The sequence below is a fragment of the Mesocricetus auratus genome, unplaced genomic scaffold, assembly GCF_017639785.1.
Source record: "Mesocricetus auratus isolate SY011 unplaced genomic scaffold, BCM_Maur_2.0 Super-Scaffold_4256, whole genome shotgun sequence".
Lineage (NCBI taxonomy): Eukaryota > Metazoa > Chordata > Mammalia > Rodentia > Cricetidae > Mesocricetus > Mesocricetus auratus.
Window position 1 is genome coordinate 39,496,790 of NW_024429182.1, and position 72,089 is coordinate 39,568,878.

The 72,089-nt window shown below is 38.6% G+C and overlaps 1 protein-coding gene, 1 non-coding gene and 1 pseudogene across 2 annotated transcripts; 1 reads left to right on the forward strand and 2 right to left on the reverse strand.

The window, feature by feature from the left end:
• The first annotated feature begins 21,623 nt into the window (after positions 1-21,623).
• Positions 21,624-56,914, forward strand: LOC101832671 (aldehyde dehydrogenase, cytosolic 1). Its single transcript, XM_040746543.1, has 13 exons — positions 21,624-21,742; positions 23,626-23,730; positions 29,659-29,799; positions 31,479-31,608; positions 33,432-33,493; positions 34,909-35,037; positions 36,185-36,298; positions 41,795-41,897; positions 43,413-43,597; positions 48,877-49,041; positions 51,158-51,315; positions 53,991-54,065; positions 56,340-56,914. Exons 1-13 carry the CDS (start codon positions 21,677-21,679, stop codon positions 56,410-56,412), a joined length of 1,506 nt encoding a protein of 501 aa, XP_040602477.1. The 5' UTR covers positions 21,624-21,676; the 3' UTR covers positions 56,413-56,914.
• LOC121135538 lies at positions 28,051-28,157 on the reverse strand. Its single transcript, XR_005872642.1, has one exon. It is a non-coding gene; the product is annotated as a U6 spliceosomal RNA (small nuclear RNA).
• Positions 56,915-70,024: 13,110 nt separating the features above from the next.
• LOC101835136 lies at positions 70,025-70,466 on the reverse strand (annotated as a pseudogene).
• Between the last annotated feature and the right edge of the window lie 1,623 nt (positions 70,467-72,089).

Here is a 72,089-nt window from a genome sequence, read left to right on the forward strand (position 1 = left end):
GAATAACTTTTCCATTGTAAATATAAATCCCATTTTCTTTGCTCGTTCTCTATTTATGGACTCTCAGATTGTCTCCACATTGAAATCCAGAGTTGGCAACTTGAGATGTCCTTCTCACCTCTCCTGCTAGAACCTTCTTCTTACCTCTCCTGCTGCATCTTTCTCATACTTACCAAGGGATAGGAGTTTCTGCACAAGCCCAGTATGTTCCTTTGTTAGCTTTTTGTGTTTTCTGAATGTCTCTTCGATATATAACAGCAAAGCTGTATTTATGAAATATCAAAAATATGATTGTCTAAACAAGATCTGTACAAGGACAACACTAGTTGATATGCCAACATGGATGGGGGACATCTGTCAGGAACTCATCCTTAGATGAAGAGCTATAGGCAGTCAATCTATACTGCTCCTAAGATTAGCCCCTGATAGATTATCCAGTCACAAACTGATAGTGATGGGATTTAAGTCATGCTCCATACAATGAAACCCATACTTAGCATCATTGTTGGACCAAGAATCTGTGACTATATGTCATAGGGCCAAGGAAAAAAATCTACTACTATTCTCCTGCTAAATGGACATGGTATGAAACCAACTGCTAATAATTTACCATCATACTCATGATTGATGAATTTGTCAGCCCTCAGCAGAGAAAATTCTACAGAGAATAAGAGACAGAAGACTTAGATATGCCTAAATAAAACATCTCTGTCATGACCCATCTTTTTAAGGCTGAGGGATTGAGGAAGAGGGTGACAGAAAGATTATATGATAGAGGACAGTATCTTTTGGATGTAGCATTGCAGCTCTATAAAAGAACTCATAGTGGTTGTGACAACATATTCGTAAACTGTGCAAGCCCAAGCCAGACCAAATAACAGTGTAAAGAGGGGATATAGACTCAATTTCCCATCTACTTTGGAAGAGCTATTTGTTGTTGATAGCTGCTGGGAAAGAAAGAGTACATTTTCTTTAACAATGTACCTCTGGTATGTCAACTGTACTCCAGTGGAAGACCACACATCCAAGAATGTATGGCCAGCACAAATTGGACTTGATGAGTGTAAAGAAAAGAGAAAAAGGAGAGAGGGACATAATGATAGAGGGAGAGAGGGAGGGAGAGAGAGAGATTGAGAGAGAAAGAGAGAGACAGAGACATAGAGAGACAGAGAGAGAGGACACACAGAGTTGGTTGGGAATTCAAGAGGAGATGGAGCTGAGGAATTGGGAAAGGAGTGAATATTGTCAAAATACATTGTACAGAATTCTCAAAGAACTATAAATTTGAAAATATCCGTGCCTTAGTGTGTGTTTAATATTTGCTTTTGTTGTGCTGAGAAAGATAATGATCATGACAACACGGGATGATATTCCTAATAATATGCGCTGTGCTGTTATAATATTATGGACAGACTACCACAGGTTAGATGATTTAATTGTGGCTTGAATGTGAAATGCTCTCCATGGTTTCATGTGTTTGAACACTTGGCCTCCATGTTATGACCATGTTTGGGAAAATTGTGGAACCTTGCAGTAGAGCCTTGCTAGAGGGAGTGATTCTGTAGGGGCATGCTATAATCCCTCCCACTTCTGCTTTTCTTTCTCCTCCTTGGCTGCTGATCAATATGACCAACAGACCTCATGCTTAAGTTACCATTCCTCCTCTGTGTGAATCATGCCTTCTCCACCATGACAGAACACTCCTCTCAAGCTGTAAGACAGAAGCACCTTTTCTTCCTGAAGTTGCTACATGAATGCTACTGGACATAACAGATGGATGCTCACAATTCTAGAGGCTTGGACTTCCAAGGTGGAGAACCCACATCTGAGGTGGAGGAGAGGGTTTCTTGCTACATCATAAGATGGAATTGGAATATGGGGAAAGGAGAATGTGTAGGGATATGAAATCAGATTTAAAAGAGGTGGTATTTTTGTGAACCATTTTGTGATACTAGTATTTACTAATGGGAGCTCAAGTCATATCTTAAAATCCATATCTCTCCATACAGTTTCACTAGATATTACACATTTTAATATTATGAACTGTGGGGGCAGATTCAGACATTCACTGTTGTGATATTTAATTTCAGGTTTCCTAAGAGGCAGAAAAATTTGTACTGGGGGAGAAAAGAACATTTGATATAGTGAAGCTCTTTTTCTTATGGACTCCAGTGCTTGTTAGAGTGTGTGTGGTTAAATCACATGGCTGCTCTTTTGCTTTACAACCCAGGAAATCCAAAGGCCATTTGAGCCATAAAAAAATTCAATGGTGACACAATGAATGGCTATCATTCTTTCTTCTCTGGAAACACAGGATATAACCTTGAAAAGAGAGCCTGGATTAGCTCTTAATATTAAGATGGAGTTATCATGACCCACCACTAACCGTATTACTTGGGTGAACTTGGGAAATATGTCAGATGTATTGTTTAAAAAACTGTCATATACTTAAAATCAGGATCTAAAAATTATTAGAAAGCCAATGATGTTGTTCTGTTTAAGTTGATAAAACTTTGATAATGAAGTCATCAGGTTGCTCGCTTGATGCGGAGTGACTGCAGGCAAGGCTGTCACAGAAAATTAGTTCAGACTGACCAGTTCTGGAAGAGATGTGTAAGCCTGGGGAAACCTCTGAATCAGGAAAGTTTTCATAACCATGGGAGGGTGCAAAACTGAGAAGGATTAAGATGTGGATTCTGAGCAAACAAATCTCATGTCAGTTTACTGGTTTCACTACTTGAAATGAGAATGGCCACGAAAAATGAACACAAAGTACAGAAAGTTCCAGCCTCCACTTTTCATTCCCTCTTTAATTCTTTCTGGCACTTCCAGTATTTACAAAATGTTTCCTCCTCTCAATTCCTTAAAAATATTCATTGACCATCTAGTATGTGTCAGTGCAAAGGCACAAAAAGCAGCAGAGACCTTATGGAAACTACTAAGTAGTGTTTTAAACTCAGGTTTCACAGTTCAAGACAGATTATCATTCACAATAGTCCTGGGTTATCATGTCTGCCATGTTCTGTCTTCTTTTCACAAAATAATCTTTGGAGAAATATTTGATACAAATCTGAAATGGCATGGCTTTACTAAGAAGGTTAATGCAGGTGAAGTCTCAGATATGCTAGAGAGCTGGCCTCAGATAGATAATTATCTTTAGCTTGGTTAAAGGAGACATAATGGATTGGGCAGGCTCACCCATTCACATGAAAGAATAATATGTCATTGTCTCTCTGTGTGTGGCTCATTACAGATTCATAAGTGTGGATAGATTCTTCAGTTCCATGAGACACTCTTTGACTGATGCTTTATTTCTTAAACTTATGTTATTTTTCTCAAGCTTTTTGTTATTTAATAATCAGAAATATTGAAAAACCATAATTGCTCTAAATATTTTTATAAAATTACAAAGCTTAAATCAAACATGCATTTAAGTTAATCTGTTCCAAATATTTAAACAGTTATAAATTTATTTTCACTTTGCACTTCTAAATATGTAACTAAAACCCAAACTTCAAACTTGAAATTATCCTTACTGCTTTAAATTTCATGAAAATTCTGTTTTGCCCATTTTAGGAGTGACTTCTAGTAACCTTTTTCTATATTCTGACCAAGATAAAATTTCCACTTGTATTATCTAAGACAGCCCAGTCATGGAGGCATATAAATAGACACTTCAACAAGAATCAATGTGGGGCTGATTCAAACAGTAGATGAAAGAAGGCAGGCTCATGCTGTCTGTTTCAGGTTCTCCACCAGGGTACATCAGTCAAGTAATGGGCATGAAGAATTCACAATTCTGTGGCTTGGAAATGAGTCTGACAGAACACTGAACAGTCATACACTTTTGGGTGTTAACACAGGGATTCTCAGGTTTTTGCACTTTCTAGGGATTGAATTGCTGAGATCAGTTCATAAGTGAAACAACAGCAGGATGTTAATGCTGCATGCACTTGCCTGATTCCTGCCAAGACTTAGAACTGTGGAAACCAGCTTCTTTGGATACCAAGTTTGGAGTGTTCAGAGATCGCTTTTGTAGATTCTGTGTTTGCAAACTTTATGATCCATGCATTTGAGGAACTGGTCTTCATGTACAAACATGCTCGATTGGATTGTTGTGTTTTTGGAGGTAAGTTATTTCTCAGCAGAAGCATTTTCCCTTGGTTGACAAGAGACATGAAAATCTGGGTCCAGGAAGAACCATGATGCAATCTCCCAAGATAAACTGTTTGCTATGTTTACACATCATTTGTTTCTAAAATGGTTAATGTTCATTTGCTGACTTGTTGCTTTGTGCTTTGAGCTATTGTAGTTTCATGTCAGGGAGAAATGAATCCAAACAGTCAGGATTCTGTGCAAACTCTTTTCATAGCTAATCAGGATAGCTTATGGACATTTAAAATTAACACTCACTTTGGGGTAAGTCTTTGAAGGAAACAAGAAAAATACACAAAAGCTGACATTGTGGACCATCCTGGATGTTTTTTCAGTACATGCCAGTGGCTGTTTATGTTGTCACAGCATCTAAGAACTGTGGAAGGAATAGTAGGTCACCGAAGAATAACATCTCAAATGGTGTCAAATTCAGATCTCCACAGGGCATCTGTTGCTGGCAGAGCTTGAAAGTATTGAAGTATATTTACGTTTAAAGAGAGACATGTTCCTTGTGCCTTTAATATCCTCAGTATATAGTGTCTGGTGTCCCTTTAATGAGACAGGTACACTATTTAAATAAGATGCAAAATTACAATGCATAGTCACAAATGGTGATCCGTGTGTTTCCCTTTTATAATAATATCTCCATACTCAGAGTGTGTGTGTGTACGGGCATGCAAGCATGTGAGTACTTATGCATGTGCATGTGTGTAAGTGTGAATGTATTGGTGTGTGTATGCCTGTGTGTATATGCATGAGTAAGTGTGTGTTGCGGTGCCATGTAGTATTTATGTGCTTGTTTGTGTGCATGTGTTTGTGTGCATACTCATGTGCATATGCATACATGCATGCATGTGTGTGTTTATAAATACTAGTATGGCGCATGTGTGTGGGCCATAGGACAGGTATCCTGCTCACCTTGTTTTGTTTCTTGTATGTTGCTGTGTGTATTAGGTTTGCTGCCTTGTGAACTGTTGATTCTGTCTCCACATGCCATCCTGCCATAGTAACACTGGGGTTACTGATGTGTACTGATGTCTTGTTTTACATTGGCTTGGGGATCTGCACTTGCATTATAGGTGCTCTACTTAATCTTCCCAGCACCTAATTCTGCTATTTTAAAAGTAATTTGATAAGTTAAAATGTATGATCACAACACTGACCATTTTGATAGAATCTGTTCACTATCCTTTCCTACATTCACAATGCTGTGCAGTCACTGCTCATCTAGCTGGAAAGCATTTCCTACATCTCAAAGTAAATCTCATCTCTGAGTGGTTCCCCTTGGCCTGTTCGCCAACAGCCCAACCTGATTTTATATATCACCTGCTTCCCCTTTCCTGACCTACTCCTTTAAATGTGACAGTTGTGACAAGTGCTTTTGCTAACTGTGGCCTCATCTGACAACACCACTCTGCTTCCATATCCAGCATCATTAAGTTGATACTGGAGCATAGGGCACTGTCTCCCTTTATAGTCATCAAATTGCCAAGGTCAGTCTGCTGTCTGCCTGCTGTAGTATCTACCTGGATGCTCTATCACCTGGATGCTCTACTACCTGGATGCTCTATCACTTGGCACGGCTGTGCTGCATCTGTGTAGCATGAGCTCCTCAGATTTCTCTGTGACATGGAAAACATGAATTAAGAACTTTTTCTTTAATTAATGTCATTACCCTATGCCTACCACTATGATTTGAGAAAATGCTTGGGAGAGGGGAATTTGGGTCAGAAGCAAGTGCCAGACTTGATTTTGATCTCTGACAGTAAATACATTATTAGACATAAACTAATGTGTCCCTGCTGTCTGCATTAGTTTTAATGCCAACATCTTAACACTTCCTATAAAGGTACTTCTGAAGGATAAAGTATTAATGTCTCCAGATATGCTGGATAACATTTGAATACAAGTGAGTTTTGTGTTGATTTAAATTCATCTTGGAAGTTTAAACAGGTATAAAACTTCATTGTTGGAGGAATAACAAAGTAAGGTGATAGGTAACCTTTGACATTAAATTGACAAAAGTTCTCTGGAGGGAAAAGGTCCAACGGAACAAGCTCAGATCTGCAGGGTCAGATTTCTGATATTCCTTCTAACACACATCTAAGTATAAAACCAAGAAAGACTAAAGTATGAGAGGAAGACAATGTCCATAATTGGATTACCACCCTGAAGGACAACTTGCCAAACTGTACAAAACTAGACTCATATAAGAACCATTACAATCTATTATCTAAGAACCAATCAAGTTCTTTCCTAATGATTGTGCTTATTTCTGATGGAAAATATAATTACCATTTCATCCATCACATCACACTAGATTGCACGAGAATTCAATCTCTACAGTAAAACTGGAAACACAGGTAAAAGTGCTGTATTGCTATCAATCACACAATAGGCCCAATAAAAATGGTTGAGAAACTCCAGAAGTCCAAAGAACAGAGGAATCTGAAATCTTTGAGAAAGTCAAGCCCTTCCTACCCTTCAAGGTTTTCAGTCATGATGGACACAGATTTGAGCAGCCAGGAAAGAGGAGCAGTAAGACTTGGAGAGGACATAGGACTTGATCCCCAGATTTCAGTGATTTCTACACTCTCATTTAACATGAAAAGCAAATGACCCAGAGACTGGATATTGGGGTTAAAGCTTCAAACTGAAGAACAGAAAAGCAAAGTAGCTGGCCACTGCTTTCTTACCTCTACCTCAAGCTGAAAGGGCTGATTCTGGCTCCACCAAACCTCAGACTGTAATCTTTCCTCAGTATGGCCAGAGAGTCTGAGACTTCAGTGTCTTCCTATCCTCAGTGTGGCTGGAGAAAGAATGCCTCCTATTCTCAATGTGCCTGGAGAATGAATGCCTCCTTTATTAAGTGTGGTTGGAGAATGAATGCCTGATACAGACTACTAAAGACCCTGCTCCTATCTTATATACCGAGCTAATGCCGAGATTTAAAGGTGTGTGGTTCTAAGTCCCTGAGATTAACTTCGTGTGAGTTGTTTCTTTAAAACTGGATCAATATTGTGTACCTGTGTAGCCTTGGACAGAGATCCCTCTACCTCTTAATACTGAGTCATAGGATTAAAGGTGTGTACTACTGAAGAGCCCCAATAGTTAGCCCCCCAATAGTTGGAAAATTGCTAAGCTGTCCCATCCTTAGACATGAGCAGCTACACTTAAACATCTTCCCCTGGTGGTCCTCAAGGACTTGAAAATATTTCCCAGACCTCAAGGTTCCAAGCTGGTCACAAAGTTCAGTCAGGGCCCAGACATTGCCTAAGACAGATAACGAACCAGTCAGCCAGACAGCCACAAGCATACGTGATTCATGAAGGTCTAGCACCAACTTCCAAACTCCCCATGTACCCCCACCACCCTGTTTGCGGTTTTAGGCTTTAAAAACTTGCTGTAATTTCTGCTCGGGGTTCACTCTTTCCCAAGGCTGCTGAACCTGCTTAATAAAAATCCTCTTGCGTTTTGCAGTGAACTTCGGATCCCTGGTGGTCTTTGGGGCGAGGGTCCTGAGAGAAAGACTGAAGGGTCTTTCATTTTGGGGGCTTTCCGGGATTTGCCTATGTCCCCAGACCACCGGGATCCCCGAGTTCGGAGGAACCTCAACGAGCGCTCGAAGAAAGCCTTCTGTTCTCTCTGCTTTTACTTTTGTTTCGGTGAATTGTCGCATCGCAATCGGAAAACATTGTGCTTTCTGTGCCTTTTCTTTCTGAACCTTTATTTTTCTGTTCCTGACCTCTGGCATCTGAATCTCTCCAAGTGGTACGGGAAGTCAGTGTCAGTGTCAGGAATTGGTATCCGCCAACTCTGGGGAGTCTGTGTTATTTTTCCCAAGTACAGGAAAACTGGTGTTTATCCTGTGGGATGCTCCAGTGAGGTTGTTGAAAGGAGCAGTCTTACTGCCCCTCCAACCGGTGTTGGCAGGTCGGCCATCAGATTCTATCTCTTCTCTGTTCTGCGACAAACTTGCTGAGGCCGTTGTATCCTTGTCTGTTTTGTTCTTGTCTGTACGTTGTTCGTGAGTGTCTGTATTTCTTTGACCCCCCCCCCAACTGGTAATAGGGGTTTCTGACTAACTCATTGGAAGGATATAAAACGGAGAATCTGGGCTAGTAGTTAAAAATGTTAGGAAAACCTTTTTTCTTTCAGGAACACTGGCAGCCAAGGACACTATGCCCAGCACTGCTTCCCTCCTCCCTTCCCGCCTAAGCCAAATTCTTCACTGTGGTAACAGTCAAGGTCTCTTCTGCTGGCCAGCAGCTTCTCACCTTAACCCTTCTCTGTCCTGATTCTGCTTGAAAAACAAAAATGTTAAATTATGCCAGTCTATATACTGTGGGAAGCTTTGATTTTAAAATAAAAGACAAAGATACACTACGTTTGGGAAAGAATTATGCTTGTGTTTCCATGGGAAAAGAACAATAAATGGCTTTTAGTCATTTAAATCTAATGGGTTGTATATACTTGTCATCATTTAAGATGTTTTACTCGGGTACAGGATTTAATATGTTAATACAAGTTTAGAGTTATTAAAACCACAAGAAGGACTTAGGTAAGAGTTTTCATGTTGACTGAGAAATGAAAGAAAAGGTAGGAGACTAAAGTAATAGAGGGAAAGGGAAAGAGAAATTTATCTAAAAGAGACTGAAGGTAATGTAGAATGTTTGCCATGGTTTCTCGTTCTTGCAAATACTAAATTTTAAAAATCGGTAGTAAGTTAAAATTTTAATCATATTGGGTTAATTCTGGTTAAAAAGATTATCTGTTTGTCAAAAATTTTTGTTTATGTTTTCTGGTGTACACCTCTATACACAAGAATGCTAAACTTTGTGATTTAATAGTCACCTAGGTAATAATGGTTTTAAAGGCATAAGGGGTATTTTATTTTCGATATTGCAAAAAGACATTGAGAGATTTTAAATTAAATTTATAAAACTATGGGATATTTAAGCTCATAAAATGTTTTTATTGTTAATATTGTACTTAAATTTAAAAGCTAAATTTTAAGATCATAGCTATAAAAGCACTATATGTAACCCAAATTTGGTATGTTTATTTCTTGAGATACAGTAAGACAATAACCTAAATCTGAAAAAGAGTTTGGAGTAGCTTCTATACCCACAAGTCTCAATCCTTTGGGGTTGAAAAAAAACTTCACAGGGGTAGCCTAGGACCACCTGCATGTCAGATGTTTACATTGGTAATAACAGGAAAACTTTGCAGTAACAAAATCATTTCAACATGGGAAACTCCTTTAAAAGGTCAAAGCATTAAAGTTTTAAAGCTAAACCTGACAATGTAAAGTCCTAGTATTGTATTATAAGATGTTAAAGAATGCAAGTTAGTAGCCATCCTTATGAATGATTAAGTTTGTTAATTATAGTCATGTTAAATATTATTATGATTAATTACAGGCACAAATCTTACTTAGTCCTCTACATATGTTTTCAAAAGTTGACCTCAAAACAAGTAACTGAAAACAAAGCTGTCTATTCAGATTTACTTAGGTAACCCTCTAATACTTCAGAGATTTGTAGAATATGGCATTTAAAGTGTTAATTTCAAAGCTTATAATATCAGAGACTCCCAGATCCTGACAGTGACCCAAGGTCTCCAAAGAAGATTATGGGGCACCCCGGTTCTGACACTGACCAGGGGGCAAGATGCCCCAATGCAACACCTGCTGCCAGGACCCGGCCCAGACTGTGGACAAGCTATGGGACATTGGAAAATTGATTGTACCACTTTTGCCTAGACAAAGTAAGGTCAATCTTTTCCATGTCTCCCTTCCACAGAGGGAAAAAAACCTTTCACCTTGTGGTCCTGTGGAAGATTGATGCTGTTCTTTGATACTTCTGCCTCCAACACTATGGTGACTTGGGTATGGCTAACTGTATATGGATTGGTCCCTGTCATTTTTAAAAATTCAAAAGTTAAATAAAATTTATCCTTCTCAGATCTCTGATAGCATTGATGGTTGAGCTACCTATAACTTTGTTAGCTTGTCAAGCATCAGACAGCCAGATCCTTCTATAAGTTTATGGCCAGCTTGGAAGTTCATTGTATATATTAAGTTCAAGTCTTGATATAGTTCCTAAATAAAAACCTGAGAATGTAAGTACATATAAGTTTCACGGATATAAAAATAATTTAAAATATAAAAATGATTTAAAACTGTTTTCCCCTTCTATGATATAAAAGTTCAGAGCTTAACCTTTAATAAAGTTCTGATAAGCTGATAGAGCAATGACTACCAGCTGTTCAGTCACAAGCTCAAGAGTTTGGATTTATTTTGGTTGTCATCTAAGTATAAACCTAAAGGGTTTCTCATCGGGCCAAAGGTATCTCTGTCCAATCTATACCTGGCCCTCTCTGGATAGAAGAAAAATGTACAAAATTGTAGGTTTTGTTGAGGCTTAAAGGTATGAGTCTACTAGTATCTGCTTTTTCTGCAATGTGGATTTCAACACAGATTGATAATGCTAATATATCTGAAACTTTTGTGCCCTCTTCTATAACAAAGTTATAGTTCATATAAACTCCAGAGAATCAAAAAGTCATAAAGCTTGGATCTACTTCTCACAGATCAAAAGGAGTCCAGATGAGTTTTTCACCTGTCTGTTCCTGAGGATGGGATTTTCTCTCCTGGTCTTGGGACTTCTGCCTGTCCTGGTCACTAAAACTATGGGTACAAGAGTTCTGATTGAACACATAATTTAACTTCTGTTCCTAGTTTAAACATGTCTCAATAGGTTTACACTTCTGGCAGACACATCTGAGCATCAGTTGCTAACTACAGCCTACTCCAAAAGACTGAGAGCCCTGGACTTGCTGTGGATGTGAATCAGTCCAGCCGATATGGACACCCCGTCTGCCAACCAGCTGCTCCTGATGGATACCCAATTGCCTAAATTCCCCTTTTGCTTTTGACTAGCATTTCAACCTTCTTGGGTCCCTAACTATGCCCAAAATTCAGCAGGAAGTAGCACAGGAATGAATATGTTGTCCCTTTTCCCTGGTTGAAATGCTAAGTCAAAAGAAAACTCCCTTACATAGGGGACAAGGTGACAGTAGAACGTGTACCCCAAACTTCTCCAGAGTCTTTTAAATTGTCCACTAGAAACCCAAGAATGGGTTGCCTATAAGAAAAGGGGGGGTATAAGAGCAAGGTAAACTAGAGAGGATGGAGTTAACTCCATTCTCAGAAAAAGTCACCATGGTTCATCACTGTGTTGTCCATCCTGACGGGCCCCTTGCTTATTCTGCTCCTTTTGCTCACCTTTGGACCTTGCATTCTTAATTCTTAATTGCTTAGTTACTTTTGAAAGAAAAAGGGTGAGTGCAGTTCAAGTTTTGATGCTTAAACAGTAGTATAATGCGTAAGTTATAACTGAATGTTAAACAGAAATTTCAGGATTGATATTAGTAACTAGAAGGAGAGGGGAATGAAGAGCCCCAACAGTTAGCTCCCCAATAGTTGGAAAACTGCTAAGCTGTCCCGTCCTTGGACGTGAGAAGCTACACTTAATCATCTTCCCCTGGTGGTCCTCAAGGACTTGGGAACATTCCCCAGACCTCAAGGTTCCAGGCCGGTCACAAAGTTCAGTCAGGGCACAGACATTGCCTAAGACAGATAACGAACCAGTCAGCCAGACAGTAACAAGCATATGTGATTCATGAAGGTCTGGCACCAACTTCCAAACTCCCCTTGTACCCCCACCACCCTGTTTGCAGTTTTAAGCTTTAAAAACTTGCTGTATTTATGTGCCAGGGATAAACACTGATCTACTGCCCAGGACCTCATAGGTTGCCCAGGCCTCCTTACTGACTCTCACACTGAGGCGGTCTGGATCAGACCCATGCTGGCCTCCCAGCTATCGGTGGAAGGAAGTGGCAATAGGGTGGGAGGCTGGGGGGATTGTGGGGGGTGCAGAAGGAGGGGAGGGAGAGGGAACTGGGATTGACATGTGAAGCAAGCTATTTAAATTTAAAATATAAAAAAAACTTGCTGTAATTTCTGCTTGGAGTTCACTCCTTCCCAAGGCTGCTGAAACCTGGCACACCGGCTTAATAAAAATCCTCTTGAGTTTTGCAGCAAACTTTGGCTCCCTGGTGGTCTTTGGGGCGAGGGTCCTGAGAGAAAGACTGAAGGGTCTTTCACTACTACCTCCTAGCTTCTGACTGCTGGGATTAAAGGTGTGTATCACCACTGCATTATCTCTATAGTTTGAGGCTCACTTTGTTTTCTGAATCCCCAGGCAAGCTTTAGTAAATCATAAATTATATATCACATCACGGTCGAGAATGTAAGAGTTTTAAAAACATGTTTTCTGAATGACTGGATAGGGGCATGATTGTAGCCTCAGCCAGGAGTGGATGGAAAAAGATTTTTCCTGTCTTGGCATTTGATAAAGAAAGATTAAATTCCCCTGTCAGTGACTTTGGTGTTTCAGTACTGAGCACTGTGGTAGCTCCCAAATGGCAAGAAAGAGGTATCAAGTTAAGGACACAATGGTCCTTCTTCCCATATAATCATTCAGCAACAGATATAATTCCATATCTTACATTCAGTGTTGAAAAAGTGTAAGTTGAGAACATTGACATAAGTCTCACTTCCACTCCCCTTGTGCTTTTGGAGATCTTCGTGAAAGTGCAGTTCCCCATTGAAGCAAAGGGACCATTTAGACATTCAGTCTTTGGCAGTGGTTGCTATTGTGTCTTGTAAAACATATCCTCTTCCAAATGAACCTGCATGGTCTTTGCCAAGTCCTCTGTTTAAACAGACATATCAGAGTTTTCATGTCATTCCAGAGTAGTCCTTCAGACTTTTTTTTTTACTGTTTGTGCATAAAGATGTAGTATAACTGAAAGCTCTCTGGAATTCTTTAGTTAAGCAATGACTTGAAATAGTTTATTTTCGTTAAAGCAACATAAAAAATAAATGGAGCATTAGAGATCACTGGAAGTATAAATAAGCCTGTAGAAAAAAGAAAGTTGTTGAAATAAAAAAGTAGAATGGGTGATCATAGCAAAACACTAGGGACATGCAGACAGAGAGCCAGCAATCTATGGACCTGAGAATTAATTAACGGGGCAGCCCAAGGGCAGGAAAACAGAGAATTTTATAGTAAGTCTAAAGCAGTTACAGTAAGTTTCTTCACATGACCAGTGAAAATAAGAACTAAGAAAATTGCAAAATGAATGAGCATCATTAAATCCAGATTTAAGTGTCAAAATGAATGCCAGAGTAACACAACTTAGTCATATCATAGTAAAAATGATAATGACAAAGAGAATACTAGCTGATGGCTGAGAAAAAATAACTTGGCACAGAAACATCATTTATCTTAAAATTTTTGGGAAAAAAGGGAAGAGTTGCTGTAATTTATCGTTCTGACAATGCCAGAACCAATAACTTGGACTGGAGCCACAAGCTAAGAACAACCAGAAAGACGACGCCTGCTTGCCTGCTGCCTTGCTGCCCTCACCATTATGGACGCTTGAACTATAAGTGCAAATAAACCTTTTTCCTCTAAAATATTTTATATATACATAGATTTATACATATATATATAGTCAGAAAAATCTTGACACAAATCTCTCAAGTCTATGAAATGTGATACTTATTTTTAAATAAATTTTTATTTAAATGGAAAAATCTTATTTTGCATACCAATCCAAGTTCCCTCTCCCTCCCATCCTCCCGTGCCCCCCATAAACCATGCATTCCACCCCCACACTCTCCAGGGAGGGTGAGGTCTTCCATGGGGGGGATCATCAAATCAAAGTCTGTCACATCAATTGGTGAAGAGAGGGAGGAGTGATGATCAAAGGGGTCAAGACTGACCTGAAGAAGGGGGAGCTCATTGACCCCAGAATGACAACTGAGATGCCAGCATGGGACTGATCCAATTCCCTGAACATGGGTGTCAGTGAGGAGGTCTCAGCATTCTTTGGGGGCCTTGAGAAATAGATCAGCATTTATCCCTGGCATCCAAATGGATTTTGGGGAGCCCATTCCACATGGAGGGATGCTGTCTCAGCCTGGATACATGGGAAGGCCTAGGCCCTGACCCGGATGATATGCCAGATTTTGGAGATGCCCCACAAAGGACCTTACCCTCCCTGGAGAGTGAAGTAAGGATAAGGTGGGGGCTTTGGGGGCTTAATGGGGCAGGGGAGGAGGGGAGGGGGAGAGAGCTGGGATTGACAGGTGAAGCAAGCTCCTTTTCAATTTATTTGCTTCACCTGTCAATCCTAGCTACCTCTCTCTCCCCTTCTCCCCCCATCCCCAGCCCCCCGGCAATTGCAATTGTTTCTAATTTATAAAAAAATTAAAATATCAAAAAAATACAGTAGCAAGAGAATTCAGAGTAGTCACTGTGCAGCCTATCAGTCTTTCCTCACTCCCCCTTTCTCTCTGCAACTGGTTTCCAGGAGTTCAGTTCAGTGTTTAGCTGTGGGTGTCTGCCTCTGCTTCCATCAGTCACTGGATGAAGGCTCTAGGATGGCATACAAGGAAGTCCTCAATCACATTATCGGGGAAGGGCATTTAAGGTAGCCTCTCCACTATTGGTTAGATTACCAGTTGGTATCATCCTTGTAGGTCTCTAGATATCTCACTAATGCCAGATCTCTCTTCAAACCTATAATGACTCTTACTATTATGGTATCTGTCATCCCGATCTCCTCTATTCTTTCCCCAACTAAACCTTCCTGCTCCCCCAAGTTCTCCTCTTCCCTCCTCTTCAATCTCTCTCTTTCTCCCAGCTTCCTCCCCCCCATCCTGCCATGCTCCCAATCTCCTCAGGAAATTCTGTCCTGTTCCCTTTCTCTAGGGTACCATACATATCTCTTTTAGGGTCCTCAGTGTTTCCTAGAGTCTCTGGCTGTGGGATTATATCTTGCCCCTGTATTACATGTCAAGTGTTCAATAAGTATCTTGGGGAGCTATCCCTTTAAATAACTTTCTTTCCTACAGCTTAGTAAAAATATGCAAAGGCAACACCATCTTAGAAAATGTCCATTCTATAGTTTTCTCTTAATTCTAAATTTTTTCCACAGGAAAGGAGCTTCCTATCAATTATATTCTATCACCAAGCATTCAGACAGAGTAGAGAAAGTTATGTTAAAGTAACAAACACATTTATTTTAACTAAGGACTCAAGCAACAAACTACCATGACCCCAATCATCGCGTGCTAGCAAAGCAATTTGTTTAGCATTACTCAATGGATCAAGGTTTTCCCACTAAGCAACAATTCATGTTGTCAGATATTTCAAAGGTTAAATAATCAACTTCCTATCTCTTCCTTTCTCAAAGTCTATGTCATTGTGAAACATGATAACCCTCAGCATCACTGTCCACTCACCAGTTGCCTAATTCTTGACTCTGAAACAAAGATTGTTCAAGGAAGGCTGAAAGCTGCTTAGTATTGAATGGTTTTAACAATGATTTTGTATGTACACAGATATGGCTATGGGCATGAACTGTCCACATTGCACTGAACAGAACCCTAGCTTCTGTCGTGAATTGGGATCCTAAATACTTGAGCGAGAATTTGGAGCTACTCATAGTTGGGAACACATTACTTGCAGTGATGTATCAACATATACAAACTGTAAACATTAAATATCATTATTCAACAAAAGGACAGAAAAGCATCATTCATAAGATTCCAAAAAGGTACTTGATAAAATGTAGCATCCTTTCGTGATCCAACATCTCAGCAAAGTTACCATAAGGAACCGTCTGTCAACATATCAGACTATCGCATCGCCAGTATCACAAAGAATGGGGAAAAGTGAACTCTGTCTTTTAGAAGGAGACATAAGCCAGGATGTTCACTTCCACTGCTCTCATTCTGTATCAATATTGGAAGTCTGCAGATTGCAGGCAAGTAAAATAAATTATGGGCTCTGAATTTTAAAAAGCAGAAGTCAAATTATCCCCATTTGTGAATAACATGATTTTGGAGATCTCAAAGCAAAAAACTTCACACTTTTACACACACACAAGGTAAAACAAATTTAGTCAGATTACAAGATAAACAATATACTATTAACACCAGTAGCAGCTTTATATTATAATGAACTTTCTGAGAAAAAATAATGTTTACAAGAGTTAGAGGATATCAGGTACTTGGGAAAGTAAATCATCTGTATTCTAGTCACTCATTGCAGTCTTTGGTGTATATAGAGTGCCCTGTGATTTAGCATCCCTCCTGTGTCTGGCAGTGCCAATAACTAGGTAAATTGTTCTCGGTTCGTGGGAACATTCATCAGATATATTTTTGTACTTCCTCGTCAGCCCATCTATTTTGATATGACCTTTCTGGCATTATTGTTTGCTAAGTTTGCAATTTCTGGGAAATATGAACTAAATTTATTCATTTATTTTCTGATCAACAGGTAGTATGTAAATCAAGTGTGATTAGTAATTCCTCTCAAAGATAAACAGCCTGGGTTGGTTCACAATAAGTTGATACATGAGATCATAGAGGAACCTGGGAAATAATTTCTGTGCATACTGAGGGCCTGAAAAGACCTGAAAGAAGCTGGGACTGACCCTCCAAGAACACAACATGGGACAAAAACTCTTTCCATCAAGTGTTCCCTTGTGATATTTGTGGATCTAACATGTCTTTATGGACCTGTTGCCATGACTGAAAAAACTTGTAAATATTTCAGAACACTGTGCTGATCACACAACTCTGATAGCCCTTCCTAGAAGTTTGCTCCACTCAATGGTTCATGTGAATCCTTTTTAAAACTCAGCTCTGGGATGTTAATGAACCTGAAATCTAAATCCTAGAGGTTATTATTTCTAGAAAATTTATTTCCAACAAATACTTATTAAGATAATGTATAAGGTGATATATTTCATGTCATGTTTAATAAAACATATACTTTTAACGACACGTGTAACATATTATTTGAGTATAAAGTATACTTGAAAAAAATCATGAAATCATGTTGACCTACAGGATATATAGTGCATGGCTAGATATTATATTCTACTGTATTTTGTTTTTCAAAATGCTGTTCTTAGTTCATTAGGCTACTCAATTCTTGGAGAGTAAACTTTGCTTTGATAAATTACTTTATTGGATTATTCAGTTAAAAATGAACACTGTGCAAAAAGAAAAATGATACCCCACAAGCTCAGAATGAGATAATGGTCTCTATACCAAATAAAGACTAGACCCCAGAAACAAATTATCAACAAGGCTACCTGTGAAGACAATGTGCTTAGGTATGCACAACTGGCTCATTCTTGTAATTGGGTACAGACAACTTTTATGGTCAAAAATAAAGTCATCAAAGCTATCATCCCAAAACACCTCTCATTTCAAAAGAAATAAGAAACAGGTTATTCTTGAGTGAAATGTGAGTGACCATGGTCCAGTAGCATCGATCCAGTTTACACACAAATAACAAGCCCCGTTTTAAAATGGTTTTGTGAAATTATAGGTGTATGTTGTAGGGAGCCTATAACAGACCACGCAGATATCACCAAAGTTCAACTTGGTGAACCAATGTGTTTTACTGGGGTCACATAGAAGAATAGGGAGTGAGGGCTACTTGCAGGAGCATAAATGAATCACAGACAACTTTCACCAAAGCATTTCACAGCACGGGTGACAGCTCTCGAAAGCTGGGAATCTGGAACACATTACATAGTCCATAGAGAACTCAATACTTTGGAAAGTGCTCCTTCCAAGTGATTCAGTTGGTCTAAACCTCCTCCAAGAGCTTGGCTAATTTTTGCTTCTTCCAGGCAGTTGGTATTGTATCAGAATCTTCTTTGCAGATTTGCTTGTCAGAAAGTGACTTTCCACATCCTATATTATTTACTCTTAGGAGGATGACTCTGGCTAGTTTCAGGGATTCCCTGAAGCTATTTTGAGTGCTTTCATCTTCTGTCATAAGGAGCTTCCCTGAAGGATAGAATGCCTCACCAATGAAGGAATCTGCTATGCAACAATATAAAATAAAATCAAGGCATTTCCAAATACATCAATTGAGTAAATCACATAGGCTGTTATAGCAAAGTGGGAAAACTGCAAAAGGTCTCAGAGCTATATGATGACATTCTTAGATTCGGGTTGGTGAAAGATATAATACATTCTGAAATGTTACCTGAAAATCTCAAAGCTGTCAGATCAGCAAAGAGGTTGACAACAAACGGTCCAAGTCTTTGACTTTTGTAACCATCCCTAGAAATAAACTTTTGTATAACCTCAGAAATACCTGTCATAGCCCAGTATTTATCAGGAAAAAACCACCCTGGCAAAGGAAGTGGAAGTTTAGGAATGCATACATAAAGCTTAGTAAATACTTGTTGAAAATTAAAGGGCTGGCATGGCAACTGCCTCCAAAGTTTCCTTTATTTCATACAGTGTTTCTTGGTTTCAGGAGTACATTCCTGCATATTTAGTTAGTGAAAGATAATGAATGATACACCTACTGAGAGAGTAAGATGGAATGCCAAGAATGTTTCACAGCCTGTGTTATTACCTTTTACACATCAAATAGCCAAATTCTGAATGCACAAACAACTGTGACTCTGCAAAATGCAGCTGTTTGGGCATTGGCAAGAGCACTAGTCTGCATGTTATATAATGGTTATTGAGCAATTGTGCATTTAACTCAAAGGGCATTAGTAAAAGAGAAAATAAGTTTTGAAAATGAAAAGGGCAGAGAGACAGACAGATTGAGACAGAAACACAGAGAGAGGTGCTGGGTACTCAAGGATCTCTAAAAGGTACAGTATTAGAATCTAGAAGAATGTTCTGTGCTCCAGACCTGACCTGCCTCCTATTTTTCCTCAAATACAATTATTTTAAAAACATAATCACTCATCCATTCATCAGCTCTCTATTGTTACTTCTAATCAGTGTAGACCAAATTACAACAGAATTGATGTGTCACAGGAAGATGAAAATGTTTCCTAAGAAAAAGTTTGCTATTCCCTGTTCAGATGAATTATTTCCATGTGTGTAACTACTCACTCAAAGACCTCAAGCTGTTCTTGAGGCTATGTAGGGATTGTCTCATGGATATCAAGGCAGGACTGGAAAGGAAGGGTAACAGACTGGGGAAGCTTTGCCTGAAGTGAGATTTCAGCCTTATACTGTGAGCTCTATGATCACACAAGCTGTGTTTCTCTCTGTGTTTACAAAATGAGAAGCTTGGTTCAGGGTGGAAAGAGAAAGAGGTTTCCAAATCCCTAGCTAAGTCCCCATGCAGGGGAGATAACAACTACTACAAAGAAATGGTCATTGTTCCTTCTTAATAACCAGAGCATCCAAAGAGTGCTATTTTGTTCCTCTCTTGCTATAGACTGTAGAATTATGTAGTGAGAGACCAGCTGACAAGTCATGTAGCTTACCCACCAGGATCACACATTCTGAGTGGGAGGCCCACACACAGGGCTGTCGGAGTATTTGCTTTATGAGTAATCACTGCCCTAAATGTAAATTCCCTGTGAAGCCATAGTGCTCCCTTTCTTTCTTTCTTTCTTTCTTTCTTTCTTTCTTTCTTTCTTTCTTTCTTTCTTTCTTTCTTTTTTTTTTTGGTTTTTACAAGACAGGGTTTCTGTGTATTGTTTTGGAGGCTGTCGGTCCAGCCTGGCCTCGAACTCACAGAGATCAGCCTGCCTCTGCCTCCCTAGTGCTGGGATTAAAGGCGTACGCCATTACCGCCAGGCTTCATAGTGCTCCCTTTCTATGGTGGGATTCATGCCCCAAACTCCAGCAATACATGACTCAATTACTGAGCACAATTTCTTCTATGTATTGGTGTTTTGGATGATTCCTCCCAGCTATGGGTGATTCTGAGAAGAAAGTAACCACATTCAAAAACTTTACTCTCTCAATCAATCAGGTCTTTGTATAAACTTAGAGGTCTATTTCCTGCAATTATCTTCCTTGTCAGTTGGCCAGTGTTAGTGTCCAGGCAAAAGAGACCTCTACTGCAACATTCACAGATGCCCAAGGACAAGAATTATGGCATGTCTGAAGTTGCTGTGTCATAGCTGTCAAAGAGATAGAGTACAAGAGTGCCCTGGATTCACTGTGCCAGCAGAAGGGGAAGGGCTGTCCCAAGGTTACCTCGTATTAACCTTAAAGCAAATTCTTAACTCTTTGGTTTGTACTTATTTTTACCATGGTCTATTTGCTAGTCATATTTAAGAAAACAGCAAAAGCACACACATACACATATTTCCTTCTAAGATTTCCTTAATGACTTCCTCTCTCTCTCTCTCTCTCTCTCTCTCTCTCTCTCTCTCTCTCTCTCTCTCTCTCTCTCTCTCTCTCTCTCTCCTTTCCCTTGAGGAAGTTCTTTTTTTGCTTTTTGAGACAGTTTTCTCTGTATTGTTTTGGAGGCTGTCCTGGTACTCCCTCTGTAGACTAGGCTGGCCTTGAACTCATAGAGATCTGCCTGCTTCTGCCTCCCAAGTGCTGGGATTAAAGGCATGTGGCATCAACGCTTAGCTGAAGAAGCTCTTGAAGGCTTTAATCATTTCCACCTTGAGCCACAGAGAAAGGCTGTGTGTAATTTACCACTCTGTGCAAAATTTTATCTGTTTCTATGACCCTGAAAAACTCTAGCCTTGCACACGCTAGGACTGGAGAGACAAGATGAGGGAGGTAGTAGCTGGAGGGAGAAGCTGGTTGAAGTTAGAATAAATGTAAAAAGATAAAATATAGGAAAAGTAAGTAGGAAAATGAAGAAGCAAAAACAGCAGTAGCAGAAGGAGGAGGAGGAGGAGGAGGAGGAGAATGAAACAGAATTAGATTAGAGCTCAGAGATTATTGTCAAATTAGGACAAAAGAATTCAAATAGAGAACAGTAAAGAGAGAACAATAAGGAGGAGCACATGCCTAGAATTAACGTGCTGTGAGGGGATTCTTTTCTATAGCCCTCAGACTTAGATCCTATGCTTATTGTAACATCTCTTTTTAAACCCTGAGCAATAGCTTTTGAGGATAGACCATAAAGCTTCCAGTACTCTCCTCACTTGTGCTGGAATGTCAACACAAAGAAGCATGTATTAAAAATGAAAATGCTATAGTTAAAAATTGTCAAAACACTCAGAATTTAAACGTTTAGGAGTGCTATTTCCAGTCTTTCTTTGTACACTACTAAGACTCTAATGGAAATGAGTGGTTTTCAAACTCCTAATGCTTCAACCCTTTAACACAGTTCGTCACGTAATGGTGACCCCAACCATAAAATTATTTTGTTGCTAGTTCATAACTGTAATTTTGCCACTGTTATGAACTGTAAAAATAAATATCTGATATGCAGGAGATATGATATATGATCTTACCAGTCCCTGGTGTTAGAAGACATTAGTGTTCTTTCTGCCCTGCCTTGAGTCTGCCCATCCAATCATATGCCAATATGCAAATAACCCTTAGTGCCAGCAGATTAAAAAAGAGCAAGGGCTCTAACAGAACTAACTTGCTGAGCCTGTCACCAGAATTCCAGGAGCCAAACCAGCAATGTCTTCCTCTTTGCAACCTGAAGTCCCTGCCCCGCTGGCCAACTTGAAGATTCAGTATACTAAGGTAAGACACTGGCAAGCAGGGCTTTCCCTGGAGGCCTGATTAAAGCCACGGTCGGTTGTGGCATCTGTAAGAGCTCTCTGCAAACATAAAAATAAAATCCTTGCAAAGTTAGTGGGCTGATTCAGTGGTGAATTCTAAACCATATCAGACACATGTCTAAGGAGAACAGATTTCCTTCTCTGAGAACAGTTCTTGTGCCAGGGTGCAGTGAAGCAGAGTGAGCAGCAGGTCTATTAATCCTGTGCAGAGAGCTTTCTAGGAGTGGTCCCTTGTCCAAAGTGATTGATCTGTAATGTTAAGTTTCCACCCAGGTCAGAGATTCTATTATTTTCACCAAGAGATATTTTATACTCTAACAGTGTTTGGTGCACAAAAAAGAGAACAAGCAAGCAGATTAATAACAAAAAGAGAAGGAATAACAACTGTAGTCAGAGAGTTATGTAATCTTAATCTTCAGAGTGTTTTTTTTGTGTGTACAAAAGAAGCCGTCTTTTCAGCTCTCATTCCCTAGTTCAGTTCCTCTTTGACTGGAGTAGATGAAATGGAGTTCAGTGTTTAAGAACTATTTCTTTTTAAAGAAGAAACTACAAAACCTTTTGTATTTGAAGTCTTTATAACTTTATAAATCCAAGTGCACCCATCACATCTCTGTCGCCATAACTCCTTAGGAGCAGTGCGTATATGCCACAGGTGCCCTCTTGCTTGCTATTGAGTTTTTGCAGAAAGAGCTTCTTTGAAAGTTACATGGTCACTGGCGAAACTCTATCACCTCTACCTGCCTCTGCTCTCTCACAATTACAATGGGATTGTGTGGAGTCCCATTTCCTGAGGAGGTATAACAGCTAGCACATGTAATTGGTAAGAAGCTCATGAGGCAGGGTCTGGGAATGATCAACATTAACTATACTAGTCCAGTGTATTTTTCCTGAATCATTTTCAACTTCTAGAATATTCTTACCTGACTTTTCCAAGATCTGTTTCCAACCTTGCTATTCTCCTCTCCTTTTCTCCTAATTGTCAGTCTGTCTTGCATAGTCATGTCTGGTCCGACAAAGACTGCACCAAAGAGAAGTCTGAGGTTCTTCCAAAAGTCTCAGGGGTGAAGAATTTTGTTTCTCGGGATTTGGGAATCTTACTTCTCCTTTCTTGTTGCACACACCTTACACATTTGTTGACTAAGAACAATTGTCTGTGACTCCAGTTCCAAGCTAGCCAAGGCCATCTTCATCATGTACCTGCACACATGTGCTACACAGAAACTCATATGGACAAACACATATAAGTGTAAATAAAAATTCACACATTTTTAAAGAATTTGAGTTATCAAGTGACAATACTTTCCCAAGCTCAAAAATGTCTTACTAGTTAATAATGTTTTTGTTCACACAGGGAATAAACTGCAATACTTCTGTTAGCTTTCTCACAATGGCCCTGTTACAACGCTAAGATTTCCTTTATAAGGAGGAAGGAATGGAGTCAAATGCAAGTAATGAAAAGCAAGGTCAGGGTGCAAATATTGAAATTCAGACTTTTTACAGTGATCTAAGGGTGCCTCTCCTAGTTACTACTAGTTGCAATGTCTTAGTGACACACACCTGAATTCCCAATTGCCTAACCTCAATGTTTCTTTAGGTGTTGAATCTCTCTCTCTCTTTCTGTCTCTCTCTCTCTGTCTCTCTCTCTTCTCTCTGTCTCTGTCTCTGTCTCTGTCTCTCTCTCTCTCTCACACACACACACACATATACAGGCGTGCGCGCGCACACACACACACACACACACACATTTTTAGCCAGGGAAAGTTACATAACTTTTAGGCAGTGTTTAATACCTCAACACACTGCATATTTAAATGCTTTTTATCTGCCTTTGCTTCATTGCCCTAGATCTTCATAAACAATGAATGGCATGACTCAGTGAGTGGCAAGAAATTTCCTGTCTTTAACCCTGCAACTGAGGATGTCATCTGTCATGTAGAAGAAGGGGACAAGGTAAGTTTTCCAACACCCATAGATCCAGTTCATTCCAGGAGTGTTTGTGTCTCACTGTTCTGAGCTCAAAGCCCACTGTAAGCTCAATGAAAGACATGAAAATATGATTGCTCAGGCAGTTGGGTGAATGTTCTGTTGTCCTTGGCATAAGAAAATTTGCCACATACACATCTGGTAGATAACAAATATATATATATATATATATTACATATATATAATACATAAGAACTTTTAAAAACCCATAAAATCAAGAGAACAAGAAACAGTAAAAAAACATGGGCTATAGATCCAATGTTAGCATTTTTAATGTTGTCTGGGAATCTAGAATGTGGAGGTGGGGTCCAAAACTTCAATAGTATGAAGCTACTATAACACAGTGAAGTATGACCTATTATATAACTTGTCTCCTTTCTTAAGAGTTATTACTAGTATTTAATATGGGACATGGAGTTTAAATAGAATAACATATTTAGGGTACTTGTCAGATAATCGTGATTTCTCCTTGACAATTAAAATTACACCAAAGAAAGAAGACTATGAATTTGTAGATGTCAGTTAACAAAAAGTGATATTCTCGGTGCTGTAACATTGAAGCCTTGACCATTTAGTTCCTAGGGGACATCTTGCTCTGACACTGGGGCTGGTCCTATCATCAAAGGAAAACTCTCTGCTTGGGTTCAGTGGAAACTTTGTCAGGCAAGCTGAGGACTTTGCTAAGAGAGTCAGTTAGGTTGACCATTTTCCTCAGGCACAGAAGGGAAAACTGGTGTCCATCTCAACAGCCTTGCCAGGGACAACTCTCCTTCCTGTAGAATGATCAAAGAGACTAATACATACACAGGCAAGCTGCAAGCCAAGTCACTGTGCCAATCTGGTTGTCTGGACAAATGAGTCCTCTAAGGCAGTGATTCTCAACCTGTGGGTAGCAATCCCATTGAGGGGTGGTGTAGAACAATCCTTTCACAGGGGTCACCTAAGACTGTTGGAAAACAGATATTTGCATTATGATTCATAGCAGTAGCAAGTTAATAGTTGTGAAGTAGCAACAAAAATAGTTTTATGGTTGGGGTCACCACAAATGAGGATCTGCTTTAAAAAAAAGTGTCACAGCATTAGGAGAGTCGAGAAGAACTGAGGTAAGGAAATTGTCAGTAATATAGTCTGTGATAAACAAGAGCCTACTTCCCAACCAAATTCCTGTATCTGTATTCTTTTTGGAATTATTCAACAAATTGTCTTTTTATATTGTTGATGTTCAAGCAATTTGTGAGGAATCTAATGAGGAATGGCTAGTATTGCTTACAGATAGGCTCTAACCTGGTAAAGTTCACAGTTGGGTCTGATATGCAGGACTGACTAACTAGGTCACAGGCTAAAGGTTTTGGAGATGCCATTGCACAGGCAGAGTGGGACTGCCAATGTGTCATATCCCACCTTTCATAGTATCACAGTAGTGGGGCAGGGTCCAGAGAAAATACATCTGTCACTTCAGTGGCTCTGACTTCAAAACTGTAATACTTTACTTTCCTTAGGCCACAGAATTTGATGAAATTGCAGGTAACCTAGTTACTGTTTTGTGTTCAATTAAAAATTCTCTTGGGAGTCAGGCGTTGGTGGTGCACATTTTTAATCCCAACACTCGGGAGGCAGAGGCTGGCAGATCTCTGTGAGTTCGAGGTCAGTCTTGTCCACAGAGTGAGTTCCAGGACAGCCTCCAAAACAATACAGAGAAACCCTGTTTCTAAAAAAATTCACTTGGAAATGCTAGTCCCTGAATAAAACTCTACTATTCAGGAACACTGAAGTATTTTTTTAATATTACAAAAAGTATTATCAAGAACATTTATGAGACTTGTAAATTTGGATGATGATGTAAAAATGTTGTCACATAATGGAAAATACTTATTTAAAGTATGATTTGTTTTATAAATATCAATAAGAATAAGTCATAAGAGTCTTATATGCCATATGTAAAACATAGATGAATATATTTATGCCTTTCCATAATATCTAGGTGTCTTGAATAGCAATAAATTCACAAGACTTAGGCATTTAAATGACAGCAATTTTGTATAAAAGTCACCCATCTTAGTAATCTTGAGGAGAATGCTAACTCATATAGCATACCACATAGTAAACATATTTGTCCCTCTGTATATGTATATATGGATTACTGAATGAATGCAAGTTGAAGAGTCTGCATTAGAGTTCAAGAGGTCTTAGAAATGGCTTAGAAAGAATCTAATGGTAAGAAAACCGTCCTGGGCAGAGCTGCTGGGAGGGCCTGGAGTAAGGTGGGAGAGAGTAGCTGGGAAGCTCCACTGTGAGATTAAAGGCCAAACTGGGTCAAGAGCAGAAAATGGCAGTTCAGACAGGTGATTATGTGTATAGACAGGCTGTTCAGTAGGCAGTTTCAATAGTAGGGACCCACCTGAGTCAAGGAGTCTGTGATAGCTGACACACACACACCAGATATCAGACAGTAAGTTGTTCAGAGGCCATTCCATTGCAGTCTTAGGTGTCCATCACTTTATGGGATCAGGCAAGGGACTTGTACCCTTTTCTGGGTGTCTGATAAGTTCTTTCTTTGCTTTCCTTGATTTGATCTTAGTATGCCCACTTGCCCACACCTTTTCATTTCTCCACAGTATACCTATAGGATGGCTTGCTTTCTATCCTATCCCCAAGAGTAAGTCACTCATCAGACTGTGCTAGGTAGGTGGGGTTTGATGGAGTCGCTGGAACTCTGTGGGGCTGCAACTATTTCCCTCTCAAAGTGGAGTCAAAAGCAACTCATAAAATGGAGTTTCACAGGCTCATGCACAGACTGAAAAACTCCTGTTCTATACAATATGGAGTAACTCAATAGCCGTGACTGTAGAACAGCAGTGCTATTGAACTTCACTGTGGAGAAAATTGAATGTGGAAGTTAGATATAACATAAATTGCTGGTTCTAATTCTGCTGTGTTTTACTAACACAAGGTAAGGTCTCCTTTCTTATCGTATAAACAGGGTCCCTGATATTTAAGTACAATAGTAACTTGTGGTGATAAAGAACTTGTCTTCCTTCCTATAGCTTAACTGTCTCTGGATTACTATGTGCCACTGAACTGGGTGTTTGGTGACAATTGTGGTATATTGTTATGTTCAAACAGGCCTTGAAAGATGTGTAAATCTTTGGAAGTTAGTGGGCTTGCTGGTAGGACATTTTCTATGCAAAGAGAATTTCAGTAGCAAAGGTGAGAAGGGTGACTCAGCTAGAGTAGGAGAAATGTGAACAGGAAGTCCGTGCAAGTGAAGTGTCCAGAAAACTTTGGACCTTGAAAACCAGAGAGCTTTGGTCTTGCTCTTAGGATTGTGGGTGGAGCCAGCAGCTGCAAACACAAAGGAATGTGATGAGAGAAATTACACGAAAGTTAACCTGGGAGCATAGGAAGTGGAAGAATGAGTAGGAGGCTGTTTACAAAGGGCAGCAGTAAAGACCTGTGCAAGAGAGGGTAGAGAAGCTGAAAGAATATGCTAGAATGGACTAGGATGCTGTCATCCTTTTCACGTTGGGTTTTCTTCTAGTTGACCCCATCTTGTGAGCACTTGGCATGCTTGCTACATAGAAAATGTGAGACGGCTGTGAGTTTAAAGATAAGAACAATGATGGGGCGTTGGTGTCACAAGCCTTTAATCCCAGCACTAGGGAGGCAGAGGCAAGCAGATTTCTGTGAGTTCGAGAGCAGCCTGATCTACAGAGCAAATTCAAGGACAACCTTCACAACAATACGCAGAAACCCTGTCTTGAGAAACCAAAAAAAAAAAAAAAAGATAATAACAATGAACTTCAAACATGTTGTAGCACAATCTATTTCAATTTAGAAAAGAGTGGACCACCTGTGCCCTCAGATTCTACGTTGGTGAATTGAACCGTGGGCTCTGAAATGTGTAGCTGCTGACAAAGATGATGTGAGGAGGCTTGCCACAGCTGTGTCCACGCTGAGTGGGCAGACAATTTTGGTCATTATTATTGAAACAGTGCAGTGTGTCTACTATGTACCTAGCATTTGGACTCAGTATCAGAAGTATAGTTACTGAAACAATGTCTGAGGGGTTATGTGTAAATACTACATAAGTTTAGCATTCATGAATTTAGAATCTGTTGCTGATTTGGGCAACAGTTCTTCTAGGATACTAAGGGAGGTCTGTTTTCAACTTAGATTTTCCATTCCCAGAATTCCCTCTATTTGTGTTTTCTTTATTGCTTCTATTTTTCATTTTCTAGTTTTGAATAGTTTCCTTCACCTGTTTTGTTTGTTTTCTCTTGGTTTTCTAAAAATATGACACACTTCATAAGTTTGCATGTCATCCTTTTGAAGGGGCCAGAGTAATCTTCTCTGTATCATGCCAATTTTAGCATATGTGCTGCGGAATCTAGAAGGAGGCCTGTGTTTATAATAATATAGTGTAATGTGCAGTTGTATGCTCCTCCCATCTAATGAATATTTCAGAAGAAACTCTTTACCTCACTGTCCTATTGTTAGCCAACTGATAGAATGTTATTCAGTGGATAGATATTTGGATGCCTGAAAACTAAAAAGGAGAACTCAGACTCCTTTTCTGTAGTATTAAAAATTCACTTTCTTTAGTCTATTCCTGGTCCTGCATGATTAAACATCTGGTTTGAGAAAAGGAGAGCCATGCTAAGATGATAAAACACCAGGAACAAATTTGCTTATACTCTTTTCTGAAGGCAGTTTTTTGTTGTGGCTTTGTTTGTTTTTGTTTTCTTCATACAAGGCTACATGATGTTTCAAAGTTATTTCTCTCCATTCCTTGGAGAGACCAGGGAGCTCAAGAGACCTCTTATTAAGCAAAGGCCAATGACAGAACACTGAGGAGAGGGACTGACACAGAGCTGTGTTGCACTAGTTTAAAATGTGTCATTTGAAAACCACAGTATCCTCATCCTCAAGGTGCATTGCAAGAAGATGTAGCCCACTGCCCTTCTGATCATCTTGATTTATGGGGTTCCTGAGTTGGTGAGTCTTGTAAAGAAAAAGCTGTGGAATATCCTTATATACCTGCTATTTGCAGCTGATTTGATGAAGTCAAAAAAGCACATGACACAGTAATGGAAGGAGTGGTGATGCTTTCAGCAGGTGGACTACAAGAGAGTAGAAAGAAGTCTGAGTAGAGATCTACACAGAGTGGGAGTAAACACGGCAAAGTTTGGAAGGGAAGTGGCTTAGGAAATCTAAATGGATAAACTAAAGGGAAAATGTAGTGGACTGAAAACAAGAAAGCTAAACACTGCGAGTGTGACTTTATTCTATTATTGCATTTTTCTTCAATTAATGAGATTATAAACAACATATTATTAATAAAAGAGACTCTCTTCTCTACTTAATTAGGGACTAGAGTGGATCATTTCATACGCAACTGGGAAATAGAGGCTTATCATACACATAGTGCTTTGGTTTAAATGTGAAGCATTTAACACAAACTCATAAATTTATAGAGTTGTCATACAGGTGGTGGCACTGTTTTGAGAGGCTATGAGAGAGTATGGTCTTGAGGGTCTGAGTACCAGATGTAGAGCTGTGAACAGGGCACTTGACTTACAGCCACTCTGAGATAGTCTTTCCTTTTTTGCTTTAACTTCTTCATCTGTAAAATGAGGAATAGATTTTTCTCACGATAAAGTAACAACTGTTAGAACAACACTTGAAAGAGTTTAACTATTTGACAAGGATATGGAGCTTATTTGAAACATTAATCAAAAGAAATCATTCCAACATATCTGTGGTGCAGAGTGTGTGAAATGTCCTGGACTTTTGACTAATGAAGGTCAACTCCAGCTTGTGAGGACTGTGTCCTAGTTTACAAAGCTGTGGTGTCATTTTTGCTCATCTACTATTTTGAATATCCTGAATATCCAGGCAGATATTGACAAAGCAGTGAAGGCTGCACGGCAAGCTTTTCAGATTGGCTCCCCATGGCGCACCATGGATGCTTCAGAAAGAGGGCGCCTCCTGTACAAGCTGGCTGACTTAATGGAAAGAGATCGCCTGCTCCTGACTGTGAGTATTCACTAGCACCAATGGGAGACACTGGAGAAGCTCTGGAGAGCATGCACTGCTCCAAGTGGCCAGTCAGTTTGGTTTTGAGCCAGATTGCCAAACTGCTCCTGCCCTTTTCTAGAACTTCTCAGAGTCCAGAAGCCAGGTGTGCTAGACTCATGAAAGCTCTTCATGCTCTCAGGGCCTGCATTTTCTAATTTCAATAGTTAGATAAGTCAGTATAGAACAAGGATGGAGGGTCCATCCCTTTGTCTTTTCAGCTTTGAATTTTAGTAAAGTCAACTGAAAACTAAGTGGCACACAGCTTACAACTCAGAGTAAGTGTTTCTAACTTTAGAATCTTAAGTGACAATAAGATTTAAAACTTTATTTTATCAAAATATCAACAATCAGCAATTTTTGAGAATCATTTATTCCTTAAGGATTCTGTGTTGTTCAAAACATGCCAAAATAGAATATATAGCTCTGTAATAAATACATACAAACCGAAATGTTTGGTTGAAAGTAACTGGCATTTCCCAAAGCTTAGCTCTTCTTATTTGTTTTAACTGCAAAGTGAGAAGTTTTAATTTCTTCTGTGAGCTTGAGAGCCATAGGGAGAGGAGAATAAGTATTAAATGGACAGTATTAAACCTGTGCATCTTGCCAGGTGACCTCCCAGTAGAATGTATTATTTCAAAGCATCTTTTAAAGTCTGCATAAAAAGAGAAGTCACTGCTGAGATAAAATGTGTAACATCATAACCTCTTATTTTTCCCTTTATGTAAAATAGATTCTTCTCTTGTATAATATATCCTGATCGTATTTGCCCACCTCCCTCTATTTATCCCTGTTTCTCACCCCTGCATAGGTATCCACTCCCTTTCTGTCTCTCATTAGAAAAGAATAGATTTCTAAGAGATAACAACCAAACATGACAATAAAATAAAATCTAAGATAAACTTAAAGCCATCATTTTGAAGTTCAACACAAAAAACAAACAGAAGGAAAGAAGCCCCATGAGTAGGCATGAGAGTCAGAATTATAAGCTAAAAGCTATAATATATATGCAGAAGACTCGGTGCAGACCTGCGCGGGCCCAGTGCTTGCTGCTTCGGTCTCTTTGACTTAGTGTGCACCTTGCTTAGTTGATCTAGAGGGCCTTGCTCTCCTGGTGTCATCCATTTTCTCTGGCACTTAAAATCTTTCTGACTTCTCTTACATGTGGTTCACTGAGCTCTAATAGAAGGGATTGTTGAAATAATTATAAAAATATTTACCAAATGGGGGTTTATGGTTTAAAACTCTGCTATAGTAAATCCCCAATGAAAGATACAGTCAGATGACAAGTACAATTGTGCTGGAACTCTGATAGGATACTAAGAATCATTTTCACAGCTGTGAACTTATATAACAGTGGTCAGATACTGCTTAGCCAAAGGTACTTAGAATCTGGCAGAAATTTTATGGGGCATCAGGCAATTAGAACCTCACTACCTCTTTCACCAGGACCATGTTATATGACCACAAAAAGACATTTGATTCTTTCTTAAGTTGTTTTTAAAGGAAGATTAGATTTAAGAGTCCTTGTATTTCTAAAAAGTTTTTAGTACATAAACACTAAAAAAACTGACTGTATATTTTTGATCTAATTTTTATTTTTAAAAGTTAGGACTTTGATATTACTACCTATTTTTCAGACAATGGAGTCAATGAATGCTGGGATAATCTTCACAAAGGCATACACGGTGGATTTCGAGGTTATGATAAAAGGATTAAAGTACTGTGCAGACTGGGCCGACAAGATCCATGGTCAAACAATACCAAGTGGTAAGTATGCTTGGGAGACTACTAACATGATGATAGACGCAAGACCATCAGTACAGATCTGCCTGAGAAATGTATGCATCAACTTGGTAAATAATTGCTTTCCTATGCACACCAACAGCTGTGATTCTGGAAGTTCTTTTAGGAGTCAACATTGTGAATCGTTTAGTAAGAACATTCTCATAGACTCAACTACTAATCTGAATGAGATGTCTCAGGTTCCTAACTTTTCAAAGCTGGTGATGGAAATTGTATATTGAGCTCCATTTCCATATAATGACATTTATATCTCCTCTGTATATTATTACCTAGGACTTTGAATGTCCTGAATGAGTTAGCTCTGCCAATCTGTGCCCATTTAAGCCTAGCATACTTTGCTGAGGGTATTTCAACAACACAATTTACACTAATGTGCTCCTAAAACATCCAAACAAGACAAGACAATGATTACCAGGTGAGTTAAGATCCTTTCCATGGAAATGTTGTCTATTACTTAGTGAAGTATTCAAGTAGCAGAGCAGACACATGACAAACATTTCTCACAAGAAAAGAATCAGCTTAGGAAGAATTGGAGGCAGTTTCACATCTGTAACTGTAAAGAGTATAGGAATGGAAACGATCAGCTTCAAGTTCTGTCTATGATGTGCACTTCCACTCTAACTGGAAGATACAGTATAAGAGGTGTTAGCTAGGAAGTTAGAAGATGAGAATAAAACAACAGGGGTATTAGGATGGGGGCTATTTCATGACTCTTCGGAGGCATTTTAAGTTCCATTAGAATTTGACAGGGAAAGTGCTGGTGTGGTAGCAGGTTCCTGTGGAAGTCAGAACAAAATATACAACTCCAAAAGGGGCCATATCAAAGTGAGTGTTTGCTGTGATAAAACATCATGACCAGGATCAGCTTGTTAAGGATGGGATCTCTTTTACATGTATTTCCACACTATACTCCATCTCTGAGGGAAAAAAGGGAAAAAATCAGGACAGAAACCTGGAAACAGTAGATAGCAGAGGTCATGGACAGACAAAGCTTACTATAGGCTTACTTTTTATGGCTTGCTCAGCCTTATTTCTTATGCATTCCAGGATAATCTGCCCAGGGATGACACTGTTCACAATGTGCTGTGCCATCCAAATCCAACAATAACTGGGAAAATGCTGCACAGACTTGCCTACAGAGCAGACTGATGGGAACATTTTATCAATTAAGATGTCCTCTCCCAAGATATATTTAGGCTTGTGCTGCTAGTGAGGCACAAAATTCAGTTAAATCAAGATAGAGAAGAATCACATTTCACTTTAGATATTTTACTCACAGAATAAGAGATTGCATTTATGTTTAGTAGAAAAAAAGGAAACCTTGCACTAGATCACGTCTAGAGAAAGACTTCTTATGCCTCGGAGAAGTTTTACTATTTTAAATAATTTACCTGTTTAAAAGTTGATGCTACTGGGGCATTTGAGATGCTGCAAACATTTGCATGTGACTCTGCACTTACTGTGAGAGTACATCACCTCCCACTTCCTTTCTGAACTACTCTGTATGAGAGTGATACAGAAGGCAGCCATCTGTGAATACAGGGAATGGAGTTAACAGCCTATCAGGTCTTTCCCCATCTTGTCACTTATTTTCATGTACCCCAGTCTTTAGACTGGAATTGCTGCTTAAGGACTCTATTGTCTATGCTATCAACCTTACAGATAGGATATTTTATTTCCCTTTTGCTACTCACTGAGGATTTCCTCTTATAACTAACTTGAATCACTCTGCCATGCATCTTACCACATTTGCCTTTAATGGATGCTGTGTCTGCTCTCTTTTCAAGATGGAGATATTTTCACTTACACAAGACGTGAACCAATTGGGGTGTGTGGTCAAATCCTCCCTGTAAGTTCTCCTTCATGACTCTAATGGGTGAAAGAAAGCAATAACTCTATAAACTCTATATGATCTTAAGCCCTTCCGCACATAAGTGAAGCTTGTGTGAAGGTTAAGAGTGAAGTAAATTCCATAAGCATGACTGCCTGAATATTATATTCCTGTACCTTTGTTTCTTGGATATGAGCTAACTGATGCAGATCCCCCTCAACATACTGTTGTACCTTTGAGGGTGTTTCAGTGTTGCCAAATAAGCCCTAAGTGTTTACTGCATGGACTGTTATGGAAATTGTGCTATGTTCTGGTCTCATGAGTATGTGGCAAAGGTTTATCACAGCTCATCTGTGCTGGTACATGTCAGAGCACACAACTGTGCCCAACTGCTTCCAGTTGCCTTCTTCTTGAGTCTTCCCACTGTGGACAGCAACTGAAGCAAGACTGTTTAAATCCTGGAAAATGCCTTTAGATTGAAGGGGAAGGAATAAGCTCCATGAAAATTGGAATAGTCTTTGGCCTGTATTGTCCCTTTAGGTAGCAGAGTTGGGGACTCAAAATTCTTCTTCCAAAAAATCATGTTCTCATTGTAACCTGATTTCCTCTAGAGTTAACACAAGACACTGGCTACATATAGCTGACTTGATGTAATTTAAAAGGCTAAATTAAAACACAGCAAAGTGTCCTGAAGTTTTTGAAATAACAGTGACTCTTGTTTAGTGAAACTGAACATATCATTGCATTTCATAGAAGTGTTTAAGTACTTCATAGGCTTATAAAAACACCCAAGCACACCTACATCACTCTATCAGCTAGGAATATTGGATAAGTTTAAACGTTAGCTTCCCCATTCACCCTCTGGATGTGACACCTCTTTGCATTTAACAATGCTCTTTGTCCTGTGTTGAACCTAGCTCAGTGATGTGTAGGACACATTTAACATGCTTAACTTCCTGGGATCACTCTCTAGAACACACACACACACACACACACACACACACACACACACACACACACACACACACATCCCAAAGCCAAGTGCCTAAATGCCAGTGTAAGAATACAATAAACAACAGCATGTGCCTTCCAAGGAGAAAGAAGATGAGGATATTTCACACTTTTAAAACACAAGGAAATTACCACATCCTTAACTATATGTGAACCATGCAGTAGCATTTGTCTTGTAAATAAGGATTCACAACAACAGGAATTGATCAGATTTGGTAACACTTTCCTGTTTCCATCTCCTATATAGCTTGTTTGGTGCTTTTTATCGTTTACTAGTTTCTTTTGTGAACTTAAGTAAAATAAACTCGATAATTGTACACAACTTCCAATATATTAGTCAGCTTTTATCAGGGAGGCAAGCATCAATAACCAATGTGGTTTCGAGCAATGCAAAGAGTTCATTGTTTAATTTTGCTTTCTAGTGGAATGGACCCTTGTTAACTTTCATTTGGAAGGTAGGCCCTGCCCTTTGCTGTGGGAACACTGTGGTTGTCAAACCAGCAGAACAAACTCCTCTCACTGCTCTTTACATGGCGTCTTTAATAAAAGAGGTGAGTCTCCAGAGTCACCACATGCAGGTAAATTCAGGGTCCTCCCCCCTTACCTTAGAGACCTCATTTCCCATATTGTGAGCTTCACAGATCACACATGGCTCCTGCCCACTCATGGAGATAAAAGCAGCAATGCTAGAGTCTGTGACTTTTATCAGTCAAAACAAATGTATCTCTATCTAAATGATGACACAGGCTTATAGCCAGTCATTTTGTAATCTATAGTATATTATTCAAATCTCATCAATTTAAGTTCATGAGGAAATATAATATTTTCTCAAATGGTGAAATATTGAGCTATATCTTCACCATCCAGCTTATAACTGGCCTAGGTGCTTCTGTAAATTTACATGAGTTTTATTATCTCTAAATGTTGGAGGCTTCTATGCCAGTATGTCTGCTATGCCAATATGTTGCTAGTTTAGCTGGTGGAAACAATAAATTCCATCTTTCTGCATAAGTAATTTAACAAGCACTCCTATATCCTATCAATTTGAGTTACTTTTGTAAAATTTGACACAGGTAATCATTGGTGTGATGAACAGTTGTCACAATTTTGTTGTCAATTTGACATACCTAATAAGAAGTTACTTCATATGAGAAGTTGTCTTCATCAGATTGACCTGTGGCTATGCCTATGGGGTATTTTCCTGATCATTGACTGATGTTAAGGCCCAGGGCACTGTAGTGCTATCCTAGGCAGGTAGGCCTGGCTGTGTAAGAAAGGTAGCTGTTCCAGCCAGAGAAAATAAGGCAGCGTATAGCACTTCTCTATGGTCTGTGCTTTTGTTCCTGGCTTCAGTTCCTACCTTGGCTTCCCTCAACAATAGATAAAACATATAAGCCAAATAAGTCCCTTTCTTCCCAAGATTGCTTGATGTTTTATCATACAAAATGAGAGGTAATTAATACACCAATGGTGACAGATTTGCCCTTAGAGCACAGTGTCCTAAGGGTTTTCTACCTAGATATTTTCATATGGATGAGAAATTGAAAACAGTAATGAATAAAGGAAAAATATACTTATGTATGTGTTCTTGATAAAAGTACTCCCAAGGTGAGCACAATGAAACAGCATCAATCTCCTCCTCAGATATTTTATGAATCATTTTCTTGATCTTCTAACTGCTTGCTTCTTAACTTGTAGGCAGGATTTCCTCCTGGCGTGGTAAACATTGTCCCTGGTTATGGGCCAACTGCAGGGGCAGCCATCTCTTCTCACATGGACATCGACAAAGTGTCCTTCACGGGATCAACAGAGGTAGAGTTGTTTCCTGAAGGTGTCATCTCTATCAAGCAGAAGCATGCTCTTTGCAGGTGTCTCTCCACCAAGGCTTTCTTTACAAAAGTTGCTTTGGTGTTTTCTTATTTATTCTAGTCTACAATATGTGTATCTAGGACAAGTAGATGAATTTTGTATAGATGAAAATTCTTGTTACTAATGTGGAAAGACTACAGCAAACAATTTTTAGCATAATCACTATCATCTCTTAGAAGAAATATAGTCTTTGAGACTGTCAGATGATTAGTAAAGTTTATGGTGGCAAATACAATTTAGGCCACAGTGATTTGTATGAATCAATGATATTACTGCCTCTATATTAAGAAAAGTAAATGGTAGAGTCTCACCTCTAGTGCCTTGTTTGCGGTTGTGTCTACACAACTGTTGGAAGCCTGTGTTTGTGGGGCTACAGTCAGAGCCAGCTGAGCAGCCCGAGGTTCCTGCCTGAGAGGGGGAGTGTGGGTGAGAGAAAAGATAGCTAAAGGGATTAGGAATCCCCGACACAGATACGGGATATCTGTCAGGAGGGCCATTCAGTCCATACTGAATGCTCCCTTAGTTTATTCTTTCATGATCTTATGTGTTCAACCAACTGTGAGGACAAAATGGCAGAAGACATCTACTATCATGTACAAAGGGCAAAGAGATTTACTTCTCCTAATCCTCCAGGTATTTGTTAGCTACATGTGCCAACCAACATTCAGGGTCAAGAATATGTTCACCTGGGCCCAAGCCTATTGTTGTTTAGATAAGAGACATCCACCACCAAGGCCAAAACATCATGTAGCTTCCAAACTATTGTCTTATGAACAATGAGACAGAACTTGTGGCAAGATGGAATGGACTCCTTGTCATGGGTCCTGAAACCCAGCATACTCTGAGAAGGAGACAAATTCTGCTTTTTTCCACGTTCCTGTTGGCAGAGCCTTGGTTTTCTATGTGCCAGACTACACCATGAGTAGATGACAGTTGAAAAACCAGAACCAGTCACAACTGTAACAAGACTCAGCAAGTGGAGAGAGAGTACTAGAGAAAGACTTGTGAAATATATAATTCTGGGGATTGAATGAGTTTCTATTAGAAACCAAAATATATATAGATATTACGCTGTTTCAAACATAGTCATGTTTGTGTCACTTTGTGAGTTTGGAATGTTGTTAACTATTGACAAAAAAGATACTGCATGATTTATTGGAATATGTGAAAAGTAAGTGTAAATAGATCTTTCCAGAGTACAACCTCAACTCAGGTTCAGGTCCTGAGGTGGGGAAGGGGCACTGGCAGAATGAAAACTTCTAACCACCAAGTGGGTTGAACTCAAGTCACCCCAAATTGCTCAGGCTGTCTTTATTTATATTTAGAATTTTTCTAGAAGGATTACATGAACAGCTTTGTTAATAGCTTCTATTTCTTTTCTTTTATTAATTTAAATTAGAAACAATCTTATTTTACATATCAATCCCATCCTCCCCTCCCCTCTACAAACCACCAGTCCCATTCTTCTTCTGCTCCCCAGGAAGGGTGAGGCCTTCTATGGGGGACCTTCAAAGTCTGTCACATCATTTGGAGCAGGGCCTAAAACCTCCCCTGTGTGTCTAGGCTGAAAGAGTATCCCTCTATGTGGAGTGGGCTCCCAAACTCCATTCATGTAGTAGGGATAAATACTGATCCACTACCAGAAGCCCCATAGGTTAACCAGATCTCCAGACTGACATCTACGTTCAGGCTGTCTGGAACAGTCCTATGCTCGTTTCCCAGCTATCAGTCTGGGGTCCATGAGATCCCCCTTGTTCAGGTCAGCTGCTTCTGTGGGTTTCTCCAGCCTGATCCCGACCCCTTTGCTCATCCCTTCTCCCTCTCTACAACTGGATTCCAGAAATTCAGGGTTTAGCTGTGGGTTTCTGCTTCTGCTTCCATCAGCTACTGGATAAAGGCTCTAGGATGGCATATAATGGCTTATATTTTTGACTTTAAGAAACACATCACAACCTAAGAATACATTGTGATTATTATGAAATCTCCCATTTTCCCCTTTATGCTTTCCCAAATGCAGCTTCAAACATGCTACATAACCTTATTCTAGACTAGTTCATTATTTTTTTTTTTGCAGACTTAACTAAGTATGAAGCCAGTCACCATTTTGCTCTTGTAGCACTTATGTCAGCTGGCAGCTACTTGTGGTTACAAAGTTAAAAAGTAATAGACATGGGTATAATGCTTTAAGGTCAACAACATCAAATCCAGACAATTCTTTACTTTCTGCAAGATATACTTTTTTTGGTTTTTCGAGACAAGGTTTCCCTGTATTGTTTTGGAGGCTGTCCTGAAGATAAGCTTTTCTACAGTTCCCTTTTCTACAAGAGGGTCCCATGTCTCAACCTTTATGTAAAAAGCAGACCTTGATAGAGCACTCTTTTGCCATCTCACTATACCATACTTCTTCCACCAATATAAGTTCCTGTGCATGGTAAAAATAGATCTATATGTCCCCCATTTTGCGTTATAGTTTTTCCTTTTGGAACATACAATATCCTTCAAATGATTCTATGCTTGGTATTCAGGGAACTTATTCTCAACAGTTGGTACTATGTGCATTCCGAAGGCTTTTCCCTTTTCTGTATACATGTGTCTTACTGTCTTCTTAGAACTGTGAGATATAGATGATGTTTCAAGTGTTATTTTCTCATATGTACCTCAATGTCTCTATTGAGTCAGAAAAGTTTCCAGGATTAGGAGTTGTAGTTAGTATTCAGATAACTAATGTGAGAAGCATTTGCTCCTTGTTGAATCCTAAGGAAAAGTATTTGAGAAAGAACATAATATCCAAGGAAAATTACAACTATTTCATGTGTGACTGACAAAGTAAAACTAAAAATCAGCCAATACAATGAGAGAAAAGAGCCTTGGGAGGCACAAATTTTGCAAATTTCTGTGCTGCCCTGTGGACTACTAGTCTTTGCCAAGTATTTGTCTGCTTCCACAGATATCTTGCCCTGAGGAAACCAGTTGGGTAGGTAGACACGTGCTGATGTGAGACTAGGTTACATGGCTCCCATCAAGACATCACTAAACTGCCAACACAAGTAACAGGTAGGATGGAGAAGGTGATTGGACACTACAAAGTTCTATTCGATGGATGAAGAGACTAAAACTCATGCAAACATGGAACTTACTCAAGGTTTTAAGAAGGAACATTTTATGCTGTGAATTGAGAATAAGTTCATTTTTTCATAATTGCAGTTAGCTACTTAGATGTTATTTTAAAACTTAACAGAGAATTTAAATAAGACATTGAGTTTTTATTTTCCTTCTCTTTTCAAATGTGTGTATGTTTGTCTTTCATAGATAGTAGAAAATGGTGTATCATGCAAATCTCTGATTGAGATTGTTAAAACCAACCATAGATTCATGATGTCTTTTGGAAAAAAGGCATGATGGTCCCCAACACACGATGATAGCTTTAATAGGTAGTGTGATAGTGAGTTATCATACAGGCAGGCCAGAAGGAAGCCTAGAATTCTACATCCTCTGTAACAGGGATGCAATGAACACTCCTGAACCCAGATCCTGTGGGCACTTCTCCAGTTCGCCTCTGCCCGTGTCTGATGCTCCTTGAGTCTGGCAGCAGCTTTGTTCTATGATTATCTTAACTAATCCTCAGCTTGGTGTCCTTTTGATATACCTGTAATGCTATCCTTATGCCCCTTTTCTTTCTGAAAAATAAACAATGAAATTTGGAGACTAGTCAAATTCTGGCTTCCAATAAGAAGGGCATGTCTGAGAAAACAGAAGATTCCTTTCCCATTTTGAGGTTCTTTATTTGAAATCCAAGGGACTGTAATTCTTACTTTATTCAGTTTCACACAACAAGAGTGAGAGCTGGAAGAAGAAGACATTTAGCACCCTGCTGAGCAATTAGTAAAATGTTTGCAAAGCATTCTCAGCTTCTGCTTCCTTGTCCCTACTCTTACTTTCTCACATTAATTTAGGAGGTGTGTTGTTGTGTGCTCTTATCTCTTGATTAATCCTTTGTCTTTCATTTGCCCAGACTTTGGCTTGTATATTGGCATAAACTCCTCTCCCCTGACTCCCACCTATGCTCTCATTGTCTGAGATGTAATCAAGGACATGGATGTCCTTGCCTAATAGTCAGTCTCTCTTCCTTGCATGGGTAGTCTCAAAGACTGTCTTGTTCTGTGTTATGTGTTACCCACAAAAGATGTATAGCTGCTTGTGAATTAATACTGAATAAATACATGTTAGCAACATGATTTTAGACACTACGGTGAACAAAAATAGCATTGTTTCATCTGGTACTCATGTTGCTTCTATATTCAAGTGTCAGGTGTCAGGTGAATTTTCTGATGAAATAGAAACCTTTCATTACATTCCAGCTTGTGGAGTAGGCAAAAGCCAGATGATAAAAGGAGCAAAATGCAGCGGTTGTCTCTAAGAGAGAATGTAGATCATGTTAGCATATTGTACTCTCAATATATACAATGAAGAGTCAATGATAATTAAAATGAGATTCAAAGACAGGCACACGCCTTTAATCCCAGCACTCGGGAGGCAGAGGCAGGTGGATCTATGTGAGTTCAAGGCCAGCCTGGTTTACAAATCGAGTTCCAGGACAGCCTCCAAAACAATACAAAGAAACCCTGTCTTGAAAAAAACAACAAAAAAATGAGATTCAAAAGTCAAAGCCAACAATGATCACAGATAATTATCTAGACAGGAAAAGAGACACAGAGAAAACAGAATAAAAGAAAAGCAATGTATGTTTCTTCAAAGAGGCAACCAGAATTAATGAAGTGAGAATGGTGGGATTCCAGCTTAGTGTAGTAGGAACAAAGAGCTCAGAGCCAGTTTCTTTTTCTGTGCAAAGTGACAGGTGTTTGAGAGGAAAAGAGTGGAAGGAGACATAGACTGGGAGAGGTGAGGAGGAAGGTAGGTGACAAAGAATGAGGGAACTGTGATAAATACGTGGGGAAATAGGCAGCAACTGTGTTTTTAGAATTACAGATATACATGGCACCATTTGAGGTGGACTCAGGAACATATTTATGAGCTTTGGGAGACATGGAAAAAAGAATCATGTCCATCTCATCAGAACAAGGCTGAAGAAGGGTATGTGTTAAGCGCTGATCCCATGTAAAGGACCAACTTGTAGGCAGTCTGGGCTGGGAGAGAGGGAGAGAGCTGAAATTTCTATGATGGAGAAGATACTGTTTTAGCTTGACAGAGTTCTCTGAATGTTATTAGAGGGATGAGAAGTCAGTGCATAAGGTGTTTGGGGATATTCCTGTTATGGAGGCTTTTATACTTGAAGGTACCAGATCCTGAATAGCACCATTAAATGTTTCCTCCAAACGAAATTAAATAGAGGTGCAAATGTCCCATAAATGGAAAGTATTAAAAACAACCCATTTATACTAGAACAACTTAAGACTCCTCCTCTGCGATATCTAATTTCAGGTTGGCAAATTAATCAAAGAAGCTGCAGGGAAAAGCAATCTGAAGAGGGTCACCCTGGAGCTTGGGGGAAAGAGCCCCTGCATTGTGTTTGCAGATGCTGACTGTGAGTACAAGTCCCTTGCTAGCATCTCACCTTCTTCCTCCTGATGCTTGATGATGTCATACAGCCACCTGGAGTCTCAAATATGACTTTGCTTCAAAGTAAAAAGAAATTAACTATAGTCTGTGGTGATTCTGGAATGCTTTTAAAGTGTTCCTGTGGTATATAGTTGACAAGTACAGAGAGATTTTTTTTGTCCTGGGTTGGAGTAGATTGCTACTTCCAAGTAGCAATCTGAGATAGTATAAATGGACTGAATCTAGAATATGTGATATGTTTTTGATAATTGCATATCTTTAATTGTAATGAGGACACAAGATATCTGAAACATTAGGGACCAAAAGTAGCCTGGTTGCCAGCAAGTTCTTATTTTTCCTGTGCCTTCACTCTGGATCTTTCACCTGGAAAGGGCCAGAAGAAAATTGAACCTGTTAAATCATTTCTCTCTTTTTCCATTTTAAGGGTAGTTAAGTTTATGGTTTTGCTGTGCCCTTATTAATAATGATCCAGATCATTCTTATTTTATTATCAAATGAAATCCTCATGTTACTTCCTAAACAGTAATGATCTAGTTGAAAGGTATGGGGAATAATTCCTTTAACCAGTCTTTAGTGACTCAGACTTAAAATGAAGCTATAAACAAAGGGTCCACAGAATTCACTGTTGTCACTATTGGGGTCTTTACTGGAAATATTAAAACTTACTACTTGGTTAGCAAGATTACTAGTTTGTCACTTTGGAAACTCTCCACACTACACTTTCAACAACTACTGTTAGCTCACCGATTTACATGCAAGTTCTACAATCATAAACTGAGTATCCTCACTTATAAAATTAAAACACACACACACACACACACACACACACACACACACCTATGTCTTTTTGTTTAGGATCAACAGTATTCTAACACAAATTCTAGGAACATTGGACCACCTAAACTAAGTGTTTAGTTTGCTTGTATGATTTAGGCTTTAGTTAAATTTTGGAAATGTTTTTCTTGTATTAAGGATAGGTGAAGTGCTATGATGTAGTGAGTTTTAGTTGTCTGAGTATCATTATCAGAAATATAACATTTTTTTCTATTGAGCAAAATATTCAGTAATATTTTAAAATTATTAAAGGCAATAGATAATTCAGATTTATCTTGTCAGCTAATTAAAACCTGACGCTTAAAAGACATGCAATTGCCTGAAGATTGATAAGATGGAAGTAGTTATAAAATTATCTGCAAGTATTCTTGATCTTCTAAACAAATCTATGTTCTTCAGAAAGTCACAATAGACACCATATTTTCTGAGTTCTCTAGTTGTTATTATCTCCATGTTAATTTGTTACCTGGCTTCCAAGCAGTAAAATATATTGAGTCTGTGTCTCATCAGATGGTTGATCATTTTTTCTATCACCATATTGCGTCTGAGAAATATGTGCGTGTGTGTGTGTGTGTGTGTGTGTGTGTGTGTGAGTACATATTCTTTAGAAAATGTTCCTTCTTTCCTGTGAATGCTTCCTTTGTAGTGGACAGTGCTGTTGAGTTTGCACATGAAGGAGTGTTCTGCCACCAAGGTCAGATTTGTGTCGCAGCATCCAGGCTTTTTGTTGAGGAGTCAATTTATGATGAGTTTGTGAAAAAGAGTGTTGAGAGGGCTAAGAAATACGTTCTTGGAAATCCTCTGAACTCAGGAATAAATCAAGGTCCTCAGGTGAGTAAATCTTAAGCAAGAACTTTGGATGCCAAAACTCATGTTTTCAGGTCAAATTTCAGTTGAGTAAGATTAACTTCTTATTTATGCTCATTGGTAGCTGATATTGTTTTGATCTGGTGATTTAATTAATCAGTCTTAAAATGCAGCGACATCATTTTCCTATCTAGAAACATTTTAGGAGTCATGGGGGAAATTAAGCATGGAAAGAAGGTCTGAGGAGATGGATCAACACATAAAAACATTTGTCACACAACCTCAAAGACCAGAGTTCTGGTTCTAACATTCACAAGTGGGATGTGAGTAGGAATCCATCTGTAATCCCAGGGTTAAAAAGGGTGAGCTGGCTAGTTAGACTGCAGCCATGAGTTCAGTGAGAGAGCCTTACCCACCCGTAGAAAATTGACCACCATTGAGGTCGACACTCAGTGTCAACCTTTGGCATCCACACACTTGTACGTATATGTAATGCAAGTATATACACTTTTCCCACGTGCAGTCGCTGGCACCTGTACCTGCATTTGCTCCTACCTATGCTCACGAACATGAAAACCCACCCACATACATACCACATTAACATTGACATACCAAAAATAAGGAAAATTTAAAAATGCTATCATTTCTTGAAGTCTTTCATTGGTGAATTCTGTGTAAAATTTTTATTCTGGAAGTTTGTATACATATCTGTAAATTCTCCCTTATAATCAATCTTTTATCTCAGCTGACATTCTATAAGCGTAAGCACTCCCTAACTCTCTGCAGGGTCCTCAGTTTCTATGATGTAAAGATATCATGTTTGGGAAGGTCTTGGATTCTGAGCTTCAGATAAGCTTCTCCTTTTAATTATCAAAAGCCAGGCATTCCTTGAGGACTCTGGGTTTCTTCTTTGTAGTTACATCCACTGCAAATATGAATGTCTTTGTTTCTCATCTAAAATTAACCTTTTGCTTTTGCACAGCTTTTGTTCATGGTTCACTGTTCAAGTCCTTGGACCTTTTAAGCTCACTCCTCCCTCTGTATCCCACAATAGAGGACATTGACCATATCTGGAGACAGATTAAATTGTCATAACAAGGTGAAAGGGATCTACTCATATCTATGAGCAGAAGAATGAATGCTGCTGAGCACCAGTAGTGAACAGGGCAACCTCACCACAATGATCTTACTGTCCCCAAGTGCCAGTAGAACTCTTCCTGAGAGTAGTGCACTAGGGACTGGACATTGACCTTGGAGTTGTTTGCTATTCTTTCACATTAACTATGATATACTGTTTCTCCTGTTGAATTGGAACCAAGCCTTATTCTTGAGTTATTTAATAAGTGTAACTTAAATTCAGTTAAGAAAAAGAGTACATTACTACCAGCCATACCTTGAGAGAGAAGATGGGCAAACCCGTAAAACTCAAAGAGGACATGGTCACTATTTTCTCTGGACAGATTTAGCTTGGAAGAAGGTCCTGGAATTTTCTACTTAGCCTAAGCGTACAAGTAGAAAAGCTTTAGGACAAAAACAATGCCGAGTAGTGAACCAAAGACATAAGGTAACTGTCAAGCGAAGGAATTACAGTGTTGTTTCAGTATCATTGCATTTTTCATTATTGAGTTCAGAGATTATGAAGTGCTTGGTAATTTTCATCATATTTAAATTTTCAAATTTCTATTTGTGTCTCATAGTCCAGAAAAAAGTATAATTCTGAGTGGTCTTGCTGTTACTGTTTCTCATTCTAAGTCTCTATACATAAACATAAAATATGTCTGTCATTAGATATATAAATGAGAATATAGAAGACAGAGAGTAGATGAATGGAAGACAAATAAATGTTAGACTTATGACACAGTGTTACATACTTAAAGGACAGTAAGGAAAAGGAGGAGCTACTGGAATCTGTCATCCACAATATTAAACAAGCGCCAATAAATTCCTTTAGCTGGAAAGAAATCAATATCCTCAAAAAGTAAGTTTCGATATTTTATAACTTCTAAGAAGAATAAATTAAAATAGTCTTTAAATATTGATTCATGGAAGTTGAGAGCACACAATCCCATTTTCTACTTGATTAGCACAGGGATGCATTCTGTGAGTTCATAGTTGATTGTGTAAGTAGAAAAGACAGGCATGCTGGGAATTTGGCCAACAAAAGGGGTAAGTCCCAGGCATCTCAACGTCTTTCCCTCTCTCTAATAAGAAGGAGCTTATGCAGGATAATGGTGGTACAATCCCAGCACTTGGCAGGCAGGCAGAGGGTGGTGGAGTTCAAGACCATCCTGGTCTACAAGAGCTAGTTCCAGTACAGGCTCCAAAATGCTACACAGAGAATCCCCTCCTCAAACCACCCGCAACCCCACCAAAAATAAAAGAGCTTAAGGTAAGAGACATTGACTAGCATCTCGCTCACTATTGATTGAGTCACCAAGTCTTTTTAAACAGAGTTTGGGAATATATACTGTATCACAACTGAATATATATGGTGACAAGAAAAGCCCTATACATTTGTATAGGAAAAATAACTTCCACAATTTGAGGAGTTCTTCCTTTTTATGGTTACCAATGAACTGTATTTGAGTTTCCTAGAAGTTATAATAGGTATGTTACTTATTTATATAGGGGTAGTTTATTTATAAACATTTTTCTTTTTTACTTAATTATACACATATATAGGTTTATATGTACATATACTTGAAATGATCAGTATTTTCATTTGAAAAAGAAATTTGACATTTCCTCAACTCAATTTCCTTCCCAATAATGGAAACATAGTAATATCAGTCCCAGGGATTTGCCACACACTGAAATGAGACATACTGCGTGTTATATTGACACATCTAGCACCACACTGATTTTGGTGTATATTCAAAAATGTCTACTAAATTAAAAAAAACCTTTATGCCTTCATGCATGGTAACAATGTTCTCCTCTTAGAAGCAGTTAGTTTTTTATTAATTTATAAACTTTGAGAATTTGATGTGAATACATTTCTGTTACTCCCTCTTCTCCTCTCTATTGCCTCCCTTTTCACCCTCAAATTAATGACAGCTTCTTTAGTTATTACTACACACATATCTACATATTGTGCATAAACATATCCTGCCCAGTGAATTTGGTGTGGTTTACAGTCTGGGACTGGGTAATGCCTCAGGGGATTTCTCTCTGGCAAAATTGATTCTTTCTGTTATCAGCTATTAATTCCAATAGTTCCTACTCTGGTGCAATTTTCTCCATCCATGTCTGAAGCATGCATCTAATTAATCTTATCAATAAAAACCAGGAGTCAGATATTGGGGTAAAAACCAGAAGGATGAGAGAAGTAGCAGAGCAGCACAGTCACTTCCTGCCTCTTTTGTTCATGGGACGAAAAGAGCCAAGATCCTGTCTCCACCACATCTTATGACTTCATGTCTCCTGTACGTACAATCCTTCAGACTTCTATGGTTAATTAGTGGCTAGCTCTGTCCTCTGACTCCAATCAAGCTTTATTTCTCAGAACACAAACAAAATATTACTACACAACTCATTGTTTGTTGCTTTCATCATTGTTTGGGTCTTGTTTAGATGGACATATTGTTGAGACTTCATGGGTATAGCTTCCCTGTTGTATATAGCCAACACTCTCTCACAGCAGACATGCTAATTCTCTTATAAACTCATAAATATTCTTGCTCCTATTTAGCACGGTGAAGGGGTTGTATTGTACACTTATCAGTTGAATTAATACATTTTAATATTTATTCTAAATGGCCTTGTTTGACTATGGTTTTCAAATATGGGCTTTCCACAGGTAATGCTGTGTTTCTTCAAATTATCTGATTTTCAGCACATCAACTCTAAGAAATAAGAGAATTTTTGTATTCAAAAAACTAAAGTGTATATTTGAGACCATTACAACAACATCATGATCCATCCAATTTCCTAGAGTTGTCCATGAAACAATAAAGGCCTCTGATACACACAAGCATTATTGAGTGGGCTCATAGGTTGATCTGAAACATAACTGAAAAAACCATGATGAACATGTCCCTATGTTTTGCCAAATTTTCTTCCATTAGACTTGTGCTTTAACATTGTTTCCTTTCATCTTGTGTATGGATTTTACTCACCAGCTCATTTAGTTCTTCTATCATGAGATCCATGAAGCTTATTTTAACTATAATATGATGTCCAAGCTGCTTATTGCAAGAGCATTTGAATGTAAAGCTCTATTCCATTTGAATCCATTGCTCTTATAAAGTTCCTAGCAAACAAACACCTTCAAACTTTTCTTTTAGAAAATATTTAAGGACGGGATTTCCACCAGCTATGTTTTCTGGAAAAAGACAGGGAATCACTTTAATTTGGGAAATAAACTTAAAACAAGAACTAATAGTGAGTTTTGAGTATATGGTCTAGTTAATTTTAAGAACAAGGGATATGCTTGGGACCAGCCAGCAGCCAAGGAGTCTCCAGTCAACCAGACACTAGGTAAGCAGAAAAACAGGGCATGACAAATGAAAGAAGATCAAAAAACCAGAGACAAAATGTAGGTGAAGAGAAACAGGTTAATATAAGTGAAAAGAACAAGTGCGATAAACCTGAGCATTCCCAACTTATAATATGTCTCCTTGTCATGATTTGGGGGCTGGAGGTTTAAGAAAGTCAGTTACAATTCTATAATAGGCTAGAAATGAAGAGATTTTCTTAGGGAAATATCCCTTTGAGTGATGAGGTAATAAGATTTTATAGCAACATGGTATCATATACAATGCCAAAGTTTCTAAAATTATAATTGATTGTAGCTAGCATTTACGGTACCTGTATGTGGAAACTGGGATTAAGTGTAGTTAAATATCATGCCATGGGCCGGGCGGTGGTGGCACATGCCTTTAATCCCAACACTCGGGAGGCAGAGGCAGGCAGATCTCTGAGTTCGAGGCCAGGCTGGACCAACAACCTCCAAAACAATACAGAGAAACTCTGTCTCGTTAAAAACCAAAAAATAAAAAAAAAATAAAAATCATGCCATGGAATCACTTCTGATCTTCACAAGTTTGAGGAGATTGGGAGAATCCAAGAAAATGAACAATGTCATTTTTTTTAAGAAATGACAAGGGACACTTTCAATTTAAATACTTTTAAGGGTTTTCTCATAAGAATTCATGAGAAAGAAACATACTGAAGAATAAGATGAATACCTGCCAACTATTTTGAAAAATCAGATTTAGTATGAATACCCTGGCATTTTGAAGCCCTCATTTACAATATGTTATCATTACTGTCACTCTTTTCTTGTGATTTCTTTCAACTAGATTGACAAGGAACAGCATGATAAAGTACTTGAACTCATTGAGAGTGGGAAGAAAGAAGGAGCCAAATTGGAGTTAGGTGGTGGACGCTGGGGGAACAAGGGATTCTTTGTCCAGCCCACCGTGTTCTCCAATGTTACTGATGAGATGCGCATTGCTAAAGAGGAGGTAATGGTTCATGTGGTTCTGTTTTTGGGCCTGCCATACTCTTCTGTGTGTATACCATTTGTCCCTCCTTAAACCTTCAGCTCCTTGAGTAGCATTCCCCTAAAATGCTTGTTGATACAGTCTAAAGTAAGTTGTGATCAAGACTGACCAGTGATGAATGCAGTGGGCTACAAACAATTTATATCAAATTTATATCACAGAACAAATTCCACAGCTACTTCTATAGGTGCTTCATTCACAGCTTTAGAGGAATGGGAAAAGACTCTGTCATTTGTAAAAACATAAACAAATGGGCACTCTATTGTGTTACATAGGCCAGCACTGAACAATTTACACTGAAAAATCTGTTATAAAAAAGAACACAAAAGAGTCAGTCTCACAGAGACAGAGTGGACTGTCTTTGTAAGGTAAGTGAAAGTGAGTTCTGGGCAATGCCATCTAAGTAGCATCAATAAAGATCGTACCAGTATTCAGTGTATAATTAAGAGGAAGCAGTTTGTGATAAAAATGATAGCTAGTATACTTCATGTGTCTGAGGGCTTTTGCTATATGCAGAGATATAAGCATTTGCCTTAAACAATGAAAGTGTCAGTTACTACAAGAAGATATAGTGACTCAAAGGCCCTGAATCATAATTTAAATATCCAGTATATCTATACACATGTCCCTGATATGGAAGAGGATCTGAGATGTTGTTTTCTTTACCTCCATAATATAAACAAAGAAAGAGAAAATGGAACTATCAGCTTTGCCAGGAGTAGAAATGAACATAAGGAACAGAAATAAAAATCAAATGTATTTGGATAATCCACCATACTTAGTTTGTCTGCATCAATTTATTCCTCAAATGCATTTCAATTGCTACATTTATTGGTCAATTCCTCTTTTATCATAGCTATTTTTCTTACATATTTTGATTAACATGTATATAACGGACAATAAAGCAGAAAATAATCTTCAAGAAATTCAAGAAATTGGGCTCCTGTAATATACTCGCTGTAGAGCCCACACTGTGTGGACTAAGTTGTTGTTACTCTGAGCAAACCCACCATAGTCCTGCTCCTGCTGCTTTCCATTTACAGTTTTCACAGTGTCGTGTTTCCCTGTTATGGGATCATGGTAGAAATTAGAATCCTAGGGTCTGCCCCAACCTTCAGGTACTAGCCACTAACTGCCCCATATTACCCAAATTGACTTGGAACCAGAAAACCATTTGAGGATTGAGTGTTTTTGACGCCTCATGTTCCCATTTCCCAGGAAATTGTACTAACACTCAGAAAAGCCCTTTAATTTCATTTTGATAAACACCTTACCAAAAATACAGCAGTTTCGTATTTATGTGAAAACCCAGTTGTTTCCTATTACCTGGGGGTGAGATACAGATTGGGTTTTAGTAATTAGACTCCAGTAGAAATCAAAGACTGGCTCATACTGGATTAGAAAATCTTGTTCCCTATCCTGAGACTCTAGCCATTGCCAGAGACCTCAGGTTTTGGTTTCTATAGGTTCTGGAGATAGGCTTCCAGTAATAAGTTTTTTTTCGTTTTTACTTTTTGGTAATTCTGTATATGACTGAGTGACGAGTAAAATCTGGATAAAAGTTTTGTGCTGTTTCAGCTCATTTTTATAATTATTTAAGTATCCAAATATAATAAAATGGATGATATTTGAATTAATGATACACTGGTGTCTAAAGCATAAACATTCTCAATCATTTTCTATTTCTTTCTCTCAGAGCAAAGGACTGCCTTTTCAGTCATGCTGCCTTGTGCAGTAACTTGAACAATGAAGAAAACTAGACTTAGAGTTTAAGTTGTTTCCAGGGAAATCATGCATTTAGTGGTTTGATGTTCAGTTCTTTCATTTAGGGCAGCTCTGTCACAGCATGTAAGACTAGATGCTGCCATGAGGACTGGTGTCTGCTCCACAGAGAAAATCACACATGATCAGAACATGTTTCCCTGTTCCCTGGCCATGGTCACCTGTTCTGATCCCTACACCCAGATATGAAGTGAGAGACAGCACTTTAGTCCATATAGAATAGATCCCAGGGAAGCATATGCAGTGTATTTAAAGCATATGGAGTGTTAACCATTTTTGTGTTATTCTTGTGTAGATATTTGGACCAGTGCAACAAATCATGAAGTTCAAATCTCTAGATGATGTAATCAAGAGAGCGAACAATACTATCTATGGCCTAGCAGCAGGAGTCTTCACGAAAGACCTGGATAAAGCCATCACCGTGTCTTCTGCTCTGCAGGCTGGGATGGTGTGGTAAGTGCGTCTGAAGTAAGGTGTGCCCTTCCTGTATCACCCACATGGACAGGCTGAGTTGACATCCTCTAGACTTGAATATTCAGAGAAATCATCTGACCTGGTAAAAAATAGTTTTCTTTAAAAACAAAAAAAGCAAATTATCCTTATCTAGCTTTCCCAGTTACTTATGAAGAATAGTGTCCCTTTAATGCCTGTTTGATTTATACAATATATGTATTGTTAGATAATTTCAGGGCACTTGATACTCTACTATAAACAAAGGAGATGAAAGAAAAATTCTGTTATAGTTAACTGTATATTAGATAATATATATTGATACCTTATTTACACTAGACATATTACAGTTACTATCATTTGTCATACTTGAAATCAAACCTATGGTGTTACAATAGCTGACAACATGCTTTACTTGTGAGCTCTATCCTAGTGTGCTTTATACTTTTTAATACAAGACAGGAACTCAGTTCCTCAATCTGGCCTCGAACTCACTCTGTGGCCTACTCTAGCCTTGGACTTCTTATATTCGTGAAACATGCTCCTGAGAGTCTGGGATCACCAGTCTACATCTGCAGACATGGTGCTATTTAATTATTTTTTAAAATTAATTTTTATATATGGGTGTTTTGCTGGCATGTATGTCAGTATACCATGTGAGTTCCTGGTGCATGCAGAAGCCAGAAAAGAGTATGAAATCTGCTGGAAATGGAGTTGTAGGCTGTTGTAAGCCATAGGATGTAGGTACTGGGAGCCAATTCAAGTCCTCTGTAAGAACAGCAAGGACTATAATCTCTGAACTGTCTCTTCAGCCTTTTCTCTAGCTTTTGGCTTAGTATGTTCTTTGATTTTTGTAATTTAACTTTAGTATAAATTCTCAGGATGTGCCTCTTAAATTGAGACTTTGCCCAACCAGCTCTTTACTATGGACTGTTTCCTCAACAGCCTTATTTTTTTTTCAACCAGGCAGTTTCTGACCCTTTTGATTTCTTGAAATACCTTTTCCTCTCACCAAAGTGAGAATCATCAACTACTTACTATTAGCTCAAATTTGCAATGTATTTCTTATACTCAATATTTTGTCTTACTCAATACTACTATTTGTTATTCCAAACCTTTTCTGTTACAAAAACCAGGAGCTGAGTTTGCTGAGAATTTAGGAACTGATTTAGGAACTTAAGGGAATACTATAGGCACTTATTAAGACCATACAATGAATAGAAGAGTAAGATCCATATTCTCTAAAAAGTTCTTCTCAACATTTTTCACAGTTTAATATGAGTTTAGTCAGCTTCACACTAAAATGACAAAATAAAAATGCTTTGAAATATGCCAACATAATGTTAAAACTGTATCTTGGAGTAGTTCAAATTTTGTATTTTCAACCAGTAAAATCTGTATGGACAGTCCATAGACTGAAATACTCTGCCTGCCTGCATTTCAGATAAGGAATATGAAGCCTGTATCATTGAGAACTTAAATATATAGAACATGAGACTGGGGATATGGCTTAGCAAGGAACATGCTTGGTGCACACACACACACACACACACACATACACACATGCACGCACACACATACACACACGCACGCACACACACACATTAGTTGAATGAAAAATTTATATAAACAAGCAAATGAGGGATGAGGTTGAGAATCAAAGATCTTAATCATAATACGTATCTGTGATTTATTCTGGGCATAGGTCTTTTATTCAACGAAACTTTAAAAAATGCTGTAAAACCTTAATATACAAATAGCATTAAGCAAAAGAGCCTAAAGTCTGTTTTTTAAATAGTGGTATTAACCCCCAAGTCTCTTAAAAGAAATAATCAAAGTCCTATCATGTTAGTATAAATAATGATTAGCATAGATTTTCTATGATAAAAGTACTGGTAAATTCAGTCTTACTAACTAATACACATTACTATTCTGCGTTTACTAAAGATGGTGTCCTGTGTACTTTTATAAATCATCTGTCAGAAGTCAACAGCTGCTCTATAAAATATAGAACATTATTCTCTCTGCATTAGCATTAAAATAATTGTTTATGGCCTGAAGAACTACAATACAGTCAACACTTTCCCATTACCTTGATCTACTACTTAGCTTCTATTAAGTTCCGTCACATATTGTTACTGTATTTTCGTTTAGAAACATCTTCAAAATATTTCTAAAAGCTAATTATCAGATGGATCAATGGGATCAATTCCTGCCACCACTTCTGTTTAAACCATCTCTTGACCAATAATTGAAACAAATGTAATAAGTACTGACACACATAATAATTGCTAAAGGTACATAAGTTTTGAATGCTAAGTGTATAGACCTCAAGATCACCACAAATACCATGCATGTAAGACATTAAAGAGCACCATTCAATCCCAACCTCAGATATTTCCTTTTGTTTATGAATATATATGAGTGTGTACATATATACATACATATATACATATGTGTGTGAATATATATTCAAATTCATAGTTGTGCCATTTATTTCTAAGTAATATATAGATGCTTTCTACATTCTAAAGTATAGTGTTCTTTTAATTTCTATGATCATATTAGATTGAAACAAAGGAGTTCTTATGGAGATTTCTGAATTTTTAAATTTCCTGCTTAGAAATTATGAGATGAATTAAGTATTATCTATAGTAGTCACATCTTCTTTGTTTTAGGGTTAACTGCTATTTGACTTTTTCTTTCCACTGCCCCTTTGGTGGATTCAAGATGTCTGGAAATGGGAGAGAAATGTAAGTTAAACTTTCTATTAAAATAAACACTTATTTTGTCATAAGGATTGCCACTCCCAAGAAACTCTTTTATTTTCACTGCTTTTGGGGTAAAGTATTTTTAGTACCAAATAGTTTTTTAAATGTTGAAAATGCTTTCAAAGTGTAGCAAAGCAGTAACAGATGGAATATACCTTATTAAACTCCTACTATCCATATGTGGCCATTCTAAGTACTCCTCCTTGGTCACTAAATTTCTACCTGTTTTTAGGATTGCCTATAGTATATGTGCATAGAAGCTAGATGGGGAAAGAGTCTAGGAAAGCAGGTTAAGGGTAAACTGATGATATTGAGATGCATGCAAATAAATACACTCTAATCATTTGAATACACTTCTTAAATAAATTATAATTGCATTATTTCAAACTGATATGCTTCTGGTGAAGTCTACCTAATAACTATGATGCATGTGTTAAATAAGGTTTGTTGCAAAACATCCCCAGATAATTACTGACTGCTTCCAAGAATTATGAGTTATTTTCAAAGGCAGAAAAGTAGAATTAACAAATTTGGAAACAGGGTTCCCAAAGAACCCCAAATAGAGAACTCAGATGAATTTGTATTCTCTTGATTGTATTTGTCAAGTCTGTTTGGCAAATGTTTCCCTGAAACTTCATTAAGGTTCATTTCTTTACACCAGGGATGAAACAGACAGAGATTAATCTCATATTGTTTTATGCATTGTGTAGACTATCATGAGAATCAAGACTGTTATGAGAAAGCTTACTAGAGCTCCTCCAGATCTGCTTAATCAGAATCAACATTTGATGACAGTCCCATAGGATTTGTATATAGTAGACTTAGAAGTTAGAGATAGCAATGTATAGATTTTTCTTAGCTAAGGAAAAATGTAAGGGGATAGATGCTTTCGTGGTCTGTGTTAAAATAATATATGTACATTATATCTTAGGACATCCATAATGTGACAATACATTTAGAACTCTTCTGAGAGTGCCCAGTGCCTTAGCAACCCTAAATACAATGGGAAGCAACTTGGTCAAAATTATGAGTTAATAAATTGTCTGCCTCTTAGATATGAACTATATTGAAACAATACATTTAAGGGACGTCAGACAGCTGGATGAAACCCTTTAATTGTGTAGAAAAGCATGCTTTTGAGGTTTTTGAAGAACTAGATTCAGAAATTCAAATTATTCACAAAAACAGTAAAAGGGGATTATTGATGACTGGCTGTAAAGAAAAAGACATTATCTATGTATATATACACAACTGATTCAGGAGCAGGACTGATACAAATTACTCCTTGGTAAACCTGTGTGTGTATAGGTTTGATGATCCTGGGAACAATCCTATATACATGTATGTGATCTTCTTATCCCAACAATGCAGAACAAAAGTGGGTGTAGTCTTTCTAAATTAAGTTATCCACCAGCTGGAAAGAGATCCTGATTTCCAAAATTGGTCTCAGGTAGAAACCTAATAAGTTACGGTGGTATCCACAGATGAACTCAATTCAACGTCTGGTCATTTGGGGTTGATTTGAAAAAAATATTAACTGTATAATAGGACATGGAGCAACAGTGAAAACCAACATCTGCTAAAATCTAAAAAGCCCTAATTAGATCAATCTTAAGTTTCATTCCTCCTTAAAAGGACACACAATCAGAAAACAAGACAAAAAGAAACTAATAAAGAAAAATCTCACCTACAAAGATTAGGTGTTTGTTTGGCTCACAGTCAAAAGATCCTGTTAAAACTACAGCTTCAGAAGAACAAAGCATCCTGACTGAAAGTGGAACTTGGTTATTTTCTAACCTTTCACCACTCCTGTGACAGTGCAGGCAGTGAATGCAGGCTCTCACGCAGTTGGCCGTTTGTTCTGTTGCTCTTCAGTCACCAGACAATGCATTGTGAACTACACTTCCCTATTTATTGGGCCAATAAAGTATAATCAGATTGAATTATGTACTAGTTGGCCATATGAACAAATAAAGTGATGTAAATAATGGATATCTTCCCTGGAAACAAGCCAAGTACATAATTACTTAAAATAAAAGACATTTTAGAATATTGCTCTCCACTGGGGAGTTTATATTTGGTCATAAAGTTTATGGTAAGCTAGCACCTATATAAACTAGTATGTATTCAATAAGTACTTTACATTGCCCCTACTCAGATAAGCGAGAAAAACCTTGCACCAAATTATGACAGATATATTTGACTTACACTGCAGTGTGCAATCATGTTTATAAGTTATTTTTCTTCCATCTCTAGGGGTGAGCTTGGTATATATGAATACACTGAACTCAAGACAGTTGCCATGAAAATATCTCAGAAGAACTCTTAAAGAAGTCACCAGAGTGAAGAGAAACCCTTCAGCAAGGACTACACATCTACTATAGTCACCCCAATAGTGTTTTTCTTTAAGTCTTCTATTGATTTCTTAAACATAAGCGACTCATTAGTATTGATGCCACATATAGAACACTTGTAGTTTAATCTGAAAGAATCATTGGCCTTCTAATATGGGACCCCAATTCATATAATAGATTTAAAGGATAGATTTAGGTGCAAGCTCTCTGTGACTCTGTCATGATCAGGTGTTTTCCAATGTAGAATGTTTAGAATATTTACCTGGTAAGGAGGACCAGTTGTAATTTAAACTCTGTCTGTCAGTGACTCCTTGAATCACTCAATCTGCACAATGACTGCAGAGTAAGTTGTTCTGTTCCCTGTGGTTATTCCTTCTGAGTGTTGTGAAATGGTTTCTAGAATGCCATACCTGCTTGTCAAATGAAATGCCTATCTGGAATTAGAATGTGAAGCTTAATAAAGGTAATTTCACAAGATTTGTTCAATTTGAGTTTTTAAAATATATATTTATTCATTGAAAATTTCATATACATGTACAGTATATTGTGATCATATTAAAATCTCTTCTCCCCATGAGTCCTTCCTGATCTGCATCCATGTACATCCTTCTCCCAATTTCATGCACATTTAAATTGACTATGATCCACTGAATCCAGATAATGTTGCCCAAATGCACATGAGTGTGAAGCCATTCACTGTGGCATGGTCAATCTATCAGGAAGGAGCCATACCTCTGGAGAAAACTGATTTTCCTTCTCCCAGCAGCCATCAACTGCTAATGACTACTCTTGGGAAGGCGACTTTTTATGCTCCTGCATCCATGCTGTAATACTGACTGGCTTTTCCTCCACAACCACCATGAGTTCATGAGAACAATGAACCCATCATGTCCAGAGGCACTGTTATGTAGTAGTCTTCCCTGACCTCTAGTCTTATTTGTACCTCTCTTTTATGATGTTCCCTGGACCTTGGGGAGAGGGATGGTAATACGGAAGTTCCATTTATTTCTGAGAATTCCACAGTTATTTATTCTCTACATTTTAAGCAGGTGTTAATCTCTGTATTATTTATCTTTCTCTGAAAAAGCAACTTCTCTAGAGAGGACTGAGACATGTAATAATCTATGTGCAAAGATGTAAGACTTCAGAGGAAGTCTGATGCTCTATCCTTCAGACAAATGTACATAGCACCTCTGTTACTTTGAAAAAATAAGACAGCAGGAAAGACAGTTCTAAGGCAGTATCAGTTTGAAGATTCAGAGGAAGATTTGATGAAGACATCCCACTAAGGACTAGGAGTTTCAAAGTCTCTCACTCTCTGTCTATTACTAGCTGTGGATCTCTGGGTATTTTCCCATCTGTTGCAGGGAGCAGTTCCTTTGATGAAGGCTGAGCAAGGCACTGAGCTATGACTATAGCAGAATTTTTGATCATATTTATAATCATTTTTTGAAATCATTATCTGGTATTTCATCAAAGTTGTTTTTGTTAGGGGCGTTGTTATGTGATTGATAATATTTTGAGGAAAAATAAAAACCTGTATTTACTTGTTACCTGTATTTTGCATTGGGATCTGCTCATCCAGGGTTAGATCATTGTTTCAATTTTGTTGTTATTTTAATTTGGGATGTCTCAATTCTTTCAGTGGAGGTGTTTGCAGTATTCAGGAGAGACTAGGTTGTGAGAGAGTTATATTGGTGTTTTCCTTGTTACCACGATGTTCCAGGCAGTAGACTCTTGCTGTCATTTACTTCCATAGGTTGAGTATTGTCATTAGCAAAAGTCACCATCTAGCTGTTAACCTAATGTGCTTAAGAGAGGAGCAGGTGGTGACCAAACATCTACTTGTTGTGTGCTGAGCGTTTTAATGAGTAAAAGGGCCCTGATAGCACTGTGAATAGTTTACAATATTGACAAGGTTAGATATCCCGAGTTTGAGTGGAAAGGAAAGGAAAAAGAGGTAAGTAAGCAAGGTAAGACCTGTTAGTATTAGTTTGTTAGGTGGAAAGTATAGGAGACAGAGACATGTAGGACTGGAAATAATAGAGGCCAAGGAAAAAGAGAGGGTGAATATGTTGACATTTTGGATAACAGTAGAGTAAAAAAAAGGGGTAAGATAAATACCTAGGTATCATAAACAAAGTTCATCTCTATGTAATGTGAATTCTCATAGGTCTTAATAATAAAAGTCTGGAGTCAGATATAGGGGAAAATATTGAGAGATCAGAGAGAAGAAGGAGCAAACCAAAGCCACCTTTACCTCACTAGTTTGCTAGTGGAAAATGGAGCAAGTTCCTGTTTCCTCCCACCTATATTCCTTTCTCCACCTGTACAGACCTCCAGACCTCTATGGTTAGCTAGTGCCAAGCTCTGCCCTCTGATCTTCAGACACACTTTATTTGTACATACAAGGTATCACCACATTTCCTGGCTTTAGCAGATATAATAGTAAGAGGAAAAGGTAAGGGGTAAGAGAAAGGAAAGAAAAAAGGCAGAGATAGAGAGACAGCAAAAATGAGAGAATGGTGTGAACTGGAGGGAACAGTTTTAGCTTGCTACAACAGATGCTGTAGGGAGGACAGCGAGCTGAGTGAAAAGATAAGACAAAAAAACACTTGACTTTGATATTGTTTCAGTGTCCTTGGCAGGTCTGCTGTGTTATCTCCCAGTCCCAGTACAAGATAGACAGAGTACTGGTTTCTGCAAGTCCTGTTCTTCTCTTGTCAACTCTAGGCTCCTCCTCCTCATGAGTTTTCTGGCAGAGCTACTTCCTATGTGTGAGCCAGGGCAACTTAGGCAAGGTTTGCAGAGTCATACTTTGCATGACCCTGTCTGGCCAGCAGCAAGGGGTGGCTGTGTGATGCCTAAAGCAAGGGTTAGAACTCATGCTTACTTTCCACAGTTTCATGATCCATTGTTAGGATAGTGGTACCTAGTCACTGCAGAGCCCTTCTGTCAAATCCCACAGGCGTAGCCTTGCAGATTTTGTGGTGTCAGTCTTTCTGACTAGCTTGCCAGGGTCTGTATTAATTGAATGTATCAAGTGAAGTTACAGCAATAAGGTCAATAGAATTGGGTGGCTGGGACTTCCTAAAATGGATTCTGGGAACGGAGAAACAGTTGATGGAGTGATAACATATTCCTGTTCTCTTTATTTCTCTAAATATAATCGGCCACTTCTTCCAGTGTGGCATCTAAGCCAACATTACAAAGAAATAACAACTTGAAATTTTTAATTTTGTTTTATATAGCATGTAATTATATTTAATGTGTGTGTTTGTGTGTATACGTGTGTAAATGCAGGTGCTACAGGGCACACATGAATCTACGAGAAATGTTCATCTCAGGTGAACAACTGATCAGACCCACTGGAAATATTCTTCCACTGAATTGTGTCACTGTGTTTCATCTGTGTATACGTAGGTGACTTTGTGGTTGGAAACATAAATCTAAAGTCCATGCTACGATTTGCTTTGCAACTTTGTTCCAGACTATTGTCACTCATCAGCCACTGATTTTTTATTATTATTAGTTTTTTTTTTACCTGGGATCATTTCCCTCATTAAGGAAGCTTCAATCACATCATCTTTTAGACAAATAATAAAAATGATAACTGTGGTTTCTTGTGGAAATTTATGAGATGATTTCTCAAATCTCTGAGCACTAAGTAGCACATAGTTGAGTCACAGTAAGGACATTACCCACAATCTTCCTTTTTTGTGAATTACATTTTTTAACTTTAGAGATTTAGTGAATAATCAGTTAAAATTTAGGTGTAGGGAAATGGCTCTATTTATAAGAGTGCTTGCTCTGCAATCTTGAGGCTCTGAGTTTGAATCCCCAACATGCAGGTAAAAAGTCCAGCATGGCTGTTGGTGTGTACCAAGAGATGGAGACAGATGGATACCAAGATCTCGCTGGAGATCCTAGATTAAACAGCAAGATTCCAGTTTGCATTGGTCTGTTCTCAATAGGAAGAGAGCGAAAGGGGTGAAAATATAGATGTATTTTTGTCAAAATCCAGGAAGACCCTCTGGGGGAGAAGCTTAGAGTCACATTCAGGGCCAGGCTGACATGTTTTCCTGTTTCTCAACTACTATTCTGCAGCTCAACAAGGATAATTATTATTTCCCCCTTTTCACATTATTTTTATTACTTATTATTTCTTTGTGTGTGTGTGTGAGTACGTGCATGTGTGCGTGCATGCATTTGTGTGTGTATGCTGTACACATGTTCAAGCACATACATTGCCATTGATGACAGTCTGCAGAGGAGTCCATTGTTTCTTTCCATCAAGTGTACACTGCTGAGAACCTCTTCTTTACCAATGGCAGAGACAGATACATGTGACTCACTGTTTCTAATATCACCAGAGAGAGCATGTATGGATATACACTATCCTCATATGGTCTCTAGGAAAGGTGAATAACACTACCAGTAGGGTAAGAAAATTCATGGCCAATAAATGCCAGATACTGGATTAGTGTTTGGAATCCAGCATCAAATAGCAAATATTTTTCTATATGGAGGATACAGACAATAAGCCATCACAGAGAGAAACATAATAAACAAATGCTTGCACAAGTTAAAATAAAAGTCCACAACTAGTAGTGACTAAAGTAGGATACAGTAAGTTTAATATGATGGAGCTGCTTCAGGGAAGTACTTTAGAGGTGATGGAGAAGCACATTGGAGGGGGTACATTCAACATAAGACATAGCTGCTGTGAAATTAATGGTTGGAGTTTACTGCTTCAAGTGATTTTGACTGCTGAAGACCTCATGGAGAGTAAAAAGCAGTTCCTGAAAGGGATTTAGTTATTACAGACTAGTTTCACTTGCTTTAGAGAAATAAACACTGCTTTGTAAATGTTGTAGAAACAAGTGCAGTTAAGGACAAGGTGAGTGGGCAGGAAGCAACCCTTGCACTATCTTGTTGGAAGATAAATTTCTGTAGCCACTATGGAAATCACAATGGAGATTGTGGCATGAATTTTCCTTGGAGAGATATGAACAAATGCCTAGTCACACAAGATAGGACATCTGTCACAACTAAATTCCACCCAGGTCTAGCTTAGTGACCTAGTGAGTTTTATTTGTGTTGTGTATAAGAGCACAGGTGATGATTTATTTATGACAGCATAGATGACTCAAATGCAGTTGTATCGAAGAGCACTCTGGACCACTTGCAGGCATCTCACAAGAAAGTCTCCTTACCCCAGTAGCTGTTTGCTGCTTTGCCAATCACAGGCTTGTGCTTGAACATCTTGAGATATTCTCTGCTCCTTGAGATCTCAGGAGACTCGATCCTCCTTCTGGAAGAGGAATATTTTGAGTCAGACGACATGGCTATCCAACAGAAATTTCTCAAAAAAACTAAATAGAAATACCATGTGATCCGGCTCTACTATTCTTAGATATATACCTAAATCAGTATACAACAAAGGCACTTGGTCATCTGTGTATATTGTGATACCTCACACACACACACACACACACACACACACATATATATGTATACACACATACGTACACACACACACACACACTATGGAGTTTCATCAATTCCTAAATAATGAAGTCATGTTATTAGAGTAAAATGTATGGAACCAAAGATGATCATGATCATATTACTGAAGTAAGCCAGGTGATGAAAAACAAGTATTGCCCACAATCTCTCATGTGGAATCTAGGGGAAGAGATGTAAAGGTAGACGTGGTCTGTTATGGAATATGAGAGGGTGAGGGAGATGGAATAAGAGCACTAGAGGATAACTAGAGGATAACAAAAGGATGAATATGATCCAAGTACACTATGTACATGTGTTTAAACGTCATATGAACTCCACTGTTTTGTGTGTCTGTACAAATTGATAAAAACGCAGACTATATTGTGTAGTACTCTGCTCCTAACACTGTCTAATCCAAACAAAGCTTAGCAGGATGGAGTAGTAAAGTGACAAGACTTAAAAGTGATAAAGCAGAAAGGATCTGTCATTTTCATTATCTAGTTTTAGTATTTTTTGACCTTTTGAAAAATATTTGAACATATTCTTTCCCCACAACTTCATATTGCCCTTTGTAAAAACAAAGCAAAAATAATCAAACAAACAAAAAAACAAAAATAAAAAGAAAATAACAAGGCAAAACAAGAAGCATGGAGCCCATTTTGTATTTACCAACTACTCCTGGGCATGGGGCCTACCCTGGTGTGTAGTCCATATATTCCATGATATGAGAAATTTGATTCCCAGCAGCTATCAATTTCAAATAGCTTCTTGGTAGGGTAAAGCTATGTGCTTACTTCTGATTCTCAGTGCTGGGATTTTAGCTGACTTGAACTTGTACATGTATGGCTTGAATTTGTCTTCTGTGTGCTATCACAGTTTGAGTCCTCATTTGTGTCAGTCCTGTTTCCTTGCGGTCATCCATCACTTCCAGCCCTTTCATGCTGGAGGAGAAAGTTTTGATGAAGACCTCCTAATTAGGGCTGAGAGGGCCAAAGTCTGCACCTTGTTTAGTTGTGGGTCTTTGTGTAAATTACCACCTACTGCAAGAAGAAGCTTCTTTGATGAGATTTGAATGACGAACTGACCTATGAGAATAGTAATGTACCATTAGTCATCTTATTGCTGTCTGTGAGTCTACCTCCTCCTCAGGGATTGCTGGTCATCAATCTTCAAGGGAGGAGGGAGCAAAAGTGGAGAACAGGTTCAGATGGCTGTGAGAAGGCCAGAAACAGCCTTCCAGGAGACTGCTTCAGTGTTACAGGCCTGCTGTATCCCAGAGCAAGGCTAAACATACTGGATGGAAACAGTAGCTGGGGAATCACCTAGTTTGCATTGGGCAGCACAGTCATATCATACAGCTGGAGCATGATACCTAGTTATCATATGTGCAGCAGGAGAAGAGCATCTGCAGGGATCTCTGTCAAAGGTCACACTTGAGATAGGTCAGGTATCTAGCCTTCAGGACAGATTCCAGATAAGATCAGGCCTCTTGGCCTAGAGATACTATCCAGATAGAGAGGGAGTCCTGCTAGAAAGAAAGTCCTCTGTTTTGTACTTAGCTCAGAGAGCTGTCTGGACATGGTGGACTTCAGCCTTAAGTTTACAGGGTACTCCAACAGATATGTTCATTTAGCAAAATGACTTTTTCTCCCTGTGTAAAGTTGTTGGCCACCTTAGCAATGCCAAATATGGGCTCTATGTCAAGGAGAAGGCCTTAAAGTCAATTTAAAACGGTCACTTCCCTAACGATTGCATCACAATTACACCTGTGCATCTTGCAGACTGGTATCTGTTGTAGTTTCCCAGGTTCATAGCTGTGTGAGAGTGATGACTGCTGATTTTTGGTCATACCCCCAGCACTACGAACACTAGTCAGTAGGGTGAAGGTTCTAGTTGTCCACCAGCTCAGTTTCTCCTTGTTTGATGACATCAGTAAATGGTGTCTTCAGCAATAGGTCCTTACTGTCAGGTTGTGGTGGGTAACAGCATTACTAAGAGCCTACAATGTTTGGCAGCATCTAGGGGCCCCTTTGGCCAACAACTCAACAACCTGTAATCCACCGCTGTCACTGGAGGCTTTGCTTGGTGGTCTAGTTGATGCATTGTCTTCCCCATTATGTTGACTCCATTTGAAGTCCTTCTATATATGTATGTATTTTAGGGTGCTTTTGCAGTAGTAGGTTTCCATGGGTTTTTCAAATGACCTAAATGTTAGTTGTCTCCCCCATATTCTCTCTTTTACCCTGCTTTCTCATTTTCCTCTTGATTTACTCCTATTCTACTTCCTGCTTTATCTCTTTATAACAGTATACTCTATTTTCCCTTCCTTGGAAGATATCCCCCTTTCTAGCCCTTAAAATCTAACTTGCATTTGTTGGGTTGAGATGTATATGTTTAAAACTTTAAAGCTAACATCCCCATGCAATATTGTCTCTCAGGTCTGAGTCGCTCACCTCAGTAAGATTTTTTTCTTCAGTCATTTACCTGCAAACTTCATAATTTCATTTTTCTTTACAGTTGAATAACATTCCACTTTTTAAATATACCAATTTTTATTATCCATTCATCACTTGAGGGACATGTAGACTGTTTCTAATTTCTTGGTATCATGAACAGAGCAATGAACATTTATGAAGAAGTATCAACAGAGACATTCTTTATTCTAAATTTCATGCTTTCAATCACACAGGAGGTCCCCTCTTTTTGTATTTCCTCCTATAAGTATGTCATGAACCAAGACACCAGTAGCAGCCAATAGACTCACACAAAATATGAAGTTCTCTGCTGTGAGCTACAATATAATGAAGACAACAGCTCAGGTTTTTATGGACTTGCACTACTCCTACACTCTGATTTTGTGTCACAGATTGATGCTTCTTCAGGTCATCCTCTAAATGACAAAGTCTAACTTCTTCTATGCCATTTATAGTGTACGAAGTGATAGCTCCTGGTAACTGGTATGCACAAAGAACTCTCAGATCTGAGTTTAAAGAGAATCTGAAAACAACACATATTAAAATATTAATTCTTGGGGACTACGGAAATGTCTCAGTGGGCAAAGTGCTTTCCACACAAGCACGAGGGCCTGAGTTTGGATCTTCAGAACTCATGTAAAAACTGATCCTGTAGCATGTGTCTGTGAGCCCAGTGTTCCTATAGCTGGGAAGACAGGAGAATCCTCAAAGTTCATGGGCTGTGCAGCTGAGATTCACAAGAAAGGGACTGACAAGATACTCTGTTTCAAAAGGCATAAGGCAAGAAGAAACGTACACACACACACACACACACACTAAGATGTTTAAAAGTTAATTAGCTCTTAAAGAAGCATTTACAGTCCACTGGGAAGATGCTGTATAATCCAAGCTCTAACATTTCTGATAATAGAAGTCCTGTCAGTAAACAGTCTACTTTTGTGCTTTTTGCATATATTTGTCGAAGATGTTACGGTTTTGTTTGTTTGTTTGTTTGTTTTGTTTGCTTAATTTCTATCCTCGTTCACAAGCTTTATTTTCATCAGCCCAGGTCTCAAGTGTATTACCACAAGGTGGCGCTCAAACTTTTCTGTAACCTGGTCATCTGAGGCTATTGCATGCAGAGATATTCTGTGTGTTTTAGCTGACATGTGTGGCCATCCCACAAGTCTTTCTAAACCATGTCTATCACTTTAAAAAGTTACTCTCCCATAATCACTGTTAGGAATAATGAGTAATGGGTTTGGACTGCAGGTGACAGGTCCCCAGACCCACTTTGGGACCCCGAGGATCACAGTGCTGGGGCTGGTGATGGACAGCGGGAGGATGGGGAGACAGAGACATTTAGACCTGATTAATATTTAAAGTTTTATTGAAGAGGAGGTAAGAAAATAAAGTAAAGAGACACAGAGACATAGAAAGGACAGAAAGGAAGAATGAGACAGGAAAAGGCCTCTCTGCCCCAGGGGAACAGTGAGAAAGAGCTTAAGTGGGCAGGGTCTTTCTTTTAAAGGGGTCCTTTGCCTTGGACTGACCCGAGTACTACTTGAGTGCATTCTGCCAGGAAACAAGGGCAGGCCAGCATAATGTCCAAATCCTTACAATCACATCATTATTAGTTTTTTCTCAGTTATATTCAAAGTAATGTTTAAAGATGCTTACCTGAAAAATGAACCTTGATTTTCAATGTAGGATATGCACTTCTAATACTGATTAATATTTTTAAGAGTAACATAAACATGAATTTAAAAATTTTATGTGTAATAAAGACGAGTAGGTAAATGGGCAATGAGAGAGTGAGGCCTGGACTTTTAGGGAGTTTCATTCTGTAACACATACCTGTGAGTTTATTGACCTCTGCAGAGATGATTCTTCAGTATCTTCAAAGACACTTGTTTCTTTTAATTTTGTTTCCTAATATTTTATTGCCTTGTATTAATTGTGCATGATTCTGAGTTACACAAGGATATTTTCAATCAAACAAGTAAAATTAATTGGATATAATCCCCACATGAATCCATGCGTTCCTTTCCCTCCATCCTCTACCCTCCTGTTAGTCCTCATTGTTCCTCTACACAGTTTCAACTCTGCTTTCCTGTCATATATACGTTCTTGATCTTAAGTGTCTATATAAAATCTAAGATCTATAAATAAGAGATGAAGTGATATTTAACAATGTGAAAATATTCTAGTTTATAGCTAACATTTTCCATTATAAATATAAATCCCATTTTCTTTGCTTGTTCTCCATTTATGGACTCTCAGATTGTCTCCACATTGAAATCGAGAGTTGGCAACTTGAGATGTCCTTCTCACCTCTCCTGCTAGAACCTTCTTCTTACCTCTCCTGCTGCAACCTTCTCATACTTACCAAGGGCTAGGAGTTTCTGCACAAGTCCAGTCTGTTCTCTTGTTAGCTTTCTGTGCTTTCAGAATATCTCTTCTATATACACCAGGGAAGCTGCATTTATGAAATATCAAAAATGTGATTGCCTAAACAAGATCTGTACAAGGACAACACTAGTTGACATGCCAACATGGATGGGTGACATCTGTAAGAAACTCACCCTTAGATGAAAAGCTACAGGCAGTCAATATACACTGGGGGGAGGATCAGTCTTCTCCTAAGATAAGCCCCTGATAGATTATCCAATCACAAACTGATAGTGATGGGATTTAACTTATGCTCTACACAATGAAACCCATACTTAGCATCATTGTTGGACCAAGAATCTGTGACTATATGTCATAGGGCCTGCTAAATGGACATGGTATGAAACCAGCTTCTCATAATTTACCATCATACTCATGACTGATGAATTTGTCAGCCCTCAGCAGAGAAACTTCTACAGAGAATAAGACACTGAAGATTTGGATATGCCTAAATGAAACATCTCTGTCATGACCCGTCTTTCTAAGGCTGAGGGATTGAGGAAGAGGGTGACAGAAAGATTACATGAGAGAGGACACTATCTTTTGGATGTAGCATTGCAGCTCTATAAATGAACTCATAGTGGTTGTGACAACATATTTGTAACCTGTGCAAGCCCAAGCCAGACCAAATAACAGTGTAATGAAGGGATATAGACACAAATTACCATTTACTTTGGAAGAGCTATTGGCTGTTGATAGCTACTGGGAAAGGAAGAATATGTTTTCTTTAACAATGTACCTCTAGTAAGTCAACTGTACTTCAATGGAAGGCCACACACCCAAGAATGTATGGGCAGCACAAACTGGTTGGACTTCAAGAGTGTAAAATCAGAGAAAAGGCAGGACAGAGGGAAATAGGGAGGAAGGGAGGGAGGGAATGAGAGAGAGACAGAGAGACAGAGAGAGTGTCAGAGAGAGAGAGAGAGAAAACACACAGAGTTGGTTGGGAATTCAAGAGGAGATAGAGCTGAGGAGTTGGGAAAGGAGTGGATATTGTCAAAATACATTGCACAGAATTCTCAAAGAACTAATAAATTTGAAAATATCTGTGCCTTAGTGTGTGTTTAATATTTGCTTTTGTTGTTCTGAGAAAGATAATGACCATGACAATACGGGATGATATTCCTAATAATATGTGCTGTGCTGTCATAATCTTACGGACAGAATATCACAGGTTAGATGATTTAATTGTTGTTTGAATGTGAAATGCTCTCCATGGTTTCATGTGTTTGAACAATTGACCTCCAGGTTATGACAATGTTTGGGAAAATTGTGGAACCTTGCAGTAGAGACTTGCTAGAGGGAGTGAATCTGTAGGGCATGCTATAATCCTGTCCCACTTCTGCTTTTCTTTCTTGTCCTTGGCTGCTGATAAATATGACCAGCAGAACTTCTGCTTAAGTTAACATTCCTCCTCTGTGTGAATCATGCCTTCTCCACCATGACAGAACACTCCTCTCAAGCTGTAAGACAGAAACACCTTTTCTTCCTGAAATTGCTACATGAATTCTACTGGACATACAGATGGATGCTCACAATTCTAGAGGCTGGGACGTCCAAGGCAGAGAACCCATATCTGAGGTGGAGGAGAGGGTTTCTTGCTGCACCATAAGATGTTATTGGAATATGTGGACAGGAGAATGTGTAGGGATATGAATTCTGTTTTTAAAAAGGTGATATTTTTGAGAACCATTTCTGTGACACTAGAATTTACTAATGGGTGCTCAAGTCATGTCTTAAAATCCATACCTCTCATACACTTTCACTAGACATTACACATTTTAACATTATGAACTGTGGGGGCACATTCAGACCTTCTCTGTTGTTATATTTAATTTCAGGGTTCCTAAGAGCCAGAAAAATTTGTACTGGGGGAAAAAAGAACATTTGATATAGTGAAGCTCTTTTTCTTATGGACTCCAGTGCTTGTTAGGGTATATGTGGTTAATTCACATGGCTGCCCTTTTGTTTTGCAACCCAGGAAATCCAAAGGGCGTTTGAAGCATAAAAAAATTGATGGGTGACACAATGAATGGCTATCATTCTTTCTTATCTGGAAACACAAGATATAACCTTGAAAAGACAGCCTGGATTAGCTCTTATTGTTAAGACAGAGTTATCATGAACCTCCACTAACCATATTACTTGGGTGAACTTGAGAAATATGTCGGATGTATTGGTTAAAAAACTGTCATATACTTAAAATCAGGATCTAAAAATTATTTAGAAAGCCAATGACTTTTTCTGTTTAAGTTGATCAAACTTTGATAATGAAATCATCAGGTTGTTTGCTTGATGCGGAGTGACTGCAGGCAAGGATGTCACAAAAAATTAGTTCAGACTGACCAGTTCTGGAAGAGTTGTGTAAGCCTGGGAAAACCTCACAATCAGGAAAGTTTTCATAACCATGGGAGAGTGTAAAACTGAGAAGGATTAAGATGTGGTTTCTGAGCAAACAAATCTCATGTCAGTTTACTGGCTTCACTACTTGAAATGAGAATGACCATGAAAAATGAACACAAAGTACAGAAAGTTCCAGCCTTCACTTTTCATTACTTCTTTAATTCTTTCTAGCACTTCCAGTACTTACAAAATATTTCCACCTCTCAATTCCTTAAAAATATTCATTGACCATTTAGTATGTGTCAGTGCAAAGGCACAAAAAGCAGCATGGACCTTAAGGAATCTAGTAAGTGGTGTTTTAAACTCAGGTTTCACAGTTCAAGACAGATTATCATTCACAATAGTGCTGGGTGATCATGTCTGCCATGTTCTGTGTTCTTTTCACAAAACAGTCTTTGGGGAAATATGAGATACAAATCTGAAATGGCCTGGCTTTACTAAGAAGCTTATGGCAGCTAAAGTCTGAGATCTGCTAGACAGCTGGTCTCAGATAGATAATTATCTTTAGCTTGGTTAAAGGAGACACGAAGGATTGGGCAGGCTCACCCATTGGCACCAAAGAATAATATGTCATTGTCTCTCTATGTGTGGCTCATTACAGATTCGTAGGTGTGGATAGATTCTTCAGTTCCATGAAACACTCTTTTTTTTAAGAGACCCAAGGCACTGATCGGTCAAGCAACTTTAATCAAGTTCATGGTCATTTGTACAAGTGTGAATCTAAGAAAAATCCTGTACCATCCTGTATGTGCTAAAACTGTCTTCACTGTTGTCACTTGTAAGGTGTCAAAGTGGGACCCATTCGTGAATCTTCTTTCTCGTGGTCGAATAAGGAACATATTGCTCTGGAGGGCCACTCAAGCTGAATTTGTGGTTTGCCCAGATGAATTATGAGCAGTGGGTGGCTTTGTTGTTGGAGGGTTGTCAGTTGCGCAGTGAAGCCAAAGGTGCCATTCATGAGGCACCATGCTACCATCCACATCCCAGAATGTGGTTTTGTCATTCATTTCCGTGGTGTAGATGACCCATCGGTGATGGCCAAAAAATTGCTTGTTTTCCTCATAGTTTTTGTTTCCATATTTGTCTTCTTCCACCAAGGTACCGAGCCTAATATCATTTGCCCTGAAGAAAATCTTTAGGAAGCCCCGTAGGCCTCCGTGGCCGGTGAGCTGCTGCAGTCTGCTCCTCAGCACCTCCACCAGCTCCATTTTCAGCTCGAGACACTCTTGAACTGATGCTTTATTTCTTAAACTTACGCTATTTTTCTCAAGCTTTTCGTTATTTAATAATCAGAAATATTGAAAAACCATAATTGCTCTAAATAATTTTGTAACTTACAAAGCTTAAATCAAACATATATTTAAGTTAATCTGTTCCAAATATTTAAACAGTTATAAATTTATTTTCTTTACTCTTCAAAATACTTATTTAAAACCCAAACTTCAAACTTGAAATCATCCTTACTGCTTTATATTTCCTGAACAGTCTGTTTTGGCCATTGTAGGGTGACTTCTAGTAGCCTTTTTCTATATTCTGACCAAGATAAAATTTCCACCTTTATTATCTATGACAGCCCAGTCATGGCGGCATATAAGTAGACACTTCAACTAGAATCAATGTGGGTCAGATTCAAGTAGATGAAAGAAGGTAGGCTCATGCTGTTTGTTTCAGGTCCTCCACCAGGGTACATCAGTCAAGTAATGGCCATGAAGAATTCACAATTCGGTGGCTCAGAAATGAGTCTGACAGAACACTGAACAGTCATACACTTTTGAGCATTAAAAAAGGGATTCTCAAGTTTTTGCACTTTCTGGGGATTGAATTGCTGAGATCAGTTCATAACTGAAACAACAGCAGGATGCTAATGCTGCATGCACTTGCCTGATTCCTGCCAAGACTGTGGAAACCAGCTTCTTTGGATACCGAGTTTGAAGTGTTCAGAGATCGCTTTCGTAGATTCTGTATTTGCAAACATTATGATCCCTGCATCTGAGAAACTGGTCTTCATGTATAAACATGCCTGAATGGACTGCTGTGCTTTTGGAGGGAAGTTATTTCTTAGCAGAAGCATCTCCCCTTGTTTGACAAGAGACATGGAAATTTGAGTCCCGGAAGAACCATGATGCAATTGCCCAAGACAAACTGCTATGTTTACACATTATTTTTTTCTAAAATAGTTACCGTTCACATGCTGACTTGTTGCTTTGTACTTTGAGCTATTGTAGTTTCATGTCAGGGAGAAATGAACCCAAACAGTCAGGATCCTGTGCAAACCCTTCTCGTAGCTAATCAGGAGAGCTTATGGACATTTAAAATTAACACTCACATTGGGGTTAGTCTTTGAAGGACAACAACAAGAAAAGTACACAAAAGCTGACCTTTTGGACCATTCTGGATGCTTTGTTCAGTACATGTCAGTGGCTATTTGTGTTGTCACAGCATCTAAGAACTGCAGAAGAAATAGTAGGTCATCGAAGAAAAACATCTCAAATGATGTCAAATTCAGGTCTCCACAGGACATCTGTTACCCGCAGAGCTTGAAAGTATTGAAGTGTATTTACACATAGAGAGAGACATGTCCCTTGTGCCTTTAATATCCTTAGTATATAATGTCTGGTGTCCCTTTAATGAGTCACAGGTACACTATTTAAATAAGACACAAAATTACAATGCATAGTCACAAATGGTGATCCGTGTGTTTCCCTTTCATAATAATATCTCCATACGCCGCGTGTGTGTGTGTGTGTGTGTGTGTGTGTGTGTTATTCTGCTTACGTTCTATCTTGTTCCTAGTCTGATGTTGTGTGTATTAGGTTTGCTGCCCTGTGAACTGTTGA

Excerpts from the sequence above, each read along its gene's own strand:
- LOC101832671 (XM_040746543.1), top strand. The coding sequence starts at position 21,677 with ATGTCTTCCTCTTTGCAACCTGAAGTCCCTGCCCCGCTGGCCAACTTG. Across the intron at positions 43,598-48,876 it reads GAATAAATCAAGGTCCTCAG|ATTGACAAGGAACAGCATGA; the intron begins GTGAGTAAATCT and ends TCTTTCAACTAG. Across the intron at positions 54,066-56,339 it reads TCTGGAAATGGGAGAGAAAT|GGGTGAGCTTGGTATATATG; the intron begins GTAAGTTAAACT and ends TTCCATCTCTAG.